The sequence below is a fragment of the Primulina eburnea genome, chromosome 14, assembly GCF_022965805.1.
Source record: "Primulina eburnea isolate SZY01 chromosome 14, ASM2296580v1, whole genome shotgun sequence".
Taxonomy (NCBI): Eukaryota; Viridiplantae; Streptophyta; class Magnoliopsida; order Lamiales; family Gesneriaceae; genus Primulina; species Primulina eburnea.
The window spans coordinates 6,715,588-6,787,676 of NC_133114.1; the positions used below are offsets into that span (position 1 = coordinate 6,715,588).

Below are 72,089 nucleotides of genomic sequence, written 5' to 3' on the forward strand. Positions count from 1 at the left end.
TGTTGAAAAGATTTCAGTCATTCCATCCACCGACTTTGAAAGGAACGGATAATTCCGTAGAATGTGAGAGTTGGTTGGACGATATTGAATCGTTGTTCGAATCTTTGGAATATACTGAGGAAAAGAGGGTGAAACTGATCGGACACCAGATGCATGACGTTGCTAAACACTGGTGGAACACGACAAAACGGGCTTTGGAATTACGAGGTACGGCCATTACCTGGAATGTGTTTAAGACTGAATTTTATCTACGGTTCTTTCCAGTTTCATATAGGAAGGACAAGGGAGCCGAGTTTGCAAACTTGAGACAGGGCCAGTTAAACATTGAGGATTATGTGGCTAAGTTCTCTACTCTGCTCCGATTTGCCCCTCATGTGGCTGGGAGTGATGAGGCCGTTGCAGACCAGTTTATAAATGGTCTAAATCCTGAAATCTTTACCCTGGTGAATACCGGAAGGCCAAACAATTTCACTGATGCTCTGAATCGAGCTAAGGGAGCCGAAGCCGGATTGATAAGACAGAAAGAGGCTTCGTTTGTGCCTTCAGCACCGAGTTCACAGATGCCTCCACCATTTCCTCGATTTGAGAGCGGCGGTGGAAGTGGGAAGAAAGACTTCCTGAAGGCTAAGGGGAAGAAATTCAAGAAAGCTGGGAGTAGCTCCTCTAGTTCGAGTGGCTCTAGACAGACTAGTCAGGGCCAGAGTTATACAGGACCATACTGTAGCACTTGTTGAGGGAAGCATTCCACTGAACAGTGCAGAGGAGTGTTCGGCAACTGCCGCATCTGTAAACAGCATGGACACTTTGCTCGAGTGTGTCCACAGAAAGGTGCCCAGGGATCACAGGCAGCTGAGTCATCGGGATCAGTGGCTCAGGCAGGTATACGACCCTCTGCCGTTCATACTTTTCAGCCAGCATCGCCTACTCAGTCACAGCAGAGGCCAGGAGGGGGCCAGACAGCGAGCCAGCCTCCTAGACAGCAGGCCCGATTGTTTGCTTTGACTGAGGAACAAGCCCAGGATGCACCTGATGATGTCGTGGCAGGTAACTGTTTTATTTCTGGTTATCCTGCATATGTACTGATTGACACTGGCGCATCGCATACTTTTATTTCTGAGAGATTTGCATTGAGTCATGCGTTACCTATTGAGTCATTGTCTGCGGTAGTGTCTGTCTCTTCTCCGTTAGGGACAGGGTTGATGTCAGTGAAAACTGTTAAATCTAGTATACTGCAGTACGATGGGCATACGATTGAGTTAGACTGTATTGTACTTGGGATATCTGACTTTGATTGTATTATTGGTATTGATACATTAACCAAGTACAGAGCTACAGTTGATTGTTTCCACAAGATTGTACGATTCAGACCTGAGATGGCTGAGGAGTGGAAATTTTACGGTAAGGGTTCTCGAGCCAGAATTCCTTTGATATCTGCAATGAATATGACACAATTATTGCAGAAAGGAGCGGATGGATTCCTGGTATATTCACTTGATTTACTGAAGTCGAGCCCATCATTTGCGGACATGCCAGTGGTGTGTGAGTTTGCTGATGTCTTTCCAGATGAGATTCCTGGATTGCCTCCGATTCGAGAGATAGACTTCAGCATTGAATTAATGCCAGGAACAATTCCGATTTCGAAAAATCCATACCGGATGGCACCGATCGAACTGAAAGAGTTGAAAGAACAGTTGGAGGATTTACTGGCCAAGGGATATATTAGACCGAGTGTATCTCCTTGGGGTGCTCCAGTACTGTTCGTGAGAAAGAAGGACGGGTCGATGAGACTTTGTATCGACTATCGGCAGCTGAACAAGGCAACGGTAAAGAATAAATATCCATTGCCTCGTATTGATGATTTGTTTGATCAGTTGCAGGGTTCATCTGTATATAATCCAAGATCGATTTGAGATCGTGATTAGAGTGGAGATTTCCGGACTTTGAGTATGATGTATAATAGGGTTGGAACACTTGACATTAGTTGTTAAACCTTAGTTTAGTTGAATGTATGCAGTACAGGACTTGTATTGTATTTTATACTGATATGTATATTAGTTTGATTTCACTACGTTCCGCACTTTAAAAAGAAAAAAATTTTAGACCCTGTTTTATAATTGATTAATTAGTCTCAAAGATGATTAAGAACTTGATTAGCGTCCGGGTCCCCACAACAGGTGGTATCAGAGCGATAGATCCCTTAGACTGAGATAGAAGCTAGGGAGCGGGGTAGATTGATTTTCTTTCCTGCTTTTGATTGCTAGCATGATTCCTGTTTTAATATATGCTACCTGAATTATCTGATATTGATATGGTATTGTATATTATTGGAATGGATCAGCTGTAAGATGATCCGAGGAGGATTGAAACTGGTAAGTGGTATTTGGAATTACTAACCTCTTCGATTATCAGATATGCCTCCGAGAAGGATACCAGAACAGGGAAGTACATCGAATCCTCCTATGGATGTGACCCCTACTCCAATGGAGCAATTGTTGAAAAGATTTCAGTCATTCCATCCACCGACTTTGAAAGGAACGGATAATTCCGTAGAATGTGAGAGTTGGTTGGACGATATTGAATCGTTGTTCGAATCTTTGGAATATACTGAGGAAAAGAGGGTGAAACTGATCGGACACCAGATGCATGACGTTGCTAAACACTGGTGGAACACGACAAAACGGGCTTTGGAATTACGAGGTACGGCCATTACCTGGAATGTGTTTAAGACTGAATTTTATCTACGGTTCTTTCCAGTTTCATATAGGAAGGACAAGGGAGCCGAGTTTGCAAACTTGAGATAGGGCCAGTTAAACATTGAGGATTATGTGGCTAAGTTCTCTACTCTGCTCCGATTTGCCCCTCATGTGGCTGGGAGTGATGAGGCCGTTGCAGACCAGTTTATAAATGGTCTAAATCCTGAAATCTTTACCCTGGTGAATACCGGAAGGCCAAACAATTTCACTGATGCTCTGAATCGAGCTAAGGGAGCCGAAGCCGGATTGATAAGACAGAAAGAGGCTTCGTTTGTGCCTTCAGCACCGAGTTCACAGATGCCTCCACCATTTCCTCGATTTGAGAGCGGCGGTGGAAGTGGGAAGAAAGACTTCCTGAAGGCTAAGGGGAAGAAATTCAAGAAAGCTGGGAGTAGCTCCTCTAGTTCGAGTGGCTCTAGACAGACTAGTCAGGGCCAGAGTTATACAGGACCATACTGTAGCACTTGTGGAGGGAAGCATTCCACTGAACAGTGCAGAGGAGTGTTCGGCAACTGCCGCATCTGTAAACAGCATGGACACTTTGCTCGAGTGTGTCCACAGAAAGGTGCCCAGGGATCACAGGCAGCTGAGTCATCGGGATCAGTGGCTCAGGCAGGTATACGACCCTCTGCCGTTATTACTTTTCAGCTAGCATCGTCTACTCAGTCACAGCAGAGGCCAGGAGGGGGCCAGACAGCGAGCCAGCCTCCTAGACAGCAGGCCCGATTGTTTGCTTTGACTGAGGAACAAGCTCAGGATGCACCTGATGATGTCGTGGCAGGTAACTGTTTTATTTCTGGTTATCCTGCATATGTACTGATTGACACTGGCGCATCGCATACTTTTATTTCTGAGAGATTTGCATTGAGTCATGCGTTACCTATTGAGTCATTGTCTGCGGTAGTGTCTGTCTCTTCTCCGTTAGGGACAGGGTTGATGTCAGTGAAAACTGTTAAATCTAGTATACTGCAGTACGATGGGCATACGATTGAGTTAGACTGTATTGTACTTGGGATATCTGACTTTGATTGTATTATTGGTATTGATACATTAACCAAGTACAGAGCTACAGTTGATTGTTTCCACAAGATTGTACGATTCAGACCTGAGATGGCTGAGGAGTGGAAATTTTACGATAAGGGTTCTCGAGCCAGAATTTCTTTGATATCTGCAATGAATATGACACAATTATTGCAGAAAAGAGCGGATGGATTCCTGGTATATTCACTTGATTTACTGAAGTCGAGCCCATCATTGGCGGAATTGCCAGTGGTGTGTGAGTTTGCTGATGTCTTTCCAGATGAGATTCCTGGATTGCCTCCGATTCGAGAGATAGACTTCAGCATTGAATTAATGCCAGGAACAATTCCGATTTCGAGAGCTCCATACCGGATGGCACCGATCGAACTGAAAGAGTTGAAAGAACAGTTGGAGGATTTACTGGCCAAGGGATATATTAGACCGAGTGTATCTCCTTGGGGTGCTCCAGTACTGTTCGTGAGAAAGAAGGACGGGTCGATGAGACTTTGTATCATCTATCGGCAGCTGAACAAGGCAACGGTAAAGAATAAATATCCATTGCCTCGTATTGATGATTTGTTTGATCAGTTGCAGGGTTCATCTGTATATAATCCAAGATCGATTTGAGATCTGGATACCATCAATTGAGAGTCAGGGATTCTGATATCTCAAAGACAGCATTCAGAACCAAGTATGGACACTATGAGTTTATTGTCATGCCTTTTGGGCTAATGAATGCACCGGCGGTATTTATGGGATTGATGAACCGCGTTTTTCAGAAATATTTGGATGATTTTGTTATCATATTCATTGATGATATATTGATCTATTCAAAGAATATGATTGAGCATGCTAATCATCTGAGGACTGTGCTGAGTATTTTGAGGGCTGAGAAATTGTATGCTAAATTGTCGAAATGCGAGTTCTGGTTGAAACAGGTGGTATTTCTGGGACATATCATATCCGGAGACGGGATATCAGTTGATCCCAGTAAGGTTGAGGCAGTGATTTCGTGGCCGAGACCGACATCTGTACCAGAGATACGCAGCTTTATGGGTTTGGCAGGATATTATCGTCGATTCATTAAAGATTTCTCGAGCATTGCCAAACCGATTACACAGTTGACTCAGAAAAATGCTCCGTTTGTCTGGTCTGAAGACTGTGAGATCAGTTTTCTTGAACTGAAGAAAAGATTGACCAGTGCTCCTGTGTTGACGATTCCAGCAGGTACTGGTGATTTTGTGGTTTATTGTGATGCATCTCATAGAGGATTGGGATGTATACTGATGCAACGAGGGCATGTCATTGCCTATGCCTCGAGACAATTGAAACCACATGAGATCCGTTATCCAATTCATGATCTTGAATTGGCAGCCATAGTCTTTGCCTTGAAGATATGGCAACATTACCTCTACGGTGAGAAATTTGAAATCTATTCTGATCATAAGAGCTTGAAATATCTGTTTTCGCAATCAGAGTTGAATATGAGACAGCGGAGATGGCTAGATTTATTGAAAGACTTTGATTGTGAGATTAAATACTATCCGGGAAAGTCAAATGCAGCAGCAGATGCACTAAGTCGAAAGGTATGTGCACTATCCTTGTTGACTATTGGTGTTTCGAATTTGATTGAAGACTGCTGTTTGTCTGGATTAGTATTTGAGACAGGTCGGAGACCAATAAGATTATATACTATTCAAGCTGAACCAGAGCTGATTTTGAGAATTAAAGCAGCTCAGAAAGGTGATCAGAATATACAGAAATCGATTGCTATGGTTAGAGCTGGACATCGATCGGAATATCAGATGAGAAATGGTATTTTGTATGTGAATAATCGGTTGGTTGTGCCGAATGTTTCGGATTTGAGACAGCAAATACTGACAGAAGCGCACAACAGTCGATTTAGCATTCATCCTGGTGGCAGAAAAATGTACAATGATTTAAAGACACAGTATTGGTGGAAACAAATGAAATCTGATGTTACTGAATTTGTAGCCAAGTGTCTGAATTGCCAACAGGTGAAAGCTGAGAGGAAGAAACCAGGAGGACTATTACAGAGTTTGTCGATTCCTGAATGGAAATGGGATCACATTTCCATGGATTTTGTGACACAGTTACCGAGATCCTCCCGAGGTTGTGATGCAATTTGGGTCGTGATTGATCGATTGACCAAATCTGCATGTTTTATTCCATACAAGATGACGTACCGATATGATCAGATGGCCGATATTTATGTCAAGGAAGTGGTTAGATTGCATGGAGTGCCGAATTCGATTGTTTCAGATCGTGATCCTCGATTTACATCGCACTTCTGGCAGTGCTTGCAGCAAGCTCTTGGTACGAAGTTACATCTTAGTACCGCATATCATCCACAGACTGACGGACAGTCAGAGCGTACGATACAGACATTGGAAGATATGCTGAGAGCTGTAGTACTTGATTTTAGCACTGGATGGCAAGATGCATTGCCTCTCTGTGAATTTTCGTACAACAATAACTATCAAACGAGTATTGAGATGGCACCATTTGAAGCGTTGTACGGAAAGAAATGTTGATCCCCTCTGTATTGGGATGATATCTCTGAAGTTCCTGAGATTGGACCTGATATGATCAGAGATATGATTGAGAAAGTTAAATTGATTCAAAAGAAAATGAAGGCAGCTCAGGATCGACAAGCCAAATATGCCAACCTTTGACGTAGACCGTTGGTATTTGAAAGTGGAGACCGAGTATTCCTGAAGATTTCTCCTTTCAGAGGTGTTGTCAGATTTGGCAAGAAAGGGAAATTGTCTCCAAGATATGTGGGTCCTTATGAGATTCTGGAGAAGATAGGAGATCGTGCCTATCGAATCGCCTTGCCGCCTTCATTATCGGGAATACATGATGTCTTTCATGTATCAATGCTGCGGAAATATCTCCCTGATGATTCCCATGTTATTCAACCAGACGAGACTGAGCTGGATGAGACATTGAGTTATATCGAGAAGCCGATCCAGATTATCGATCGTAAGGAAAAACAGCTCAGAACGAAGATGATTCCGTTGGTGAAAGTACAATGGACTCGTCATGGTGTTGAAGAAGCTACTTGGGAGACTGAATCTGACATGAGACAGGAATTCCCAGCATTATTTTACTGATGTAAATCCCTATTACATTTCTTATACAGTTATGTGTATATACTCCTTAATGATATGATTGAATTGCCTGTGATTTCGAGGACGAAATCGTATCTTAGGGGGGGAGAAATGTAATGCCCGGAATTTTAATCCCAGTAATCGGTAATTATTGATTTATAATTTGATATGATTACGAAAGGATTAATCGAGACCTGAAATAAGATTACATATGGATTGTGTAAGTGTTGGACAGAAGTAGTGGCGCCCGAGCGGTAGAAAATGACCGCCCGAGCGCCATTGTTCAACAAGGTAGGCATTTGGGCAGAAAGTATGGCGCCCGAGCGCCAATGTACAATCCGAAAAGAGTTCGGACAGAAACTGCCGCGCTCGAGCGGTAGTTTATTACCGCTCGAGCGCCGCCGGAAATGAAAGGAATTCTGGAGAAGCCACGTACAGATTTCATGCAATATGTATATAAAGTTTCCTGATTGTCTCCTCAGAATTCGTAGGAGATAATCGAGAAAAGCTTCAGAAAAGTATCGGAAAATCCTTACGCCTTTTGTGAGAAATCCGTCCGTCTGATTTTAAATCAGACTTTGGTACCGAGTTCCTATCAACGTAGGCTACAACTGGACGTAAGTTTTGCTACGTTTTGACATGCTTTGAAATTATGCTATTGTCAAAATTGAATAGGATTCATATATGATGTTCTTGATATGTTAGACATCGTAGAATCGAAGTCAGATTGAGAAACGGAATGATTATGGAATTGTTATGACTTTTTAGGGTATATTGATTTATACCGGACAGATTTGAATTGTAACGGGATTACGGATTGTCTTGGATACGAGTTATAGATTGTAACTGTTATCTGGTGAACTGGTAGTGACGGGGATATTAAAATTGTACCGTTATACCGTTGATTTGGAATTAAATCAAGATTGATCAGATTGTTATGGAATTGACTCGTATATTGATATGAGATTATTGATATTGTCAGTACCAGACAGATTGTGAGTTCAGGACTTTGACTGAGCAAGAAAACGACGAAAGAAAGGTATAAGTCAATGTGGTATTGGGAGATGGACTTGAGTCGGTTTAGACTTGGGTTTCCCTAAATCACATACTTTACTTTATTGCATTGATATTTGCATTGAGTTGATTGATATACTTGTTCTCTTGATTTTAGACAGCAGGTATTAGACGAGTAGTCTTATGACAGAAGTGCCGTTAGTGGTGGGATCACCACGGGCACATTGCACGATGTCATAAGATTGTGTATTGGCGGTTGTGCCAAAGACTGTCACTGGATGTTTGGCTATCGATGTGGATAGGATGGTGGCTTTTTCTATTACTGTTAATCAGTATTGTATCGATGTGGATAGATTAGTAGCTCTTCTATTACTGTTAATCGATGTCATATCGATGTGGATAGAATTAGAGTTGCTTCTATTACTGTTAATCGGTACTATATTGATGTGGATAGAATAATAGCTTCCTCTATTACTGGTAACCGATACCATATCGATGTGAATAGAACTGGAGTCTTTTCTATTACTGTTGATCGATACCGTATCGGCGTGGATAGAACTGGAGTCTTTTCTATTACAGTTAGTCGATACATGCATGCCAACTTCTGGAATCGGGATCCCTAGACTAGGACTGAGTCTAGTCTGAATGATGTAGCTACGAGTATTGTCGACAGTTTGATATTGATTATGTTTCAGACTTTGTTACATATATCCGTTACCTGATTACATGCTTTATATTGTTTATATGATTGCATGTTTCGTTGATTTATACTGGGAGTATATTCTCACCGGTTTATCCGGCTGTTGTCTTGTCTGTATGTGTACTTGACAACAGGTGGGACATGATCAGGGTCCAGGAGATGAAGAGAGAGATCGTGATTACAGTGGAGATTTCCGGACTTTGAGTATGATGTATAATAGGGTTGGAACACTTGACATTAGTTGTTAAACCTTAGTTTAGTTGAATGTATGCAGTACAGGACTTGTATTGTATTTTATACTGATATGTATATTAGTTTGATTTCACTACGTTCCGCACTTTAAAAAGAAAAAATTTTTAGACCCTGTTTTATAATTGATTAATTAGTCCCAAAGATGATTAAGAACTTGATTAGCGTCCGGGTCCCCACAAATTTATGCTGGATTCTATTAACGAAATGCGATGTATTGAATTGTATATCGAAACGGATTTCTTCGAGCATAATGTACATCTTGATGTTCCTGAATCATACGTTCCATGTATAACTGAAGGGTTCAATTCGATGGGATTTAAGGATGAAGCCGGTAATTCCGCTAATGTTTTTTTCAAACCAATAGATGAAAATCGATTTAATTCGGATGATTGGATTGGGGGATGGGATCAGTATATTACTGCCACCGTAGAAGAAAATGTTTACTGTCCGATTTCCACACGAGGAAGGGATTCTGGTGCAAAAGGATGGTACTCGGTTGACACAAATCATGCAGGTTTCGATTGTTCACCGAGTGTGTATCCTAGTGGATCGAGTCATGTATTGACACCTGTCGTACCTGATGAACAAAGATCACGTGAGTTTTCATTAGATGTTCACCTTCCGCCACCAAAATACTTACTGAACCCGCCACAACTGCAAGTGAAACAGATGAGGATGAGCATGAAGACGAAAATGCCACTTTTGCTGATATTGGTCCATCTCATACCGACACCGGTGATCATATACATGCATATCCTTTTGAAGTCATTTCAAATCTTGAACATCGACCCGATGCATTACCATTATTTTTCCCGCCTGTCGGTCTATCCTTATATGACGTACCTCAATTCTTTAGTACAATATATGGTAAGCAATGCCCTGATTTTGTTGGAATTCCATCTGCATCGAATTTGAGTTATTATAACGTAGATTGTGGGGACCCGGAAGCTAATCCATTCCTTAATCATCTTTAGGAATATTTAATCATTCATAATAAACATGGTGTAAATTTTTTTCTTTAAAATGCAAAGCGGAAACGTAATGTAATTAAAATCAAATTACATATTAACCATGAACATACAAATCTGATGTCATCTACAATAATCCAACTAGGTTCAACTACATGTCAGTGCTGAATCCTAAGTTGCTTCGGAAGCCCGGATCTCCACGCTATCTAGTCCAGCCTCGTTCTCTTCTTGACCCTGATCCTATCCCCTGTTGTCATGCACACATACAAACAAGACAACAGCCGATAACTCCGGTGAGAATTACATTCTCAGTATAAATCATGTATACATGCCTTCATATAAACAATATAAAAGCATATAACGGATAATTCTAACATGTATCAAATCAGAACATGAATCAATACAATATTAAATCAAGTTCTAAACATGTGTCCTATTCAGGAACATAATCAATATCAAGAATAATTCCTATTCTAAACATGTACCCATATCCGGAACATAATCAATATCAAGAATAACTTCTATTCTAAACATGTACCACTATCAGGAACATAATCAATATCAAGAATAACTTCTTGAAGAACCTAAAGGGGGGGTGAATAGGTTCTTTAAGGCCCTTTAGCGTTTTTAAAACGAGTTTGCAAAAATTGCAAGCGGAAGACTTGAGGGACAATCACAAATAAATACGATAAATGAATGCGTAAAGTAAGTGCGTAAAATAAATGCGTAATTTAAATGCAATAAAGTAAATGCGTAAAGTAAAGAGGGATAGAGATGTTTATGGAAGTTCGACGAAGAATCGTCTACGTCTCCCCTTCTCGATGAGGATCGAGGTATCACTATAACGACTTGGCTTTAGGAGCTCCAAGCTAGCTTTTACAACCACGCCTCGATGCGTCTACTTGGCCTTGAGGGCTCCAAGGATAGCCACGAACTTTACAACCCACTCGAGAATATTACTTTCACTTTTTTTCTACAACTCTTTTGATATTACAACTCTTTTAATCAACGCACACAAGAGATAGTAGAAAGCTTTGTAAGAGACAAGAGAGAATGGAGTGGGATGATTGAGAATGCATCCTCAAAGGCCTATTTATACTAGTCTTGGACGCCAAGGTTCGGATCTTCTGTTTATGCTTCGGAACTTCTGATCAATTTGCGTAATTTCTGGAATGACTTCGGATCTTCCGTTCTTGACTTCGTAGGGTCCGAACATATGCTTCGGAGGGACCGATCAAACTTCGTTTCTTCCGAACAATTCTTTCAGACAGTGTATGAACAACTTCGGAAGGTCCGAACTCCAGTTCGTACCGTCCGAACATTCCCGCGTTCCGGAGATTTGAAATCTTCAACATTTCGTAGCTTCCGATCATGTCCATCATACCGTCCGAAATCTACTCAATCAATCAGTCAGATCAAATTGTCTCCGGATTGAAGTGATTTGATTGCTTGTGTTCGGAACGTCCGATCCAGTCTTCGGAACGTCCGAACTTGCTCCTCGCAGCTTCCGAACAGCTTATATTTTGCTTCTGATTGGCACAATTTCGGACCGTCCGAACCAAATTTCGGATCTTCCGAACGTAACCTTGTTCTTAATTTCCTGCATGCCTCAATATAAAACATTAGTACATTTTTAAGCCAAGTTTTGGTATCATCAAAACAAAAACTTTGGGATATGTTACAGCATTAAAAACATTAATCTCATCCTCGAGATTTGTATGCGTTTAAGGCGTAACAATCTCCCCCTTTTTGATGATCACAAAACTTGGTTAAAAATTGAGAAACAATAATCAACATAATCTAAATGTTATTAAATAACTCCCCCTTAATCAAATAACAAATCTAAGAGGTTGAATTAAGGCGAATTTATTTAATAACCATTTAATAGCAATTTTAACCAAATAAATTCTCCCCCTTTTTGCGATAATCAAAAAGACATAAGCATAAAGAGAGACAAATAAACAGGTAAAATATCCACTAATAAATGCAAGATGAGGAACGGTGATTCCGAAGTAGCCAAGATGAGGAACACCTAAAATTTAAAATATTTAGCACATAAATGAATGTTGAGCCATAATTATGGATAAATACAATTAATTTGTATTATCCGACATTATAATGCTCACATTAATAATACTCCCCCTCAATTTAACAAATATGTACGAGAGTATTTGACTAATGTTTACAACTCAATCATGCCAAGTTCACCACGCGAACGAGTAAAAGTAGATTCATCTAGTGGTTTTGTAAAAATATCAGCAATTTGATTCTTGGTGTCAACATAGTGAAGTTCAACATCATTTTGCTCAATGTGATCACGAATAAAATGATGTCGAATGTCAATATGTTTTGTACGAGAATGTTGAACTGGATTCTTTGTTAGACATATGGTGCTTGTATTATCACAAAAGATTGGAATTTTTTGAAAAAGTAACACCATAGTCGAGTAATTGATACTTCATCCAAAGAATTTGTGCACAACAACTACCGGCAGCCATATACTCGGCCTCGGTCATTGAAAGTGCAACACAGTTTTGCTTTTTAGAAAACCATGACACCAAGAAATTTCCCAAAAAGAAACAAGTACCACTAGTGCTCTTTCTATCCACCTTATATCCTCCAAAGTCGGCATCACAGTAAGCTTTTAAATCGAAAAATGAGTTCTTAGAATACCATAATCCGAGATTTGGAGTATTTGAAAGATATTTGAAAATGCGTTTTAAGGCGAATAAGTGTGATTCCTTTGGACATGATTGAAATCGTGCACACAAGCAAACACTAAACATAATGTCAGGTCTACTAGCAGTCGCATAGAGTAGGGAGCCAATCATGCTACGAAATAACTTTTGGTCAACAGGTTTACCTCCCTCATCTTTGTCGAGTCTGACTGTCGTGCTCATAGGTGTGGATGAGGCTTTGGAAGACTCCATCCCAAACTTTTTGAGCATCTCCTTGATGTACTTCCCTTGGTTGACAAAGAAACCATCCTTGCATTGCTTGATTTGGAGACCAAGGAAGTAGTTGAGCTCGCCCATCATGCTCATCTCAAAGTGATCCTGCATAAGCTTAGAAAAATCTCTACACAAGTGTTCATTAGTAGCACCAAAAATAATATCATCTACATATATTTGTACTATCAGCAAATCATTATCTTTAGTCAAGGTAAACAAGGTAATATCAACTTTACCCCTACAAAAACCATTAGACAGCAAGAAAGTAGACAATTTCTCATACCAAGCTCTAGGAGCTTGTTTCAAACCATACAAAGCCTTATCAAGTTTATACACATAATCAGATAAGTGCACATCTTCAAAACCAACAGGTTGCTCAACATACACTTCTTCTTTCAAATCACCATTAAGAAAAGCACTTTTAACATCCATTTGAAACAATTTAACGTCTCTAGAGCAAGCAAAAGCAAGTAGCATGCGAATGGATTCTAGTCTAGCAACAGGAGCATAAGTCTCATCATAATCAATTCCCTCTTCTTGACTATATCCTTTAGCTACTAGCCTAGCTTTATTTCTAGTGATTGTACCATGCTCATCTAACTTGTTCCTAAATACCCATTTAGTTCCTATGACAGGTCTATCAGTGGGTCTAGGTACAAGATTCCAAACTTTATTCCTTCTAAATTCATTTAGTTCATCTTGCATAGCAATAATCCAAGAATCATCAAGTAAAGCTTCTTCTATGTTCTTAGGCTCTATGTGAGAAAGAAAAGCAAGATAATTGCACATATTAGAAGAGCGAGTAGATACTCCCTTCGATGGGCTACCAATGATGAGGTCCATGGGATGATCCTTGTGCGTAGTCCACTCCTTCGGAAGAGGTGCGTCCTCTTGATCTTTAGGAACATCATCTAGGCTTGTGGACTCCAACTCTTCGCCAAGGATATCTATATCATCATCATCAGAAACAACAGGTCTAGGCAAGCAAGGGTTAGTTTCATCAAATATGACATGAATAGATTCTTCAACTAGTAAAGTGCGTTTATTAAAGACTCTATATGCTTTGCAAGAAGTAGAGTAACCAAGAAAGATACCTTTGTCCGATTTAGCATCGAACTTACCCAGGTTGTCCTTACCATTGTTGTGGATGAAGCATTTTGATCCAAAAGCGCGGAAGTAAGAAATGTTAGGCTTTCTCTCTCTCCATAGTTCGTATGGAGTTTTCTTGAGAATTGGCCTTATTGATACGCGATTGATGATGTAACAAGCAGAACTCATCGCTTCAGCCCAAAAATATTTTGGTAGAGAATGCTCACATAGCATGGTCCTTGCAATCTCTACTAGGGTCCTATTCTTCCTCTCAACGACACAGTTTTGTTGAGGAGTTCTAGGACAAGAAAAGTTGTGACCAATGCCTTTGTTTTGACAAAAAATTGAAAAATTTTCATTTTGAAATTCCGTTCCGTGGTCACTACGGATTTGTTTGATCAAAATATTTTTCTCATTTTCAACCTTTTTGACAAAAATTTTGAAATGATCAAAGGCATCACTTTTATGGGCTAAAAACAATGTCCAAGTAAAACGTGAAAAATCATCCACAATGACAAAAGCATAGGATTTACCACCTAGACTAGTTGTCCTCGAGGGACCACATAAATCTAGGTGAAGTAATTCAAGGGGCATAGAAGTGGATACAAAATTTTTATTTTTGAAAGATTCCTTTGTGTGTGTACCAAGTTGACAAGCATCACAAAAAGAATCTAATTTTAAATTCAGCTTTGGCATTCCGGAAACTAGGACAAGTATTAAAAGTTTTTCTATGGTGCTCATCCCAACATGATCAAGTCGTCTATGCCAAAGAATGTTGTCATCAACATTTAATGTTACAAGGCTTTCTATTTTTGAAAAAGATGAAATCTTTAAATCGACCTTGTAAACATTTTCACTTTTATAACCTTTGAAACTAATGGATTTGTCAGTTGTGAGTGATACAGTGCAATCGTGTGGTGTGAATTTGACTTCATAACCCCTATCGCACAATTAACTAATGCTTAGGAGGTTATGTTTAAGTCCTTTCACAAGAAGTACATCATCAATAATAGTAGAGTTAGATATACCTATTGAGCCGATGCCTTCTATGATCCCTTTGCTGTTGTCTCCAAAGGTCACCGATCCCTTTTCTTTTGGTCGAATGGATTGTAGCAGCTTCTTTTCTCCCGTCATGTGTCGAGAGCATCCACTGTCAAGATACCAAGTGCTCGATGACTTGTCTCCCCTTTGTCCCTACAAGATTGAGATACAATTTGATAGTTGGTACCCGTTTCTTTGGGTCCTTTGAGGTTAGTAGTAGTTGGGGATTTGGGGATCCATTTCCAATAACTATTCTTATTGTGTTGGTGTCTAAGTTTCTTGCATTTAGGTCTTATGTGGCCTATCTTACAACAGTAAGTGCATGTTGGTGGTGTTCTTAGTTTTGCCTTTGCGATAAGACTAGCAAAGTTGACTGATTTCTTTTCATATCCTAGACCTCCTTTGTCGAAGTTACACCTTTGCATGCTCAAGAGGTTTTCTAGTTTACCGCTACTCACATTGAACTTGTTGAAGGCTTTCTCTAAGTCTCTTAGGTTTGTCTTGAGCCTAGTTGATCGAGCAAAACTTGCACAGTAAAATCTCCAATAAAAATAAATAAAAATTCAGGCTCGAAATAATCGCAAGTGCACGATGTCAAGTTATAGTAAAACGTATAAGAGTACGAGTATCGATCCCACAGAGATTGATTAGACAAATTTACTTTAAATTAAATTCTTTAATTAATTAAAACGACAATTGAATTACTTATTAACTAAATTAATACTAAAACAATAAATTGAAACAAACACATTAAAAATAATATAAACTAAAATAATAAATAAGCGAGTGTTAGGATCTCGGTTCACCTACCCGTCGTTAATTTAATTGATTAATATCGACACTGATTTACGCTTTTGACAGAATTTCCTAAGCAATTAACATACTCTCTCGAGCTATGCTAAACTAATTCTACACGAAAGAATAATAAAATCTCTTTTATTATTTACTAACGGTGAATTGCATGTCGATCTATGAAATCCCTTAGTTTTCGCTCTACTGGACTATGACTACCAACGTGTATCCAACTTCATATCTCTATGTAAATTGTAGATCCACGGATTATGCTACTTGTTCCTATCGCAAGTTATTCTCTCGAACTCACCCACAATATTAGATATTATTAAAGTTAGCTAGGCTTTAACAATTCAATGTAAAATAATAGCACAATCAAGAATGAATCAAAAGTCGAGAATTAAATAATCAAACAACGGTTCGGGGTCGGATCCCCTAAATCCTAACTACAATAAAAGAGTAAAGAGAAAACGCTGTTGAATTCTTGTTCCGGTTCCGTTGAGCTATCGCCTGCTACAGTGCTCTCCCTTCCAAATCGCGGCCCCCCTTTTCTCGTGTATTAGGTTAGGTGGTTTTATAGAGTCCATAAAATTTGGAAACAAATCTTCTCGGATTTCGTCGCTCGCTAGGGCGGCCACTTTTGACCGCTGGGGCGAGTGGTTCTCGAATAAAAATCCTTGGCCGCGTCTTTGGTCTCGCTGGGGCGGTCACTTTTGACCGCCCTAGCGAGAGGTTCGCGCAAATACTCCTCGGCTGGATTAAAATGCTCGCTGGGGCGGTCACTTTTGACCGCCCTAGCGAGACCTCTTCGATGCTATGCAAATAAAATCCCATTTTTTGGTCCACTTCCTACAAAACAACCACAAAATACACGAGATCAGCCAAATGCTAAATAATGCTAAATGAATGCTAAATTAAACTAAAACAAACTAATATGATGCATGAATGCGACTCAAAACTAACACTAAAAACACGTAAAAACGAGTCCTATCACTAGTGTTGTCATGCATCCTAGCTTCTAGTTCAGTTTTAAGTTGCTTATTCTTATTTCTAAGTGACTTAGCCATATTGTACATAGTAGTGTAAGCGGAGAGTAATTCATCGTAAGAGGGTACCTCGTCGTCATCCGAGTCGGTCAGATGATCTTCCTTCGCCATGAAGCATAGGGTAGACTCCTCTTCGTTGTCGCTGTCGCTCCACGTGGCTAGAAGGACCTTCTTCTTGTCTTTGTCGGCCTTCTTCTTGGAGGGACACTCGTTTGCATAGTGACCCTTTTGTTGACAGTTGTAGCAGGTCACTTCCTTCTCAATCTTTTTGTCCTTCTTGTTGAAGTTGGAACTCCGCATGAATCTTTTGAACTTTCTAGTGAGGAGTGCCATTTCTTCATCGTCGCTATCTTCAAGTTGACTGGTCAAGGCGATCCCTTTCGCCTTTACTTTGTCGTCATCTTTCTTTGTCTCCTTCCGGGTAGACACTTCAAGTTCATGGGTCTTTAGGGTCCCATGAAGTTGATCAAGGTCGTAGGATTCCGCATCTCCCTTGTTGGATTCAATGATAGCCGTGCGCTTTGCATCCCATTCCGCCGGTAGTGCTCGAAGGGCTCTCCTCCACACTTGTTTAGTTGGGTAGTTCTCACCAAGTTGGGCAAGCTCATTGATGATTTGGGTGAGCCGCCGGAACATGGTGTCGATATCCTCCTTGGGTTCCATCTCAAAGGTCTCGTACTTGAGTTGGAGAAGATCTATCTTTGTTTCTTTGACTTGATTGGTTCCCTCGTGGCAAATCTCCAATTTGTCCCAAATCTCTTTGGCGGAGGTGCAAGCCGAGATTCGGTTGTATTCATTCATATCTAGGGAACAATGAAGAATATTCATAGCTTTAGCATTTTGAGAGATAAGTTTCATATCGTCCTTGGTGAGGTCATCCATTCCTTTAGGAATTTCCTTATCATCCACCGTTATCATGGGGATATAGGGACCTTTCACAGTTATTTTCCAAAGGTCGTAATCGACGGATTGGATGTATAGAGATATCTTATTCTTTCAATATCCGTAATTAGTACCATTGAAAAGAGGGGGACGATTTGTGGATTGTCCTTGGGCATACTCGCTTGCTAGATTGGCCATTTTTAAAAGATTTTGAAAAACTTGGCTCTGATACCAGTTGAAGAACCTAAAGGGGGGGTGAATAGGTTCTTTAAGGCCCTTTAGCGTTTTTAAAACGAGTTTGCAAAAATTGCAAGCGGAAGACTTGAGGGACAATCACAAATAAATACGATAAATGAATGCGTAAAGTAAGTGCGTAAAATAAATGCGTAATTTAAATGCAATAAAGTAAATGCGTAAAGTAAAGAGGGATAGAGATGTTTATGGAAGTTCGACGAAGAATCGTCTACGTCTCCCCTTCTCGATGAGGATCGAGGTATCACTATAACGACTTGGCTTTAGGAGCTCCAAGCTAGCTTTTACAACCACGCCTCGATGCGTCTACTTGGCTTTGAGGGCTCCAAGGATAGCCACGAACTTTACAACCCACTCGAGAGTATTACTTTCACTTTTTTTCTACAACTCTTTTGATATTACAACTCTTTTAATCAACGCACACAAGAGATAGTAGAAAGCTTTGTAAGAGACAAGAGAGAATGGAGTGGGATGATTGAGAATGCATCCTCAAAGGCCTATTTATACTAGTCTTGGACGCCAAGGTTCGGATCTTCTGTTTATGCTTCGGAACTTCCGATCAATTTGCGTAATTTCTGGAATGACTTCGGATCTTCCGTTCTTGACTTCGTAGGGTCCGAACATATGCTTCGGAGGGACCGATCAAACTTCGTTTCTTCCGAACAATTCTTTCAGACAGTGTATGAACAACTTCGGAAGGTCCGAACTCCAGTTCGTACCGTCCGAACATTCCCGCGTTCCGGAGATTTGAAATCTTCAACACTTCGTAGCTTCCGATCATGTCCATCGTACCGTCCGAAATCTACTCAATCAATCAGTCAGATCAAATTGTCTCCGGATTGAAGTGATTTGATTGCTTGTGTTCGGAACGTCCGATCCAGTCTTCGGAACGTCCGAACTTGCTCCTCGCAGCTTCCGAACAGCTTCTATTTTGCTTCTGATTGGCACAATTTCGGACCGTCCGAACCAAATTTCGGATCTTCCGAACGTAACCTTGTTCTTAATTGTAGTGACCCGTTCCAGAATCACCTACTAATCAAGAACTAAGCATGCAACTTAACTTAATTAATAACAATCAGAGCTAATAGCGGAAAAGGTCAACAAATGATAGTTATACAACCCCATCGAATAATCCAGGACAACTCAAACTAAAACTGAAATATACAGTACAACCATATCGAAATAGAATAGCACTGAAAACTAAACCAACCAGATACTCACTGTCCTCCTCCTGTTCTTCCCGAGCCATCCAACCTGAGCCCTGCCCCGTGGGAATGGGGTGTCCAAGATAAACAAAAACCGAGGACGTGAGCGATAAGAACGCCCAGTACAAAAGCATGAGTATACAAACCTATATGAAATGCACATGCTATGATATGATACCAGGGTAGTCAAGAAACAGGAGTAACAAAGGATCTCAAAATGCTCAGTCTAGAGGCGCCAAGTGGATAGTGCCGCGCGGTACTCCTCTGGGTCACTGCATCCACTACAAGAACAGACGTGGACCTAAAATGTCCCGGATCACCGAAGCCCTCCCGACCCGTCGGCCACTGTGTACTCTCGGTGTCCATGCGTCCACAAGACAAGACAGGGCTGAGCGGCCCCACAAGATATAGCTTATCTCGAAAGAGATACAGCTCAACAGTAAAGGCTATCTCGAAGGAGATACGGCTCAACATGAAATGCAACATGCAGTAATAAACGTGACATAATAGCATGCATCATATGACATATATCAATGCACCACATAATCATGCAACACATATAAGAATGTATACTCGACCAGGATATCTCGGATAGTACTTTCGTACCTCTATCACAGCAAGCCTAGCCTTACGCAACACCGCTAATCAGGTCTAGAACAAGCCTACGCATCAAAAGCATACCCAATGAACAATACTACCATGCTCAACTAGCAAAACCAGTACTACCAAAGGTTTAGGGTTTACCTTCGTCCGTCGACAGCCCTTTGATGTCGATTGCCTCGTAACTCAGGCGTCGCTACACTACCAATCCTGGCAGCTCTTGGCTATCGCTCGACCGACAACTAACCCTAGAAACCTTCCAAACCTCTCAACTATGAGACACAACTTCAAGAACTTGCCATCCAAAATGAGGAATTCCGAGCACTATTTATAGGCTATGTTCGGATCCACCGAACCCACTTCGGAACGTCCGAACTCCTACGTGTCCATCAGCTCTTGACACCTCACGATCGGATCCACCAAACCTACACTTCGGAACGTCCGAACTCCCACGTGTCCATCGGCTCTTGACACCTCATGATCGGATCCACCGAACCTACACTTCGGAACGTCCGAACTCCCACGTGTCCATCGGCTCTTGACACCTCATGATCGGATCCACCGAACTCACTTCGGATCGTCCGAACTCTTCGGTGCTACCGAACCATCTTCGGTCCGTCCGATCATGACCACGGTCAAAATTACACATTAAACCTTCTTAATCACCATTAATCCGTTAATTACCCAATTTGGAATTCGGGCTACTACATTCTCCCCCCCTTAAAAGATTTCGTCCTCGAAATCAGGCTTAGAGGATGAACAAAACGAAATAACAACATCGTTATTACATCTCAATTGTTGTTGAACACAACTGATCTAGAAAATCCCGAAAGACTCGATTCATCAGATCCATGAACACTGCTGGCGCATTCGTCAATCCAAATGGCATAACTAGAAACTCGTAATGCCCATATCGAGTACGAAATGCAGTCTTAGAAATATCATCATCCCTAACTCTCATCTGATGATAACCCGATCGCAAGTCAATCTTGGAGTAAACAGAGGTACCCTGAAGCTGATCGAACAAATCATCGATACGAGGTAATGGATACTTGTTTTTGATCGTCACACGATTCAGCTGGCGATAATCAATGCACAATCGCATAGATCCATCTTTCTTCTTGACAAACAAGACTGGGGCTCCCCAAGGTGAAACACTCGGGCGAATATAACCTTTATCAAGAAGATCCTGTAATTGCTGCTTCAATTCTCTCATCTCTGATGGAGCAAGACGATAGGGGCACGAGAAATCGGTGCAGTCCCTGGCATTAACTCAATGCCAAATTCCACCTCTCTAACTGGAGGAAAACCAGGAATCTCATCTGGGAAGACATCAGGAGATTCGCAAACCACTGGAATATCATCTATACCAACACTACCTGAGGAAGAATCAATCGCATAGATGAGGTAGCCTTCCCCGCCCGCCTCTAAAGCACGACAGGCTTTCAGAGCAGATACCACTGGCATCGGAGGTCGCGCTCCCTCACCATAGAAAAACCAACTAGAGCTCTCAGTCGTACGAAACTGAACAAGCTTCTGGTAACAATCCACGGTAGCTGGTAGGTAGTCAATAGGTCTATACCTAGAATACAATCAAAATCTTCCATCTCCAAGATCATAAGATTCGCAATCAATTCGTTACCCTCAAAATCTAAGTGACAACCCATCACTAGACGCTTAGCTAACACTGAATGACCCATCGGGGTAGAAACGGAAAGAATGACGTCTAGAGAAACATACGGTAACTTATGACGCTTAACAAATTGTGCAGAAATGAATGTGATGCTCCGCTGTCAATAAGAACAAAAGCAGGAATACCGCATAAATGAAAAGTACCTGCTATGACTCTCTCTCTGTCTCATCTGCAGCCTGATCCTGGTTCAGCGCAAAAATCTGACCTTGGGCACGAGGTCGAAGATTTGAACTACCCACTACCTGACCCTGCCTCCTCTGCTGAACAGTCGTCTGAGATCCGGAACCAGATCCTGCTCCACCTCGCAACTGAGGACAATTCTTCTTGAGATGACCCATCTCTCCGCACTGAAAACAAGCTCCCGCGGCTGATCGGCATTGCTCCGATGGATGGTTCTTCCCACAATGCACACAAGAAACCTTATTCTTATCAAAGCGGAAAACACCGCTAGACCGTGATCCAGATCCAGAAGAAGAAGAACCAGATTTCTTGAAAGACTGAGATCGAGGGCTCAAAGTACTCGGAGGTCTGAGAAGAAAGAATAGCCCTACCACGCTGGAGACTGATCTCTGCCTGGCGACACCGGTTCACTAACCCATCATAAGAAGTAGGATTATCACAGACAGTGACTCGATCAAAAATCTCCTGGTTAAGACCCTGGAGGAAATGGTCATACTTGGCCTCAGAACTGCCACTGATATGAGGGGCAAAAGGTAATAACTCGAAGAACTTCTGCTGATATTCATCAACAGACATACTCCCCTGCTTAAGATTCAGGAGCTCAATCGTCTTTGCCTGGCGAAGGGCTGGAGGAAAATACAGCTGCATGAAAGCTGCACGGAAATCGGCCCAAGTCACCCTACCCTGAGACTGGACTATCGGCGCAGAAGTCGATCGCCACCACTTGCGCGCACGGCCCTCGAGAAGAAAACTAAGGGTCTCTATCTTCTGCTCCTCGGTGCACTGGAATGCACGGAAACAACTCTCCATGCGCTCTAACCAATCCTCAGCATCATCGGGAGTCTCACCGCCGACTAAAGGCTTAGGCCCCATCTGAATGAAACGGTGCAAATCAAAACGCCTAGGACCATCCCGACGATGACGATGTTCACGATGACGCCTACGATCGTCCTGGTCACCCCAACGACCTACACTTCCCTGACTACTCTCATCACCAAAGTGGTCAGCCATCGCTACAAGATAGAATAGGGAAAATGGTAAAATGGTCCACGAAAAATCCCAAAACAGAATCTATATCCCAAAATCGTAAGCATGCTCTGATACCATAAATGTAGTGACCCGTTCCAGAATCACCTACTAATCAAGAACTAAGCATGCAACTTAACTTAATTAATAACAATCAGAGCTAATAGCAGAAAAGGTCAACAAATGATAGTTATACAACCCCATCGAATAATCCAGGACAACTCAAACTAAAACTGAAATATACAGTACAACCATATCGAAATAGAATAGCACTGAAAACTAAACCAACCAGATACTCACTGTCCTCCTCCTGTTCTTCCCGAGCCATCCAACCTGAGCCCTGCCCCGTGGGAATGGGGTGTCCAAGATAAACAAAAACCGAGGACGTGAGCGATAAGAACGCCCAGTACAAAAGCATGAGTATACAAACCTATATGAAATGCACATGCTATGATATGATACCAGGGTAGTCAAGAAACAGGAGTAACAAAGGATCTCAAAATGCTCAGTCTAGAGGCGCCAAGTGGATAGTGCCGCGCGGTACTCCTCTGGGTCACTGCATCCACTACAAGAACAGACGTGGACCTAAAATGTCCCGGATCACCGAAGCCCTCCCGACCTATCGGCCACTGTGTACTCTCGGTGTCCATGCGTCCACAAGACAAGACAGGGCTGAGCGGCCCCACAAGATATAGCTTATCTCGAAAGAGATACAGCTCAACAGTAAAGGCTATCTCGAAGGAGATACGGCTCAACATGAAATGCAACATGCAGTAATAAACGTGACATAATAGCATGCATCATATGACATATATCAATGCACCACATAATCATGCAACACATATAAGAATGTATACTCGACCAGGATATCTCGGATAGTACTTTCGTACCTCTATCACAGCAAGCCTAGCCTTACGCAACACCGCTAATCAGGTCTAGAACAAGCCTACGCATCAAAAGCATACCCAATGAACAATACTACCATGCTCAACTAGCAAAACCAGTACTACCAAAGGTTTAGGGTTTACCTTCGTCCGTCGACAGCCCTTTGATGTCGATTGCCTCGTAACTCAGGCGTCGCTACACTACCAATCCTGGCAGCTCTTGGCTATCGCTCGACCGACAACTAACCCTAGAAACCTTCCAAACCTCTCAACTATGAGACACAACTTCAAGAACTTGCCATCCAAAATGAGGAATTCCGAGCACTATTTATAGGCTATGTTCGGATCCACCGAACCCACTTCGGAACGTCCGAACTCCTACGTGTCCATCAGCTCTTGACACCTCACGATCGGATCCACCGAACCTACACTTCGGAACGTCCGAACTCCCACGTGTCCATCGGCTCTTGACACCTCATGATCGGATCCACCGAACCTACACTTCGGAACGTCCGAACTCCCACGTGTCCATCGGCTCTTGACACCTCATGATCGGATCCACCGAACTCACTTCGGATCGTCCGAACTCTTCGGTGCTACCGAACCATCTTCGGTCCGTCCGATCATGACCACGGTCAAAATTACACATTAAACCTTCTTAATCACCATTAATCCGTTAATTACCCAATTTGGAATTCGGGCTACTACATTCTCCTCCCCTTAAAAGATTTCGTCCTCGAAATCAGGCTTAGAGGATGAACAAAACGAAATAACAACATCGTTATTACATCTCAATTGTTGTTGAACACAATTGATCTAGAAAATCCCGAAAGACTCGATTCATCAGATCCATGAACACTGCTGGCGCATTCGTCAATCCAAATGGCATAACTAGAAACTCGTAATGCCCATATCGAGTACGAAATGCAGTCTTGGAAATATCATCATCCCTAACTCTCATCTGATGATAACCCGATCGCAAGTCAATCTTGGAGTAAACAGAGGTACCCTGAAGCTGATCGAACAAATCATCGATACGAGGTAATGGATACTTGTTTTTGATCGTCACACGATTCAGCTGGCGATAATCAATGCACAATCGCATAGATCCATCTTTCTTCTTGACAAACAAGACTGGGGCTCCCCAAGGTGAAACACTCGGGCGAATATAACCTTTATCAAGAAGATCCTGTAATTGCTGCTTCAATTCTCTCATCTCTGATGGAGCAAGACGATAGGGGCACGAGAAATCGGTGCAGTCCCTGGCATTAACTCAATGCCAAATTCCACCTCTCTAACTGGAGGAAAACCAGGAATCTCATCTGGGAAGACATCAGGAGATTCGCAAACCACTGGAATATCATCTATACCAACACTACCTGAGGAAGAATCAATCGCATATATGAGGTAGCCTTCCCCGCCCGCCTCTAAAGCACGACAGGCTTTCAGAGCAGATACCACTGGCATCGGAGGTCGCGCTCCCTCACCATAGAAAAACCAACTAGAGCTCTCAGTCGTACGAAACTGAACAAGCTTCTGGTAACAATCCACGGTAGCTGGTAGGTAGTCAATAGGTCTATACCTAGAATACAATCAAAATCTTCCATCTCCAAGATCATAAGATTCGCAATCAATTCGTTACCCTCAAAATCTAAGTGACAACCCATCACTAGACGCTTAGCTAACACTGAATGACCCATCGGGGTAGAAACGGAAAGAATGACGTCTAGAGAAACATACGGTAACTTATGACGCTTAACAAATTGTGCAGAAATGAATGTGATGCTCCGCTGTCAATAAGAACAAAAGCAGGAATACCGCATAAATGAAAAGTACCTGCTATGACTCTCTCTCTGTCTCATCTGCAGCCTGATCCTGGTTCAGCGCAAAAATCTGACCTTGGGCACGAGGTCGAAGATTTGAACTACCCACTACCTGACCCTGCCTCCTCTGCTGAACAGTCGTCTGAGATCCGGAACCAGATCCTGCTCCACCTCGCAACTGAGGACAATTCTTCTTGAGATGACCCATCTCTCCGCACTGAAAACAAGCTCCCGCGGCTGATCGGCATTGCTCCGATGGATGGTTCTTCCCACAATGCACACAAGAAACCTTATTCTTATCAAAGCGGAAAACACCGCTAGACCGTGATCCAGATCCAGAAGAAGAAGAACCAGATTTCTTGAAAGACTGAGATCGAGGGCTCAAAGTACTCGGAGGTCTGGAAGAAAGAATAGCCCTACCACGCTGGAGACTGATCTCTGCCTGGCGACACCGGTTCACTAACCCATCATAAGAAGTAGGATTATCACAGACAGTGACTCGATCAAAAATCTCCTGGTTAAGACCCTGGAGGAAATGGTCATACTTGGCCTCAGAACTGCCACTGATATGAGGGGCAAAAGGTAATAACTCGAAGAACTTCTGCTGATATTCATCAACAGACATACTCCCCTGCTTAAGATTCAGGAGCTCAATCGTCTTTGCCTGGCGAAGGGCTGGAGGAAAATACAGCTGCATGAAAGCTGCACGGAAATCGGCCCAAGTCACCCTACCCTGAGACTGGACTATCGGCGCAGAAGTCGATCGCCACCACTTGCGCGCACGGCCCTCGAGAAGAAAACTAAGGGTCTCTATCTTCTGCTCCTCGGTGCACTGGAATGCACGGAAACAACTCTCCATGCGCTCTAACCAATCCTCAGCATCATCGGGAGTCTCACCGCCGACTAAAGGCTTAGGCCCCATCTGAATGAAACGGTGCAAATCAAAACGCCTAGGACCATCCCGACGATGACGATGTTCACGATGACGCCTACGATCGTCCTGGTCACCCCAACGACCTACACTTCCCTGACTACTCTCATCACCAAAGTGGTCAGCCATCGCTACAATATAGAATAGGGAAAATGGTAAAATGGTCCACGAAAAATCCCAAAACAGAATCTATATCCCAAAATCGTAAGCATGCTCTGATACCATAAATGTAGTGACCCGTTCCAGAATCACCTACTAATCAAGAACTAAGCATGCAACTTAACTTAATTAATAACAATCAGAGCTAATAGCGGAAAAGGTCAACAAATGATAGTTATACAACCCCATCGAATAATCCAGGACAACTCAAACTAAAACTGAAATATACAGTACAACCATATCGAAATAGAATAGCACTGAAAACTAAACCAACCAGATACTCACTGTCCTCCTCCTGTTCTTCCCGAGCCATCCAACCTGAGCCCTGCCCCGTGGGAATGGGGTGTCCAAGATAAACAAAAACCGAGGACGTGAGCGATAAGAACGCCCAGTACAAAAGCATGAGTATACAAACCTATATGAAATGCACATGCTATGATATGATACCAGGGTAGTCAAGAAACAGGAGTAACAAAGGATCTCAAAATGCTCAGTCTAGAGGCGCCAAGTGGATAGTGCCGCGCGGTACTCCTCTGGGTCACTGCATCCACTACAAGAACAGACGTGGACCTAAAATGTCCCGGATCACCGAAGCCCTCCCGACCCGTCGGCCACTGTGTACTCTCGGTGTCCATGCGTCCACAAGACAAGACAGGGCTGAGCGGCCCCACAAGATATAGCTTATCTCGAAAGAGATACAGCTCAACAGTAAAGGCTATCTCGAAGGAGATACGGCTCAACATGAAATGCAACATGCAGTAATAAACGTGACATAATAGCATGCATCATATGACATATATCAATGCACCACATAATCATGCAACACATATAAGAATGTATACTCGACCAGGATATCTCGGATAGTACTTTCGTACCTCTATCACAGCAAGCCTAGCCTTACGCAACACCGCTAATCAGGTCTAGAACAAGCCTACGCATCAAAAGCATACCCAATGAACAATACTACCATGCTCAACTAGCAAAACCAGTACTACCAAAGGTTTAGGGTTTACCTTCGTCCGTCGACAGCCCTTTGATGTCGATTGCCTCGTAACTCAGGCGTCGCTACACTACCAATCCTGGCAGCTCTTGGCTATCGCTCGACCGACAACTAACCCTAGAAACCTTCCAAACCTCTCAACTATGAGACACAACTTCAAGAACTTGCCATCCAAAATGAGGAATTCCGAGCACTATTTATAGGCTATGTTCGGATCCACCGAACCCACTTCGGAACGTCCGAACTCCTACGTGTCCATCAGCTCTTGACACCTCACGATCGGATCCACCGAACCTACACTTCGGAACGTCCGAACTCCCACGTGTCCATCGGCTCTTGACACCTCATGATCGGATCCACCGAACCTACACTTCGGAACGTCCGAACTCCCACGTGTCCATCGGCTCTTGACACCTCATGATCGGATCCACCGAACTCACTTCGGATCGTCCGAACTCTTCGGTGCTACCGAACCATCTTCGGTCCGTCCGATCATGACCACGGTCAAAATTACACATTAAACCTTCTTAATCACCATTAATCCGTTAATTACCCAATTTGGAATTCGGGCTACTAAATTAATTTCCTGCATGCCTTAATATAAAACATTAGTACATTTTTAAGCCAAGTTTTGGTATCATCAAAACAAAAACTTTGGGATATGTTACAGCATTAAAAACATTAATCTCATCCTCGAGATTTGTATGCGTTTAAGGCGTAACAATCTCCCCCTTTTTGATGATCACAAAACTTGGTTAAAAATTGAGAAACATTAATCAACATAATCTAAATGTTATTAAATAACTCCCCCTTAATCAAATAACAAATCTAAGAGGTTGAATTAAGGCGAATTTATTTAATAACCATTTAATAGCAATTTTAACCAAATAAATTCTCCCCCTTTTTGCGATAATCAAAAAGACATAAGCATAAAGAGAGACAAATAAACAGGTAAAATATCCACTAATAAATGCAAGATGAGGAACGGTGATTCCGAAGTAGCCAAGATGAGGAACACCTAAAATTTAAAATATTTAGCACATAAATGAATGTTGAGCCATAATTATGGATAAATACAATTAATTTGTATTATCCGACATTATAATGCTCACATTAATAATACTCCCCCTCAATTTAACAAATATGTACGAGAGTATTTGACTAATGTTTACAACTCAATCATGCCAAGTTCACCACGCGAACGAGTAAAAGTAGATTCATCTAGTGGTTTTGTAAAAATATCAGCAATTTGATTCTTGGTGTCAACATAGTGAAGTTCAACATCATTTTGCTCAATGTGATCACGAATAAAATGATGTCGAATGTCAATATGTTTTGTACGAGAATGTTGAACTGGATTCTTTGTTAGACATATGGTGCTTGTATTATCACAAAAGATTGGAATTTTTTGAAAAAGTAACACCATAGTCGAGTAATTGATACTTCATCCAAAGAATTTGTGCACAACAACTACCGGCAGCCATATACTCGGCCTCGGTCATTGAAAGTGCAACACAGTTTTGCTTTTTAGAAAACCATGACACCAAGAAATTTCCCAAAAAGAAACAAGTACCACTAGTGCTCTTTCTATCCACCTTATATCCTCCAAAGTCGGCATCACAGTAAGCTTTTAAATCGAAAAATGAGTTCTTAGAATACCATAATCCGAGATTTGGAGTATTTGAAAGATATTTGAAAATGCGTTTTAAGGCGAATAAGTGTGATTCCTTTGGACATGATTGAAATCGTGCACACAAGCAAACACTAAACATAATGTCAGGTCTACTAGCAGTCGCATAGAGTAGGGAGCCAATCATGCTACGAAATAACTTTTGGTCAACAGGTTTACCTCCCTCATCTTTGTCGAGTCTGACTGTCGTGCTCATAGGTGTGGATGAGGCTTTGGAAGACTCCATCCCAAACTTTTTGAGCATCTCCTTGATGTACTTCCCTTGGTTGACAAAGAAACCATCCTTGCATTGCTTGATTTGGAGACCAAGGAAGTAGTTGAGCTCGCCCATCATGCTCATCTCAAAGTGATCCTGCATAAGCTTAGAAAAATCTCTACACAAGTGTTCATTAGTAGCACCAAAAATAATATCATCTACATATATTTGTACTATCAGCAAATCATTATCTTTAGTCAAGGTAAACAAGGTAATATCAACTTTACCCCTACAAAAACCATTAGACAGCAAGAAAGTAGACAATTTCTCATACCAAGCTCTAGGAGCTTGTTTCAAACCATACAAAGCCTTATCAAGTTTATACACATAATCAGATAAGTGCACATCTTCAAAACCAACAGGTTGCTCAACATACACTTCTTCTTTCAAATCACCATTAAGAAAAGCACTTTTAACATCCATTTGAAACAATTTAAAGTCTCTAGAGCAAGCAAAAGCAAGTAGCATGCGAATGGATTCTAGTCTAGCAACAGGAGCATAAGTCTCATCATAATTAATTCCCTCTTCTTGACTATATCCTTTAGCTACTAGCCTAGCTTTATTTCTAGTGATTGTACCATGCTCATCTAACTTGTTCCTAAATACCCATTTAGTTCCTATGACAGGTCTATCAGTGGGTCTAGGTACAAGATTCCAAACTTTATTCCTTCTAAATTCATTTAGTTCATCTTGCATAGCAATAATCCAAGAATCATCAAGTAAAGCTTCTTCTATGTTCTTAGGCTCTATGTGAGAAAGAAAAGCAAGATAATTGCACATATTAGAAGAGCGAGTAGATACTCCCTTCGATGGGCTACCAATGATGAGGTCCATGGGATGATCCTTGTGCGTAGTCCACTCCTTCGGAAGAGGTGCGTCCTCTTGATCTTTAGGAACATCATCTAGGCTTGTGGACTCCAACTCTTCGCCAAGGATATCTATATCATCATCATCAGAAACAACAGGTCTAGGCAAGCAAGGGTTAGTTTCATCAAATATGACATGAATAGATTCTTCAACTAGTAAAGTGCGTTTATTAAAGACTCTATATGCTTTGCTAGAAGTAGAGTAACCAAGAAAGATACCTTTGTCCGATTTAGCATCGAACTTACCCAGGTTGTCCTTACCATTGTTGTGGATGAAGCATTTTGATCCAAAAGCGCGGAAGTAAGAAATGTTAGGCTTTCTCCCTCTCCATAGTTCGTATGGAGTTTTCTTGAGAATTGGCCTTATTGATACGCGATTGATGATGTAACAAGCAGAACTCATCGCTTCAGCCCAAAAATATTTTGGTAGAGAATGCTTACATAGCATGGTCCTTGCAATCTCTACTAGGGTCCTATTCTTCCTCTCAACGACACCGTTTTGTTGAGGAGTTCTAGGACAAGAAAGGTTGTGACCAATGCCTTTGTTTTGACAAAAAATTGAAAAATTTTCATTTTGAAATTCCGTTCCGTGGTCACTACGGATTTGTTTGATCAAAAGATTTTTCTCATTTTCAACCTTTTTGACAAAAATTTTGAAATGATCAAAGGCATCACTTTTATGGGCTAAAAACAATGTCCAAGTAAAACGTGAAAAATCATCCACAATGACAAAAGCATAGGATTTACCTCCTAGACTAGTTGTCCTCGAGGGACCACATAAATCTAGGTGAAGTAATTCAAGGGGCATAGAAGTGGATACAAAATTTTTATTTTTGAAAGATTCCTTTGTGTGTTTACCAAGTTGACAAGCATCACAAAAAGAATCTAATTTTAAATTCAGCTTTGGCATTCCGGAAACTAGGTCAAGTTTTAAAAGTTTTTCTATGGTGCTCATCCCAACATGACCAAGTCGTCTATGCCAAAGAATGTTGTCATCAACATTTAATGTTACAAGGCTTTTTATTTTTGAAAAAGATGAAATCTTTAAATCGACCTTGTAAACATTTTCACTTCTATAACCTTTGAAACTAATGGATTTGTCAGTTGTGAGTGATACAGTGCAATCGTGTGGTGTGAATTTGACTTCATAACCCCTATCGCACAATTGACTAATGCTTAGGAGGTTATGTTTAAGTCCTTTCACAAGAAGTACATCATCAATAATAGTAGAGTTAGATATACCTATTGAGCCGATGCCTTCTATGATCCCTTTGCTGTTGTCTCCAAAGGTCACCGATCCCTTTTCTTTTGGTCGAATGGATTGTAGCAGCTTCTTTTCTCCCGTCATGTGTCGAGAGCATCCACTGTCAAGATACCAAGTGCTCGATGACTTGTCTCCCCTTTGTCCTTACAAGATTGAGATACAATTTGATAGTTGGTACCCGTTTCTTTGGGTCCTTTGAGGTTAGTAGTAGTTGGGGATTTGGGGATCCATTTCCAATAACTATTCTTATTGTGTTGGTGTCTAAGTTTCTTGCATTTAGGTCTTATGTGGCCTATCTTACAACAGTAAGTGCATGTTGGTGGTGTTCTTAGTTTTGCCTTTGCGATAAGACTAGCAAAGTTGACTGATTTCTTTTCATATCCTAGACCTCCTTTGTCGAAGTTACACCTTTGCATGCTCAAGAGGTTTTCTAGTTTACCGCTACTCACATTGAACTTGTTGAAGGCTTTCTCTAAGTCTCTTAGGTTTGTCTTGAGCCTAGTGTTGTCATGCATCCTAGCTTCTAGTTCAGTTTTAAGTTGCTTATTCTTATTTCTAAGTGACTTAGCCACATTGTACATACTAGTGTAAGCGGAGAGTAATTCATCGTAAGAGGGTACCTCGTCGTCATCCGAGTCGGTCAGATGATCTTCCTTCGCCATGAAGCATAGGGTAAACTCCTCTTCGTTGTCGCTGTCGCTCCACGTGGCTAGAAGGGCCTTCTTCTTGTCTTTGCCGGCCTTCTTCTTGAAGGGACACTCGTTTGCATAGTGACCCTTTTGTTGACAGTTGTAGCAGGTCACTTCCTTCTCAATCTTTTTGTCCTTCTTGTTGAAGTTGGAACTCCGCATGAATCTTTTGAACTTTCTAGTGAGGAGTGCCATTTCTTCATCGTCGCTATCTTCAAGTTGACTGGTCAAGGCGATCCCTTTCGCCTTTACTTTGTCGTCATCTTTCTTTGTCTCCTTCCGGGTAGTTACTTCAAGTTCATGGGTCTTTAGGGTCCCATGAAGTTGATCAAGGTCGTAGGATGCCGCATCTCCCTTGTTGGATTCAATGATAGCCGTGCGCTTTGCATCCCATTCCGCCGGTAGTGCTCGAAGGGCTCTCCTCCACACTTGTTTAGTTGGGTAGTTCTCACCAAGTTGGGCAAGCTCATTGATGATTTGGGTGAGCCGCCGGAACATGGTGTCGATATCCTCCTTGGGTTCCATCTCAAAGGTCTCGTACTTGAGTTGGAGAAGATCTATCTTTGTTTCTTTGACTTGATTGGTTCCCTCGTGGCAAATCTCCAATTTGTCCCAAATCTCTTTGGCGGAGGTGCAAGCCGAGATTCGGTTGTATTCATTCATATCTAGGGAACAATGAAGAATATTCATAGCTTTAGCATTTTGAGAGATAAGTTTCATATCGTCCTTGGTGAGGTCATCCATTACTTTAGGAATTTCCTTATCATCCACCGTTATCATGGGGATATAGGGACCTTTCACAGTTATTTTCCAAAGGTCGTAATCGACGGATTGGATGTATAGAGATATTCTATTCTTCCAATATCCGTAATTAGTACCATTGAAAAGAGGGGGACGATTTGTGGATTGTCCTTGGGCATACTCGCTTGCTAGATTGGCCATTTTTAAAAGATTTTGAAAAACTTGGCTCTGATACCACTTGAAGAACCTAAAGGGGGGTGAATAGGTTCTTTAAGGCCCTTTAGCGTTTTTAAAACGAGTTTGCAAAAATTGCAAGCGGAAAACTTGAGGGACAATCACAAATAAATACGATAAATGAATGCGTAAAGTAAGTGCGTAAAATAAATGCGTAATTTAAATGCAATAAAGTAAATGCGTAAAGTAAAGAGGGATAGAGATGTTTATGGAAGTTCGACGAAGAATCGTCTACGTCTCCCCTTCTCGATGAGGATCGAGGTATCACTATAACGACTTGGCTTTAGGAGCTCCAAGCTAGCTTTTACAACCACGCCTCGATGCGTCTACTTGGCCTTGAGGGCTCCAAGGATAGCCACGAACTTTACAACCCACTCGAGAGTATTACTTTCACTTTTTTTCTACAACTCTTTTGATATTACAACTCTTTTAATCAACGCACACAAGAGATAGTAGAAAGCTTTGTAAGAGACAAGAGAGAATGGAGTGGGATGATTGAGAATGCATCCTCAAAGGCCTATTTATACTAGTCTTGGACGCCAAGGTTCGGATCTTCTGTTTATGCTTCGGAACTTCCGATCAATTTGCGTAATTTCTGGAATGACTTCGGATCTTCCGTTCTTGACTTCGTAGGGTCCGAACATATGCTTCGGAGGGACCGATCAAACTTCGTTTCTTCCGAACAATTCTTTCAGATAGTGTATGAACAACTTCGGAAGGTCCGAACTCCAGTTCGTACCGTCCGAACATTCCCGCGTTCCGGAGATTTGAAATCTTCAACACTTCGTAGCTTCCGATCATGTCCATCGTACCGTCCGAAATCTACTCAATCAATCAGTCAGATCAAATTGTCTCCGGATTGAAGTGATTTGATTGCTTGTGTTCGGAACGTCCGATCCAGTCTTCGGAACGTCCGAACTTGCTCCTCGCAGCTTCCGAACAGCTTCTATTTTGCTTCCGATTGGCACAATTTCGGACCGTCCGAACCAAATTTCGGATCTTCCGAACGTAACCTTGTTCTTAATTTCCTGCATGCCTCAATATAAAACATTAGTACATTTTTAAGCCAAGTTTTGGTATCATCAAAACAAAAACTTTGGGATATGTTACAGCATTAAAAACATTAATCTCATCCTCGAGATTTGTATGCGTTTAAGGCGTAACAATCTCCCCCTTTTTGATGATCACAAAACTTGGTTAAAAATTGAGAAACAATAATCAACATAATCTAAATGTTATTAAATAACTCCCCCTTAATCAAATAACAAATCTAAGAGGTTGAATTAAGGCGAATTTATTTAATAACCATTTAATAGCAATTTTAACCAAATAAATTCTCCCCCTTTTTGCGATAATCAAAAAGACATAAGCATAAAGAGAGACAAATAAACAGGTAAAATATCCACTAATAAATGCAAGATGAGGAACGGTGATTCCGAAGTAGCCAAGATGAGGAACACCTAAAATTTAAAATATTTAGCACATAAATGAATGTTGAGCCATAATTATGGATAAATACAATTAATTTGTATTATCCGACATTATAATGCTCACATTAATAATACTCCCCCTCAATTTAACAAATATGTACGAGAGTATTTGACTAATGTTTACAACTCAATCATGCCAAGTTCACCACGCGAACGAGTAAAAGTAGATTCATCTAGTGGTTTTGTAAAAATATCAGCAATTTGATTCTTGGTATCATCCTCGAGATTTGTAAAAATATCAGCAATATCAGCTAGTTTTGGTATCATCAAAACAAAAACTTTGGGATATGTTACAAGCATTAAAAACATTAATCTCATCCTCGAGATTTGTATGCGTTTAAGGCGTAACACTTCTATTCTAAACATGTACCAATATCAGGAACATAAATCAGTATTAATCAATACCATTCAATCTAGCTGTCACTCAGGCTAGTGACTCTACGTTTTAGACTAGACTCAATCCTAGTCTAGGGATCACGGTTTCCAGATGTGGTATTTCTATATCGAATTCCGTAAAGGATGGAACCATAATCTCTATTACTCGATATAACCAGTGCCCTGGTATTCCTATATCGAATTCCGTAATAAAAGAATTCCAATACTCTTTACTCGATATAACCAAATATGGTGTTCCTATATCGAATTCCGTAATAGATTCCATTACTCGATATAACCAAACATCCAGTGTCCTGACCTAACCGTCAAGGACTGTAGCTCTATCGCTAATATCCTATCTTGAGACATCGTGCAATGTGCCGTGGCGATACCACCTCTATCCGGCACTTCTGTCACAAGATAACTCGTCTAATACCTGTCATCTAGTATCAAGAGAACAAGTACATCAATCAACTTAATGCAAATATCAATGCAATAAGGTAAAGTATGTGATTTAGGGAAACTCGAGTCAAACCTCCCTCGAGTTGTGCAATCCCAACTCAACATTAATTTATACCTTTATCTTCTTGCTCAGAAGACGAAGAAGTCCCGACTCTATCTCGGTCCATTCCCAATTTGGTAATAACAATATCGAACAGATATAATATCAATAACTAACTCAATTCAATACCTGTTCTGATCAATACTCAAATCAAACACAAAATCTGATTACTGTTAAATCAAGATACAATCGAATCCATATCGACGATATCACGATATAATCGAAATCACTACTGAATCTGATCAATATCAGTTAACTGATGTTTCGACGACATAACAATACTGTCTCGATAATCCCGTCAGTCCAAACATCACCGATATAATACCAGAACTCATAATCAATATCAATACCAGTCATAATCTCAATAACCATACATATCTGATATGAATTCTCAGTCAAATCGATTCCAAAAATCATAACAATTACATAAACAGTCCGTTCTTTAATCTGACTTCGATTCTATGATGTCTAACATGACCAGAACATCATATATGAATCCTATTCAATTCTGACAATAGTCTAATTTCAAAACATGTCAAAACGTAGCAAAACTTACGTCCAGTTGTAGCCTACGTTGATAGGAACTCAGTGCTGAAGTCGGATTCAAAATCAGACGGACAGATTTCTCAGAAAAGGCGTAAGGATTTTCTATAATCTTCCTCGACCCTTTTTCTCAATTTCTCCTCGGTGGAATGAATGAAAGAAGCTTTGCATGTATATATATATATATATATATATATATATATACCTCGCGCATGCAAGAAACCAAGTGGCTCGATATTCATTCAGCATGCGTCGCGCTCGGGCGGTAATAAATTTCCGCCCGGGCGCGAGCTCGGCGCTCGGGCGGTTAAAACCTACCGCCCGGGCGCGGAAGGTTCTGTCTCGCACCAACATACTTGGCGCTCGGGCGGTCAAAAACTACCGCCCGGGCGCCACCTTCTCTGCCCGAACATTACCTTCTTGAACATTGGCGCTCGAGCGGTCATTTTCTATCGCTCGGGCGCCACTAATTCTGTCCAAGCATTACACCCGTCGCGTAAAATCTCATTTCGTGTCCCGATTAATCCTTTCGTAATTATATCAAATTATAAATCAATAATCACAGATCACTAGGATTAAATTTCCGAGCATTACATATATAGAGGAGAACTTTGCACGAACATGATATTTAAAGATAAAAAGCATTTGATAGCAGTAGTTAAGGACTTTTCGGTTAGAGTTGCTCGACGTGAATATCAATTTGTGGAGAGTACAAAGACTTTGTGGAAAGTTCGTTGTAAAAATAAATATTCAAATATCAACTGTAGGTGGGTTCTTCGTGCATCGTTAAAATTAAAATTGGGGTATTTCAACAAAATGTGGTGGTCCACATACATGTATGTCTAGCCATGTGGGGTTAGACCACCATAACTTGGACAAAAATATGATTGCAAAAACACTTGTCGGTATTGTTCGGTGTGATCCTTCGTGTGAGATTAAATATGTTATCCAACTTGTCAAAGATCGATATAATTATCAAATCGCATATGTTAAGGCATGGTACAGTTTAAAGCGGTCGGTGGAAAATGTATATACTACATGGAAGAGTTCAGTACGTCTTTTGCCAAGGTATATGGGTGCTCTTGTGAAGTACAATCCAGGACTATTGTAGAGTGGAACCATTTACCGAGATACAATTCTGAATTGAAGATGTTAAACTACGTGTTTTGGGCCTTCCGACCATGTACAGATGGGTTCGGTCATTTTCGAAAAATAATTAGTATTGATGGTACTCATTTATACACGAAGTATAAGCACGAGATGCTTATAGCTGTGGGTTTAGATGCAAATAACCAAATCTTACCCTTAGCATTTGCCATAGTCGATGATGAAACATACGACTCCTGTAAATGGTTTTTGGAACTTCTATGCAGTATGTGGTTCGAGGATCCACAGGTGTGTGCCTTATCTCCGATAGACATCGTGGAATCATTAATGCTGTTAGGAGATACACGATTTTAGACATCCACGTGGCATACATAGTTTTTGTCTTAGACACATATGTTCTAATTTCAATACACATTTAAAAAATGTGCACCTAAAAATCAATGTTCGAAAGCAGGCACACAACATCAAATACGTAAATTTGATGCCATCATAGATGAAATTAAAAATCTCGAATCGAGAGCTTTTGTTTATCTCTCTGAAATCGATAAACACAAATGGGCTCTTGCTCACGATGGGGGATGGAGACGTGGTGTTATGACGACCAACATGTCAGAGTGTCTTAATTCTCTTCTGAAGGGTGCTCGTTGACTTCCTGTATCAGTGTTAGTTCAGTTGACATTCAATCGTTGTGTGCAGTATTTCATCGATCGTATCACACGAACTCAACGTATGATTAAGAGCAATCAGCCTTGGCCTGATTTCTCTTTTCGACTATACGAGAAATGGTCTTCGAGATCTAGTGAACACACTGTTGTTTGTACCAAGATTAGAGACCAATCGTCATCTGTTGTTACGGGGGGCGACAAGGTCGTGGTGAACATGTACAAGTTGTGACCCTCAGTCTTAATGAATGCTCATACGGAAAATGGACTATCTTTGGAATTCCGTGTTCATATGCAATATGTACCGCCAAATTGTATGGATTAGATCCTACACAATTTGTACAACGTTGGTTTCAGATGAGTGAATACGTAGACACGTACGAGGGAAGATTTCGTCCAATTGCTGATGAGGAATATTGGGATGAACCAAAATTCGAATTGTGTCACAACTCGAATAGGCGTCAAAGAAGGAGAAAAAGGAGAGACCGAACTTCAAGAATCATAAATTAGATGGACCAGCCTTCCACACGAGAAAGGCAACACATCCAGCGAGAAAACTCAACACAACAATGTCGTAATCAGAACATGTAAAGGTTATTTTTTAATCTTTTAATTTTATATTTCATTCATCATGAAAAATAATCTGTTATTTAAGTGTTTACGTGTTCATTGGTTGCATGTTTGAATGAACACTATGAAATTCAATGTGTTACAATTGTAATTGTATGTTTTTCCTTGTATCTTGCTAATTCTTATATGTTAATCGAACATTTTGTTTGTTTAAATTGGATCGTATGTCATATGTTGTTTTAATTTAGGTATCTATGTAAAGTCATCTCGTTCTGTATTTTAGATTGTGTATCAACAAATATATATTTATCATCATTGTTTCCTAATTATAGATTGTGTATCAACAAATATATATTTATCATATTATATTTAACACCTACTTATTTTATTTATTATAGAAACACAATCTAATGTCGTTAGTTAAAAAAACAAATAAATTATTTAAAACTCAAAACAAATAGATTTACTTGTATTCAATATACATAACTTATACATTCAAATATTTTATTTTTTCTTCCTACCCAAATGATTTCCAGTCCCACAATCCCGTGGCTTTGGGATTCGTTTACTTTTACGCACCAACTGTGGGGCTTCAACTTATTCTTCTACATCTTTTTATTCATTAACATTCACTTGAACGTTGGCAGACACGTTCATATCAATGTTCAGGGGAACATGTGATTGAGGATGAGAATAACCGAAGTATGAAATTGTTGATATGTTATAATTTGGGCGGGTTTCTTCGTACTGCTGGAGATGACAGTCAAATAAGAGTTCCGTAAAAGAAGGTTCGTAAGCTTTCTGTGGAGTTTGAAATTCATTATCCGTTCGCGAAGTACCTAACCCAAAAGAAACATTTAAAGAATCCTTATTTGGACAATTAGCATACGAGGAAGGCACAGTATAGGAATGAAATGGAGCTCGAAATACAAAATCTCCATGCAAAGTACCCTCTCCTGAAAGTTAAAAAAATATGATGTTGAATAAGAACGTGGAGGTGAATATATACATATACTTCGATAATAAAAAGAAATTGCGTTGATATTTTAAAATGTACCATGTGAAGTGGGAGCCCAACCGAGAGTTACGGGCAACTGTGTAGTCGCGAAGGATCATAAACTAAAGGTGAAATAAATATATTGTTGAATAAGAACATGAATGTGAATTTAAACAAAGTAGTTAGATAATAAAAACATGTACCATGTGAGGTGTGAGGCCAAGATAGAGTCGTGGGAGATTGTATACTCATGCTTTGTCGCCAGTCAGGAGTCGAGAATGATGGTTCATCGTCTACATCATCATCTCTCAGCCGTAGCCTTCTGTTTGAAGACATATCATGATGATGTTGTTGCTCAGGTGTTCTGAAGTACATTTCATACAGTAACTCACCGGTCTGGATAGTATTTTTAACAACTTGGTCTAATGCTCTACGCGGTTGAATGTCAACAAAGAGTCCTCCAAACAAATTCTTTAAAATTGATGCCTCATCTTTCTAATATAAAATAAAAATAAGAAACTTATCGAACACACGCATAATAAATTGTAATAGAATAATGCAAAGTGTTGAAAATAAATTGTTTAACAAGCACTTACCACAATACGTCTGAAATATGCATCTCCGGGCTGATAACCATAATCGATTTGTTGAGACTCGATAGGAGATATGAAACGTTGAGTTATAGAATCATACCATGTCTCATAATCATATCTCATGCTATAATTTTCAACCAAATCACTCTCAACAATCAGATTATGACGATTTTCCCACGCATCCACCATCAGTCTATGATGTTTAACCCAATCGTAATTTTTGTGTCCTCGTCTTGAGCATTCATGTAAATGATCTCCATCAGGTGATGATATTGGAATGTTTTGTGACATTCCAAATTGTCGAAGAACTCGATTTGGGCGATGAATCTCCACAATGTGAAAACATATCAATGGGCACGTACTTCGCCAGAGAGTGGGATGTCTACATTCTAAGGGCAATGACAAAACATCCATAGCTTCGAGGTCATAAACAAGCCATTTGAACTACAAATAATGAAAAAACGAATCATGTACCCAAGTGATAATATATGACATATACGAAATTTATATTTTATGTAATGTAAACACCTGCAAATCTCCCATCTTGTCAAGTACATCACGAATGATTCGCACAGAATGTGTAGGTGTATGTGTCCACGTGATGTACTTGACAAGATGTGAGTTTAATAAATGTGTATGAAAAGGAATATTTATTGAAAAAAATTTGTAATAAATATACCTGCAATATGTATAAAGAGCCTGCGATTTCTTGTTTGCTTGACCCAGATGCGGAACACAATTCATGATATAAATATGCAAGTACAACACTTTCACAACTATAACTTCGAACCTTATGCATATCTTGCAGAAAATGCAAGTACAAAAGTTTGACCGTACAACCTTCAGAATCAGGTAACATACAACCACTGATAACCAACATCGCAACACATCGGGAGTATTGTGCCACTTCTATGTCTGTACTGTTTTCATCAATTACTGTTTGTGTACAATGTAAGTAAAGAGTAGTCAACTTTAAACTATTGGATCTGAAGTTTGCCTGAAGTGGCATAAAACCTAACCATTCATAACGATAAACCTGTCATACACTAAACTTGCAAGATACATCAGTCCTGATGATAGGATCACCATCAACATTTAGCCCCCAAATTAACGCAACATCTTGTAGCGTAATTGTGGCCTCGCCAACTCGCAGGTGGAAAGTATGAGTTTCTCGCTCCATCGTTCCACAAGAGCGGTTATCAAATGATTATCATAAACACAATCACCACATAAGAGGATGTCGTAAAAGCCCATTTTGTTTAGACATGATCGGACACGATGGTGTAGTATACCACTTTTCCACAATTCTCAAATTAAATTATTTGATCGACGCACTCTTAGGTGTTATCCAAGTTGTTAGGCGTAATAAAATTAGATATATGTGTTTGTTGCTGATAAAAAACAGTAGGATCCACAGGTCCAGCATGTAACGACTTCCTATAATCAATAATAAGAATAATAATATATTATTATTATTATTATTATTATTATTATTATATCACAATATTTTATAAAAAAACGACTACAATATCAATTGTCAGAAATATCAATTATCAAAAGAATTATAATATAAAATATTAACTTCTAGTATAAAATAATAAATACATTAAAAATAGTATTTTTACAATCTGCGAGTTTTGGAAATATCAAGTTATTTTAATAATAAAAATTTAAATACATACACAGATTTAAATTTTTGAATCTATCTTAAAAAATTAATTGAATCTAACATTAGTATAGTTAATAATAACGATTGAAAAATGTATTTTATTAAAATATTTCAGAATTTACTTTCTATTATTATTTTTTAAAAAACAAAAGTCACGGTTTTTTAAGACAAATAAGTTGACAAAAATATAAATACAAAACATATTATATTTAAAATTAGTTTTATCCTAACATATTATTATAAAAACATTATAAAAATTAATAATAACCAACAAAATAAACATATAACACTATCGTGGCTCATAATTAACGGATATCGTATTTTTTTTAAAAATAATTATTCAAGTTAAAAAAATTTATAATCAAACATATGTCAATAATTAATAAGAATCTGTTTTTTAAAAATAAAAAAAAAAATCATATCACTCTAACACCTGAATTACAATTAAATTTTTTTTAACGTTTTTTGTAAAATTTAAAAAATTCAAAGATACATATGTCAATAATTAATAAAACTTCATATTATTCTTTACGTATGATGGTTCTTCAGAAACAATTTTTTTTTTCAAGTCACGCCTATTCAATTATCGAGACTTGTATTCTTGCTTTAAATTTATTTATTTTTATTAAGCAAGTCACGACCATTTAATTGGCATGACTTGCTTAATTGTTTTTAAGCGTGACTTGATTTAAAAAATTTTAATTTTTTTTTAAAAAATTATATATAAAAGCAAGTCACGCCCAATTAATAGACGTGACTTGCATTAATTTTTTTTAAAAAAATTAAGCATGTCACGCCCAATTAATGGGCATGACTTGCTTTTACATATTTTTTAAAAGACTTTTAAGCAACTCACACCCAGTTAATTAGCGTGACATGCTTTATAAAAATATTAAACAAGTCCGAACATCTCATTGGATTATATTTTAAACATTTCCTAAACAAATAACAATAATAATGATAAGCTTATCATAATAAATGATTTTTAAATATCTTTATAAAAATTATAATAATTATAATTGCCAAAAATTTAAATCAGGAGAACATATAAATTATATTTTAACATAGATAATAATATTTTTTATAAATTTAATACTTAACATAATAATTATATTAACATACATACCTTATATTGATGATTGAATCAAAATTTACCTGTAAAAAAAATTAAAATTAACTCAAAAATTTGAGTCAATCCAATAAACAAATTGCATAAGAAAATTAAGGCAACTTATTCGAGATGAATGAGAAAAACTTAAAACACAACTCTTCGTAGTATATAGGCAAAGTAGACGGATGCTTTCAAAAAAGATAGAATACATGGCTTTACAGGCCTTTCACTACCATCCAATTATCAATAAATAAAGATCACATGGCTTTCTAGCCTTTGACCATCTTTTTTACATTATATCGATAGACGATACAAATTTATTTCTTTTAAATAATTAAATTAAAATTTTCTAACATTTTTTAATCAAAGAAAAGAATTATATGTCAATCAAGTAATGCCCTAAAACTTGATTTTTTTTTAAAAAAATATTATGCAAGTCATGTCATCTCATTTGGCGTGACTTGTATTAAAAAAAATATTAGGGCATCCACAATGGTGGATATAATACATGCCAAGTCATCCAAATATCATCTCCATCTAAATATTCACCACTACACACAATTGATTTTTGTGTGACAACAATACCCGGTTAAATTTGTAACCGGGTATTGCAATTTTTTTTAAAATTTTCAAGCCAGCGTGAGTTTCACGCTGAATTGAGACACGTGCGTGCAGTGCACTCACGCGTCAAACACATGTAGTGGACAATTAAATAGAATATGGGGTGGATCCAAATCGACCAAGCTTGGATCGACCAAAACAAAACATTAGTCGACCAAAAACATTGGTCGACCAACAATTGGTCGACCAAACAATTGGTGACCAATGGTCACCAATTGTTTTGGTCGACCAATTGTTGGTGGTCGACGAATCACCAATTGTTTTGGTCGACCATGTATTTTCTGTTTTCATGTTTTTTTTAGTATCTTCGTGAATTACTAATTTTCAATTATTATTATTATAAATGTTGTTTTATGGTTTGTAATTTTTTATTATTAATGTTATAAATATTGTTTTGTAGTAAATTAGTTTTGTATAGTTCGTTATAAATTTTTTATTTTTCTAATATTTATTTTGTTATAAATTAGTTATTCAAAATTAATCGTTATAAATTTTCTAGTTTTATATTTCAATAAAAATATAATACTAAATAATAGATAAAAGTAATTAAAGTGGCTAAATGATTTTATTTAAATGAAAATAAAATATTAATTAAAGTGACAGTAGGACCTATAAATATTTGGTTGATGTGATATTTGGTTGTGAAATATGAGATATTTGAGCAGGGAAATATTTGATTGATGATGTGGATTATGGGGTCCACAAATATTTAAAGAAAATATTTTTCATATTGTGGATGGCCTTGTGCAGCTTTAATATTGCATGTGCTTGTTGCAGCTTTTGCCTTTAATTCAGGTGATGAGACGTAAAATAATTAAAGCAATTCACTATTATTATTATTATTATTATTATTATTATTATTATTATTATTATTAGTATTATTTTAGAAAAAGGAAAATGTAAGTCACGCCTATTTAATTGGCGTGACTTACTTTAAAAAAAAATTATTAAGCAAGTACATTTGGAATGGCGTGACTTGCTTTATTAAAAAAAATAAGCAAGTCACGCCATCTGAGATGACGTTACTTTGACATTCTATTATACTTTATTTTATTAAATTATTATAGAATGTGGTATAAACGGTTATAAAAAGCGTGTGTGTCTATATATATGGTGGCTTTTTCACAGTTTACCGTGAAAAAAAATTGAATAAATAACAGTATGCGGGAGAAGGTTAATAATATACCGTATCAAGTCATTCCAAATGATGTGTTTTAGATCAAAAAATCACGCCATCTTAGATGATTAAAAAACAAGTCACGTCATCCAAGATGGCGTGAATTGATTTTTTAAAAAACCAAGTCACGACATCTTGGATGGTGTGACTTGATTTTGTTTCTTTTTTTAATTAATAATTAGAATTTTGGTGGCAAAGTGATGGGATATCACGAGCCGATGACAGAGTGATGAGATGTATCAGTTCAATTAACACGCCCGGTTGAATGGCATGTGATAGGATCAGTTGACGTAACAAAAATGTTTAGAAGGGGGGGGGGGGAGGGTTGAATAAACACTTATAATTAAAATTGTTCTTTAATAATATTTGAGTTCAGTTTGGTGACAAACTGAATCTTGGAATCTTGTTGGTCAATAACAATCAGTTAAATTAGAGTAGTTGCGGAAAGTAACTGACTGAAAGATAGAATACGAAACTGAAAGAAATATGCAGGAGTTGTTTCTGGATGTTCGGAGAATTCAATTACTCCTACGTCATCCATTCTATCACAAGGTTAGGATATTTACTAAAAGACTTTGATCGAGTACAACCCTTGTACAGACCCACTTCAGTTTGGACTTATCACTGCCAAAACTGAAACTCTTAGTTCTACACAATATTCTCAGTGCGTAACTGATCTTAACACTATTGAATCTAACAACTTTTAGAGAGTACTAGTAAGCTCAAATTGTAGCCTTGATTGCTACGAATAATTCAAATACGGATGAGCTAAGATTTTGACTGAGTAACAGCAAGTTTAAGATTGAGTGATCGTCTCTCTGCTTTTCTGCTGTTCTTCAGTCATATTTATATACTTCTCTTTCAACAGGTAACTTTGATATGCATTTGAATTCTAGTATCCGTTGATTGCCACTTCATCATTCCTCGGGCAATATTCTCTTCATTGATTGTAATACGGCGTCTTAATTGCAATAGCTGAAATACGTTGTTCTATGCTGTAATGATTGAGGTGCGGCTTTCTATATTCAGTTGCTGTCTACTATGTCTTTTTGTCGGTTGTTCTTTCCGAGAAACATTCAGTTGAGATATGTTTTAACTGAAACTTATGCGGCTGAGTGTATTAACTAATCGGTTTCAAACTGATCACTTTTCTTCATTAGTTTAGCTGGTTTCAGTTGTTAAGTAATCAGTCGCGTCTTTAGCATATTCAGTTGTCTCATAATTCAGTTAGTTTCTTTAGTTTGTCAAACTCCGAAATTTGGTTTTCAACAATTTCTCCCTTTTTGGTGTTTGACAAAACTAAGCATATAGTAACTGAGGGATTGAACTCTTATAGACTGCTTCTTAACAAAAACTGTCTCAAAACAAACTGCTAGACTGCTAACTGCTCTTCAATGTTTCTTCTGACTATCTTCCCCTTTTTTGTCAAACTGAGCCATGTGAATAAATAATTATTGAACTTCAGTAGATAAGATGCCGACATCAGCTGAGATACTGGAGATGGCAGTAAGAACTGAGGTTTGCAGTGAGTCTATTTTGTTTGCAACAGATGTTTCTAATCATTCAACTAGTTGATTGATCACATCTTGAGTAACGAAAAGAGCAGCAGTTGTAGCTTTGTTCTGCTTGTGTTCTATGGCATCTTAGAGTTCAGTTACAACTTCTTGAATATTCTTCAGCTTTGCAAAAACAAAATCTTCGGATCCATTGAGCTTTACAGAATGATAGAATTGTGTTGACTGAATGGATTTGATGGCATCCATTCTTTGATTCATATTTGTCTTGATGGTGTTGATTTCATCGAACAATGCTTCTGAATTTGAGATTTCAGGAGACATGACTCCTATATCTTCCTGATGTGGCACTTGTTCTGGTGGAGTGAAAATTATCATAGTGCGATCAGCCGTCTCTTCTTGACTTTGAGAGGAAGAAGGTTGATTTTGAGCATCAGAAACACTTTGTTCTAGAATAACAGGGTTATCTGTGGTAACTGCTATTGGAGAATCATGGGCTTGTTCTTCTGTTTGATCAACGGCTGAAACTTGGGGTGGTTATTCAGTTTGAAAGTTTTCAACATTAGGCAACTGCTCTTCCACGGATTCAGTAAGTGTTTCCTCTTGGTTCTGAGTGAGCATTTCAGTTTGCTCTTCAGTTTCAGATGTATCTCGCTGAACTATTTCTGGAGCAACAAGAAATTGAGCTTGTTCTGCGTTGTCAGAGAATTTAACATGTTCTTTAGCAACTGGAGATTGAACATGTTTTTCAGCAACAAGAGTTTGAACATGTTCTTCAGCGACAAGAGTTTGAACTGGGTCGTCAGATGTAATCAGAACTTCTTGTTCTGTTTGTTTAGTCAGGGGATCAACTGATTCAAAATTTTGTGCTTCAGTTTGTGCTTCCTGAGCAACTGATTGAATGATTTCATCGATATTGGCGAAAGTCAGTTCGGCCTTAGAATACAGATGTTGATCCTCGGCTGTTGTTTGTGGAACTTCCTTGACTGATTTGTCAACAATGAGTTCTTCAGAGGATTCATTCTGCTGAGACGATGAAGGTTTGTATTCCTCTGTTCCTAAAGATTTTTCTGGAAGAACAAGTTCTCGATCTTCTTCCCAAAACCTTATTTCCCTCTGTAGGCCACTAAGATCTGCATCCAGTTGAGTGAACACAGCTCTATCTTGATATGTAGTTGGCCCTGTGGGGTTGTAGTTTTCTTTCAACTTTCTAACCATCTTAGTCAGTTGAATAGCCCGTATTTGATCAAAGAAATATTGTCTCCATTCCAGTGCTTGAATAATGGTAGAAGCTTTAACTACTCTCAAAACTATTTTTCCAGTTTAATAAACGTCTTCAGTTGGGATTTGTGCTTCAATTTCTTGGCAAAAATTTCGGTCCTGAAGCTTTTCCAACGGTCAAAAGATGTGAGTTTTGATGTGGCAAATTTATTTACCTCTTCCCAAATTATATCGATATGAGTTGAATGGCGTGAGATGGCCTTGGCTCCTCCTCAATTTTGCCTTTTCCCTTCTCCGTGGTTAGAATATGAGGAATTTGTAAGCCAGATTTTGTAGTGTAGTGCCCAAATTCAGTACACGTATAACCCATGCATTAATTTAACTAGTAAATCATTTAATTAATTTTAAAATGAGTTTTAAGCCATGCATGATTTATTTGAATGCATTGTTTTAAATTATTTATGTTTATGCGATGCACGTTAAAATGTTTTTCGAGTTTCATGTTCCAGGCGATTATTCGAGGCATGATTGAGGAAAAGTCACCGGTGACGATTGGTGGAAATTTTAAATGCGGTATTTTATTTTAAAGTTAAGGATGAGGCGTTTTAAATAATTTATTTAGTTTTTAATATTTTTAAAGCCTTATTTGGGTGTTTAGTAAATTAAGAGTTTGGAACTTTTAAAATTAGTGTGTAATCATTTTTAAATGGGGAGTTTGATTTAATTAGTGTGTGTTAACTTTTAATTAGTATTTAATTTAGTTAATTTAGCACAATTTCTCCTAATTAAAAACACACACACACGTTACACACACTCACACACACTTACACGTTTTTACACACACTAAAACACACAACACAACCTACACATCTCATTTTCAGATTTTAAAAGAAAGAAAACCTAGGGTTCTAAGGTAGAAAGCAGCCGCCCCCAATCCCTTCAGCATATCAACAAGTTTTCGTGAATTTTATTGCAAGACTTTAGCGCCACGTTTGTCCCAGGACCGAGCCTCGCACCGTCTCCGCTTCGGTATCGTCGTATCGATATTTTTAAATATCAAAAGGCACGTATAATCTCTCTTTTGCTGCGTCGATCAAGTCATATTATGTGTTGCGTTGTTTTATGCGTAAAACTCATGTATGATGTTCATAGTTTGAGCGGTTAATTGTTGGGATCGATTTTGAAGAAAATTTTTTAGATCTAAATCACGTTTTTACCGTTCTCCTTAAAACTGCGAATTTTTGGTCGGGATTTTGAGAAATCTTTCAACAACAAAATTGTAGAACTTTTCGATACCTTCGATTTGATATAACATTCGAGATTTTTGGATGAAAATTGAGTGAGATACGACGTTTTTTGTGGGACTGCTCAAACTGCGACTTTTACGAAAATTTGTGTTCTTGAAGTTTTTTGTTGCAGGCTTCGTTGGGGCTCGACGGGTGATCGCCGCTGCGTATAGGTACATTGTGATGTTGAGTTGGTCATTTAAGTTTAGTTCGAGTCGTTAGGCACTTGGAAGAGGGATTTGGTCGTAAAAATCGTTTGGTGCAAAAAGTCGTATTCACGAGATTATTGTGTCGCTATAGATGTGGGGTTGTTTCGGGACAATTGTATAGGCTTGAGTAAATATTATAGTAGTCTAGGACGGGTCTTGAGGATGTTGATTCTTTGTCCATTCGGGGTGGATGAGTGGAATAGGCAGGAAGTAAGATTTTTCCTCGCAGGTTTCAGCCGCTCGAAGCCAAACGGACCCCACACGGACCCTGAAACGGGGTCCGTGCCTTTGTTTCCTCCGTATTGTCAAAAACCCGAGATTACACAGACCCTTTGACGGCCCTGACACGGGGTCCGTGCCCCTGCCTTTCTGCCCGACACGTTTTACAGAGTCTACACGGACCCCTACACGGACCTGAGCACGGGGTCCGTGTCTCCCCTTTTCTGCACACACATTTTAAAGTACCTACACGGACCCAGGGCCGGACCTGGGCACGGGGTCCGTGTCTTGCATATTTTGGGGATAATGTTTTAGCATGCTTTGAGGTTTGATGTCATGGTTTAGTGCAAGGATTACCAAGGTCGTGTCATGGGAAATTTTAGAATGTCCTAAGTAGTGGTCGAACTCGAGAGTAAGTATGATTTCTACGTTAAGTTATGCGAGTTAAGTATGCAAATTCATGTTAGTATGTGCAGCAACGGCCCCAGTCGAATTCCAATGAATCCCTCAACGCCAAGTAAGTATGTGGACGTGCAAAAGAAAATATTTTAAGTTTTTGAGGTATGCTAATTGTCTCGTGACCAAATTATGAATGGGTTTGGAAGTTGGTGAACGTGGCCGAGGACCTCTCCACCCCGTTAAATTATGAACGGGTTAGATCGTAGTTGGAAAGCGTTAAATTATGAATGGGGACCAACCAGCCCGTTAAATTATGAACGAGGATCTCATGTATGTGACAGTGGATACGTCCCTGTCAGCCCAGTACTGTGGTTTGTCTGATCAGGCATTTATTATGTATGTGTCACTTGCCTTGAAACATCCTCTACGAAAAACGTTGAAGTTACGTATGTTCTAGTATGCAGTATGTTTATGATTAGTTTTCACGTTATAGCACGTCTATGTTATGTACGTATGTTCAAGTTTTAGTATGAAAATTCAAGTTCAAGTATGTATGTTCTATTTTAAAGTTGCATGCGGTTTTATTATGTAGTACTAGCTATTTCCCAGTTTATACGTGTTGAGTATTTAGACTCACTAGACTTGATCGATGCAGGTGAGTATGTTGATGACGAGACGAGGGGTGGGGACCAAGGAGCCGGCTTGGACTGAGCAGAAGGCTAGACCCGAGGACCGCCCATGTTATTTTAAGATTTTATGCACGAAAATATTAATACTCTGATTTTATGTTTTGGTTGCTAGACATTTTGAACAAACCTTTCTTTTAGCAAAGTTTTATTGGTGAATGAAGGATGTAGTGACGACCGTATTGATTTTATTTCGTATTCAAGAAAACTTTAAATTTTTCCGCAAATTTTAAGTAGTAAATAGTACGGTTCGTTACAGTTGGTATCAGAGCGGTGTTCTTGTAAAGGGTCACGCCTACTGCCAGTCACAAGAAGCTCACGAAGTCACACCTGAAGTCTGTAAGTTTAAAGTTTTGCATTATGTTATGTAATAAGCATCAAGTTATGATTTATGTATGTGCATGTTTTAAGTTTGATTTACGTGCATCATAAAATATTGATATATGTTCATGCTTATTGGGTTTAGGTGTTGGGAAATTTATTGGAACAATATGCCTCCTAGACGTGTGATCGACCATGAAACAAGAGATGAGGACAAAGAGCCTCGAGGTGAGAGAAGGGACTGCTCCTCCACCTCCACCTCCACCTCCACCTCCACCGCCAGACATGCAGGCACAGATGCTTGCCGGCATGACGCAGTTCTTCGCACAGTTTGCGGGTAACCAAGCTTCAGCAGCAGGTGCAGGGGCGAGACCCCAACCGGAAGCAGTGTACGAAAGGTTTAGGAGGATGAGTCCTAAGGAGTTTTCGGGTACCACTGACCCGATGGTAGCCGGGGGATGGATTAAGTCCATAGAGGTAATATTCGACTTTATGGAACTGACTGATGCGGACAGGGTTAGATGTGCCACGTTCTTTTTGACAGGGGACGCCATACTGTGGTGGGAGAGCGCATCAGTGGCAGTCAACTTACAGGTGCTGCCTTGGAATGGTTTCAAGGAGGTCTTTTACTACAAGTACTTCACTGAGGAAGTACGCTCTTGCCTAACCAGCGAGTTTATGACACTGCGTCAGGGTGACAATAGTGTTGCAGAATTTGTTAGGAAGTTTGAGAGAGGGTGTCACTTCGTACCCCTCATTGCGAATGATGTCCAGGCAAAGTTGAGGCATTTCCTGAATGGTTTGCGGCCGATCTTGCGCCGTGACGTCCGAGTAGCTGGCCCTACTAGCTACGCAGTCGTAGTATCTAGAGCATTGGCTACAGAGCAAGATCTGAGAGATATCGAGAAGGACAGGCAGGGCAAGAGGCCCTATCAGGCACCACCGCAGCACCAGCAGCAAGAACAGCAGAGACCCCAGTTTAAGAGGCCGTTTCAGGGGCCGCCTGGGAAAAAGCCATATCCAGGACCGCCAAAGGGCAAGGGTCAAATTCAACAGCAAGGAGCGCCACAGAGGCCAGTCGTTTTTCCAGTGTGCCCAAAGTGCAACCGCCAGCACTCGGGGTAGTGCTTATATGGGTCAGGCAAGTGTTTCAAATGTGGAGCTACTGATCACATGCTGAAAGAGTGCCCACAGTGGAAACAGCCAACTCAAGGCAGAGTGTTTTCCATGCATGCACAGGAGGCGAACCCAGACACTACCCTACTAACAGGTAAACTTTTCTACCTAAGCTCAGTATTATTTTGCCTTGCATGCGGAATTTTACGTGGGATCATTAGGGTGCTAGTAATAATTTTGAGTGACTTGGAATATTGAGTTCTATTATGCTTGAGGTTTATGTTAGTAATTTTGGGAATATAAGTTGTGTTGTGCTAACGCATCTCAGGAAACATTTTTATTAAGAGATTATCCACAACTGCACTGATAGACTCAGGAGCCACTCACTCCTTCATATCAGAGACGTTTGCTAATCATTTGGACCTCAAGTCCATTGGCCTAGACATGAAATTTTCAGTGACAGTCCCATCAGGAGAAGAGCTGTTAGATACCAGTGTGGTAAGAGATATCGATCTAGAACTGCATGGCCACCTAGTATATGCAGATTTAATCCTATTGCCGTTGCCAGAATTCGACATCATATTGGGAATGGACTGGCTGACTAAGAACAGAGTTCTGATCGATTTTCAGAAGGGATCAGTGTTGGTCAGACCGCTGGGCATGGAGCAGTTCCTATTTGAGCCAGCTAGATGGAGGAGTTTCCCTCGCATGATTTCGTGCATGCAGGCGAGGAGACTAATTTCTAAGGGGTGTCAGGATTTCTTGGCCTGCATCATCGCAGCACCTGACATGCCCACTCCATCGCTATCAGATGTGCCAGTAGTCAGAGAATTTCCAGACGTCTTTCCTGACGACATCACAGGCCTTCCACCAGAGAGAGAGGTGGAGTTTGCAATCGATCTCATGCCAGGCACAATGCCAATCTCTAAGGCACCGTACAGATTAGCCCCAGCAGAGATGTTAGAACTTAAGCAGCAGATTCAGGAGCTCTTAGACAAGGAGTTCATCCGCCCGAGTTTCTCACCGTGGGGCGCACCAGTACTGTTTGTAAAGAAGAATGATGGGAGCATGAGATTGTGCATCGATTACCGTGAGCTGAACAAGGTAACGATCAAGAATAAGTACACGTTGCCTAGAATCAAAGACCTGTTCGATCAATTACAGGGAGCTACCTGTGTTATCTAAGATAGATCTTCGATCAGGGTACCATCAGTTGAAAGTGAAGGATGCAGATGTGCCACAAGACAGCTTTCAGGACCAGATACGGGCATTACGAGTTCTTGGTGATGCCGTTTGGGCTGACAAATGCTCCAGCTATTTTCATGGACCTCATGAACCGAGTATTTCAGCCGTTCCTCGACCAGTTCGTCATAGTATTCATTGACGATATTCTTATATACTCGAAGGGCCATGAGGAGCATAACCAAAACTTGAGGACAGTTTTACAGGTTCTGCAGAGTCGCAAGTTGTTTGCGAAGTTTAGTAAGTGCGAGTTTTGGCTGCAGAAAGTTGCATTTTTGGGGCATATAGTATCTAGCAGTGGAATCGAGGTGGATCCAGCAAAAGTAGCAGCTGTCAAGGAATGGGTTGAGCCGAAGAATGCATAAGAGATCCGCAGTTTTTTGGGTTTAGCTGGTTACTACCGTAAGTTTATTAAGGGATTTTCGTCCATAGCAGTGCCACTCACTTCACTAACCAAGAAGAATGCTAAATTTGTGTGGAGTGATGAATGTCAGAAGAGCTTTGATACTTTGAAGCAAGCTCTTATTTCGGCGCCAGTGCTAGCCATGCCGACAGGGCAGGGTGAATTTGTGCTTTACACCGATGCATCTAAGCTCGGGTTAGGCGCAGTATTGATGCAGCAGGGTCGGGTCATAGCTTATGCTTCCAGGCAGTTGAAGGTACACGAAAAGAATTACCCGACTCACGACCTGGAGTTAGCCGCCGTTGTCTTCACACTGAAAATTTGGAGACACTACCTATACGGCGAGAAATGCCAGATTTTCACCGATCATAAGAGTCTCAAATATTTATTCACGCAGAAAGAGTTGAATATGAGGCAGAGACGGTGGTTGGAACTTGTGAAAGATTACGACTGCGAAATTAGCTACCATCCGGGAAAGGCTAATGTTGTCGCAGACGCTTTGAGTAGAAAAGTGGCAGTTGTCGCTCAGTTGTTAGCTCAGAGACCACTTCAGTCGGAGATTCAGAGATTTGGTCTAGATATTTATCGTGAGAGCAGAGCCCCTAGACTGTCTAATCTGATAATCAAATCTGATTTGCTAGACCGTATCCAAGCAGGACAGTCTTCAGATGAGCAGCTAAAGAAATGGAGACTGAAAGATGAAGCCAAGGGCAATGTTCTTTACACAGTGACAGACGGCATTGTGAGATACAGAGATAGAATGTGGGTGCCTAGTGGTGAGTCGATCAGACAGGATATTTTGACAGAGGCACACGCATCTCCGTATTCTATCCATCCGGGAGTTACCAAGATGTATAATGACCTCCAGATTCTGTATTGGTGGCCAGGGATGAAGAGAGACATCCGCCGATTTGTGTCAGAATGCCTCACTTGCCAGCAAGTAAAAGCTGAACATCAGAGACCAGCAGGATTGGTTAAGCCACTCCCCATTCCCGAGTGGAAATGGGAGAGCATTACTATGGATTTTTTGGTTGGTTGCCGAGGTCAGTCAGAGGATCGAATTCTATTTGGGTTATAGTGGACCGACTCACTAAATCAGCGCATTTTCTACCAGTGAAGACGACTTTCTCCATGAAGCAGCATGCGGAGCTTTATATCAGAGAGATAGTCCGTCTACATGGATTCCCAGTTTCAATTGTGTCCGACAGGGACCCGAGGTTCACATCGTCCTTCTGGAAGAGCTTACATTCAGCTATGGGAACGAAGTTGCTTTTTAGTACAGCTTTTCACCAGCAGACAGATGATCAGTCTGAGAGAGTGATTCAGAGTTTAGAGGATTTGCTGAGAGCCTGCATGATTGATTTTCAAGGAACATGGGAGTCTAGACTACCTCTAGTGGAGTTCACATACAACAACAGCTTCCAAGCATCTATTGGTATGGCTCCCTATGAGGCGTTGTATGGGAGGAAGTGTAGATCACCAGTTCATTGGGATGAAGTTGGTGAAAGAGCAGAACTTGGTCCAGAGATAGTTCAGCAGACTGCAGAAGTGGTGGTCAAGATTCGTGACAGAATGAAGACTGTCCAAAGTCGTCAGAAGAGCTATGCTGATAAGAGGAGGAGAGATCTCGAGTTTGCCGTTGGTGATCACGTTTTCGTCAAGATAGCACCTATGAAGGGTGTTATGAGATTTGGAAAAAGAGGCAAACTGAGTCCGATGTTCATTGGGCCGTTTGAGATTTTGGACAGAGTTGGGACACTAGCCTATCGTGTTGCCCTTCCACCGAATCTGGCCGGGGTGCACAATGTGTTCCATCTCTCGATGCTAAGGAAATACCTAGCCAATCCTTTGCATGTTCTGAGCTACGAGCCGTTACAGCTTACTCCAGACCTGTCTTATGAGGAGAAGCCGATTCAAATCCTAGACAGACAAGAGCGTAGGCTCCGGAATAAAGTGACTAAGCTAGTCAAAGTCCGGTGGCTAAATCAATCGGTGGAAGAGGCCACTTGGGAATCAGAAGAAGATATGATACTTCGCTACCCTGGAGTTGTTCGGTAAGACTTAATTTCGAGGACGAAATTTTTATAAGTAGGGGAGGAACTGTAGTGCCCAAGTTCAGTACACGTATAACCCATGCATTTATTTAACTAGTAAATCATTTAATTAATTTTAAAATGAGTTTTAAGCCATGCATGATTTATTTGAATGCATTGGTTTAAATTATTTATGTTTATGTGATGCACATTAAAATGTTTTTCGAGTTTCATGTTCCAGGCGATTATTCGAGGCGGGATTGAGGAAAAGAAACCGGTGACGATTGGTGGAAATTTTAAATGCGGTATTTTATTTTAAAGTTAATGATGAGGCGTTTTAAAAAATTTATTTAGTTTTTAACATTTTTAAAGCCTGATTTGGGTGTTTAGTAAATTAAGAGTTTGGAACTTTTAAAATTAGTGTGTAATCATTTTTAAATGGGAAGTTTGATTTAATTAGTGTGTGTTAACTTTTAATTAGTATTTAATTTAGTTAATTTAGCACAAATTTCTCCTAATTAAAAACACACCAACACGTTACGCACACTCACACACACTTACACGTTTTTACACACACTAAAACACACAACACACCCTACACATATCATTTTCAGATTTTAAAAGAAAGAAAACCTAGGGTTCTAAGGTAGAAAGCAGCCGCTCCCAATCCCGTCAGCATTTCAACAAGTTTTCGTGAATTTTATTGCAAGACTTTAGCGCCACGTTCGTCCCGGACCGAGCCTCGCACCGTCTCCGCTTCGGTATCGTCGTATCGATATTTTTAAATATCAAAAGGCACGTATAATCTCTCTTTTGCTACATCGATCAAGTCATATTATGTGTTGCATTGTTTTATGCGTAAAACTCATGTATGATGTTCATAGTTTGAGCGGTTAATTGTTGGGATCGATTTTGAAGAAAATATTTTAGATCTAAATCACGTTTTTACTGTTCTCCTTAAAACTGTGAATTTTTGGTCGGGATTTTGAGAAAATTTTCAACAACAAAATTGTAGAACTTTTCGTTACCTTCGATTTGATATAACATTCGAGATTTTTGGATGAAAATTAAGTGAGATACGACGTTTTTCGTGGGACTGCTCAAACTGCGACTTTTACGAAAATTTGTGTTCTTGAAGTTTTTTGTTGCAGGCTTCGTTGGGGCTCGACGGGTGATCGCCGCTGCGTATAGGTAGATTGTTTTTTATGTTGAGTTGGTCATTTAAGTTCAGTTCGAGTCGTTAGGCACTTGGAAGAGGGATTTCGTCGTAAAAATCGTTTTGTTCAAAAAGTCGTATTCACGAGATTATTGTGTCGCTATTGATGTGGGGTTGTTTCGGGACAATTGTATAGGCTCGAGTAAATATTATAGTAGTCTAGGATGGGTCTTGAGGATGTTGATTCTTTGTCCATTCGGGGTGGATGAGTGGAATAGGCATGAAGTAAGGTTTTTCCTCGCAGGTTTCAGCCGCTCGAAGCCACACGGACCCCACACGGACCCTGACACGGGGTCCGTGCCTTTGTTTCCTCCGTAGTGTCAAAAACCAGAGAGTACACGGACCCTTTGACGGACCCTGACACGGAGTCCGTGCCCCTCCCTTTCTGACCGACACGTTTTACAGAGTCTACACGGACCCCTACACGGACCTGAGCACGGGGTCCGTGTCTCCCCTTTTCTGCACACACATTTTACAGTACCTACACGGACCCGGGGCCAGACCTGGGCACGGGGTCCGTGTCTTGCATATTTTGGGGATAATGTTTTAGCAGTGCTTTGAGGTTTGATGTCATGGTTTAGTGCAAGGATTACCAAGGTCGTGTCATGGGAAATTTTAGAATTTCCTAAGTAGTGGTCGAACTCGAGAGTAAGTATGATTTCTACGTTAAGTTATGCGAGTTAAGTATGCAAATTTATGTTAATATGTGCAGCAACGGCCCCAGTCGAAGTCCAACGAATCCCTCAACGTCAAGTAAGTATGTGGACGTGCAAAAGAAAATATTTTAAGTTTTTGAGGTATGCTAATTGTCTCGTGACCAAATTATGAATGGGTTTGGAAGTCGGTGAACGTGGCCGAGGACCTCTCCACCCCGTTAAATTATGAACGGGTTAGATTGTGGTTGGAAAGCGTTAAATTATGAACGGGGACCAACCAGCCCGTTAAATTATGAACGGGGATCTCATGTATGTGGCAGTGGATACGTCCCTGTCAGCCCAGTACTGTGGTTTGTCTGATCAGGCGTTTATTATGTATGGGTCACTTGCCTTGAAATATCCTCTACGAAAAATGTTGAAGTTACGTATGTTCTAGTATGCAGTATGTTTATGACAAGTTTTCACGTTATGGCACGTCTATGTTATGTACGTATGTTCAAGTTTTAGTATGAAAATTCAAGTTCAAGTATGTATGTTCTATTTTAAAGTTGCATGCGGTTTTATTATGTAGTACTCGCTATTTCCCAGTTTATACGTGTTGAGTCTTTAGACTCACTAGGCTTCATCGATGCAGGTGAGTTTGTTGTTGACGAGACGAGGGGTGGGGACCAAAGAGCCGGCTTGGACTGAGCAGAAGGCTAGACCCGAGGACCGCCCACGTTATTTTAAGATTTTAATCACGAAAATATTAATACTCTGATTTTATGTTTTGGTTGCTAGACATTTTGAACAAACCTTTCTTTTAGCAAACTTTTATTGGTGAATGAAGGATATAGTGACGACCGTATTGATTTTATTTTCGTATTCAAGAAAATTTTAAATTTTTCCGCAAATTTTAAGTAGTAAATAGTACGGTTCGTTACATGTAGACTCCACTGGTTCCTTCAATGTGACGCCTTTTTGTCTAGCCTGAGGTAAAATAGTGGGTTGATTTACACGAATAAAGGGAGCTTTTACTCTAGTGGATATCTTTTCAGTTGGAACTGAATCATCAGGAGGGATGACTTGGAATGGGATAGCCTGAATCGGCTTTTCAGCAGGTGACTGAGACAGTTTCTCAGTAATGGTTGGTTCCACTGCTGGTATTGGTTTGGTTCTTTGTGTCCTTGGTTTCTTGATAAGTTTGGGAGAGGGAGTTTTTTCAGAATCTGATTCACTGAGAATCAGTTTTCGCTTTGCAGCCTTCAGTTGGGCCAGCGTCTTGGCTTTCTTGACTGATTTAGGAGCAGCTTGCTGCATCCCAATCTTATTCTTGACTTTTATGAATTGTTTAGGCGAGGGATCCAACTTGGTCTTTGGTGGCAAGATATTCTTGGCAGTGAATATCTTGAATTTTGAAGATTTTTCGGCATTGTTAGCTACCAGTCCTTTGAGTTTCAAAATAAAACTGATTGGAATAGCAAACCCCATGGACGGTTTTGTTGATTTAAGAATATTCTTTAGAATGCTGAAAATAATGTACCTCCAGTTGACTTTCTTCTCACCCATGATGATTGTTATCACCTGGAATTTTTCAAGAGTGAGAGGTACATATGAGCCAGCTTTAGCTAAAATTCCCTTTGCTACAATATCAGCCAATAACTGAAGTTCTGGTTTCAGTTCTTTCTTTGGGTCAGAGACTTTGATTTTCCGCCCATCAGCAGATAATGAGGATTGCATTTCCTCAATATCGGATGTTTTAACTTCAGAGAAACTGACATATCCATCAGTTTGCAAGGAAAATATTTCTCCAAAGTTTTCTTCAGATAAAATCAGCAACTGATCATATTAGTGACAGAGATATTTCCTTCACTAGTAACATACCCTTTCAGATAGAAATCATTCACTTCCTTCGAGTATATTTCTTGTGAAGATTGTCCCAAAAAAATTCTGAGCCCAGCAGATTCAATCTTCAGAAAGAAATTTTTGATATCAGCTTCTTGAATTGATAAAATTGAGTCAAAATCGATTTCCATGGCATTCATCATGTGAGCAGGGATCTGATTAGCCATTTCGGAAGGTAAGATGATCTGAAATTCGTAGAAAATAAGCTTCGGAAATTGGTATGCTCTTAGAACTGATTGTATACGTGAAGAAGAAGAACTAAATTGAAGCGTGTATAATACATTTGTACGTGACTGTTCAAATTCTGGAAACGTGTCAGTCCATGAAAATTTTGAATAAAAAATAAGTGTATGTGTGCTGTAATCGTGTGTATAAAGGTTAGAGGTTTTAAAATAAGCCACGTCGTCAATCTGCATTCACGTCAATTGATTTAGAATATAATAAATTTTAATTAGTTAACGTATGTGAGAAGATTTGTAAACAATCCAACTGAACGATCAGTTGGGAAACCGATTCATTTCAGTTAAGAAGTTACAAACAATTGTCTTCTCTATTAACTTTTTAAAATTAATATTCTCCCTAAATTGGTGCATAAAACATTTAAAATGACGATGTAAAAATAAATTTGAAGCTTTAAAAATTTATTATATGATAAATGACCGCGGCCCTTCAGCTTCCATAACTTCTTGGCTATAAATAGAAGTGGCTCAGTCAGTTTCAGACATATCATCCAAAGTATTCAAGATAAGAAGGATGTCTGATTCGAGTGACTCAAGTCTTTCTCCTTTCTCTCTGGAGGCCAGGAAGGCCGAGATAGAAGATGAAGTCTTCTACGAAAGTTTGCATTACTGGGAGCGATTGCAGGAGCTTGAGCTTTTGTACAACTCTGGGGACGCCACCACTCCTGAATTGGTGGCAGAACTGAAGCAAGTGCGAAAGCACTTGAATATTGCTGTGTGGGTGGACGTCTTCAAAGACGGTCACATGTATCAGCTAATGCTCCGCAAGGAATTGAAGATCCTAAGGCGCATAGCTCATTCTCACAGCTTTCTCATGACTGCTCCTTCTTCTCTATCTGTTTGGTTGAAATTTTGGATAATTGTTATGGAGGAGAAGTATGATGATGTAATCCAGACCAATATTTATAAGTAATGAAATATTTATCTGGTTTTAACTCTGTTTTTCTTTTTCCTGCAAATAATGAGTTGATTACTAACTGATCAGATAAACTGATATTAATTGACTCTGACTGAGATCAGTTAACAATTAATAATTAGTAAAAGATACACTAATATCAGTTGAGGGTAAAAATATAATAATTGTTAAACTAGTATCAACTGATAATAAATAACTGGTGAAGAAAAAGCCTGGGTAATTGCGATGACGTTTCGGTTGGCTTTAGTCTTTTCAACTTCTTCACCATTTAATGTCACATGTCTATAAGTAAGATGATAGAAATGAGTTGTGAGATCATATCAATTCATTAAAATTATGGCAGATTCAGATATATCCGATGCTTCTGTGGTACTCAGAATCACGTAACTGAAGAGATGCGTCCGCATTTAGAGGAGTTAAAGAGAAGCATTGAGGAGAAAGTTTTGATGAAGGTCATGTCTGTATGGTACAAGATACATGATCTTCATTTTGTGTACCATAATCGTTTACCTACTACTCGTGCACAAAGAGCAAGAGCTAGGAAGTATCGAGATGTGTTTAGTGTTTATCAAGTTACAGAACTGATCGAAGATCAAGCTCTGATTCATGCAATGCTCTGGACAGAGTGGCATCGACTGGATAAGCTTGAAAATTCTGAATCTTTCATAAATTTACGGATCCATGAACTTACCCATTGGTTGAATGAGTGGAAGAATTTTTTTGGATCTGAACTGAGTGGTGTAACTTGGCATCGTTTTTATTCAAATGTAAAATTTGATTGACTCAGTGCTATCTTACTTTATTTTTCTGTAATCAAATTATTGTTAACAGAAAGTTTATAACAAACTGACATATGATAGCTGACATCAGTTGACAGAAGGTAGTCACTTGTGAGAAATGAATTTATAATCAAGACAGTATTAATAACAAGTTTATGATAGATCAATTAACCCAAGAATATTTCGAAAGTAAGAAAACTTAGCCTCGGGTAATGGTTTTGTGAAGATATCAGCTGCTTGCTGTTCAGTTGAAATGTATTCCAGTCGAATATCCTTCTTTAAAGCATGATCCCTAATGAAGTGATGCCTGACATCTATATGCATGGTCCTTGAGTGAAAAACTGGAATGTAAGTGATGGCAATTTTGCTGGTATTATCACAAAATATGGGCGATTCAGTTGATGTTACTCCATAATCCTTCAGTTGTTGCTGAATCCAGATCAGTTGTGCACAACAGCTACCAGCAGCAAGATATTCTGCTTCTTTTGTTGAGGTAGCTATGGATGTCTGCTTTTTGCTGAACCAAGAGATCAGTCTGTCTCCTAAGAACTGACAAGATCCACTTGTACTTTTGCGATCAAGCTTACATCCTGCATAATCTGCATCTGAATATCCAACTAAATTGAAGGTGGAGTCTTTTGAATACCACTAGCCCAACATTTTGTGTGTCCTTAAGATATCTCAGAATTCTTTTAGCAGCTGAGAAATGTGATTGCTTAGGGTTTGCTTGAAATCTGGCACACATACAGACAGCAAAAACAATATCAGGACGACTGGCTGTTAGGTACAACAATGAACCTATTAACCCTCTATATAATGTCGCCTCCACTGATATTCCCCCTTCGTCAGTGTCTAGTTTAACTGATGAGCTTATGGGAGTAGTTGCAGATGAACATGATTTCGTACCAAATTTCTTTAGCAACTCCTTTGTATATTTTGTTTGACTAATGAATATACCAGTTTCCAGTTGCTTCACTTGCAGTCCAAGAAAGAATGTCAGTTCACCCATCATGCTCATTTCAAACTTGTCCTGCATTAACTTAGAAAACTTTTCGCACAATTTGGGGTTAGTTGACCCAAATATTATATCATCAACATAAATTTGAACTAATAGAATGTGATTATTTTTAGTAAATTTGAACAAGGTCTCATCAACTGATCTGACTGAAAAGTCATGATCAGTTAGGAATTTTGAAAGAGTTTCGTGCCAAGCCCTGGGAGCTTGTTTAGGACCATATAATACTTTGTTCAAATAGTATACATGATCAAGAAGTTTGTGGTTTACAAAACCTGGAGGTTGTTCAACATATACTTCTTCTTGTAACTGACCGTTTAGGAATGCACTCTTCACATCCATCTGATAAACTTTGAAGTTTTTGTGAGATGCATAAGCAAGAAATATTCTGATTGCTTCCAATCTTGCAACTGAAGCATACGTCTCATCGTAGTCAATTCCTTCTTCTTGCCTATATCCTTGTGCTACTAGTCTTGCTTTGTTGCGTATAACTGAACCGTCCTCGTTCAGTTTATTCCTGTACACCCATTTTGTACCTATAATGGTTTTTGAAGTTGGTCTTGGAACTAATTTCCAGACGTTATTGTGAGTGAACTGATTCAGCTCTTCTTGCATAGCATTTACGATGTTAGGATCAGCAGGAGCTTCATCAGTTTTCTTTGGTTCCAGTTGTGAGACAAAGGCTGAATGAATAAATAAATTTAACATTTGATTGCAAGTTCTTACTGGATCAAATGGATTTCCTATTATCAGTTGTGGTGGATGTGATTTTCTCCATCTGTACTCTGCATTTGTTGCATCAGCAACTTCTTCAGTTGGTAACTGGATGCAGTTTTCAGCTTCAGTTGATGCCTCGTCAGCTGGTATTTGAATGTTATCATTTTTCTTTAATAACTGATTGTCAGCATTGACTTCCTGCTCATTTAATTGATCCAATATCTCTGGTTCTGGTGTTTGAAAGATGTTTTGATTGTTATGACTTTCATCTTTGTCATCATCTTCCAAACTGATATCTATAAATCAATCAGCTAGCTCAACTTGATCAGTTGGCTTATCAGTTAGTACAGTTTCATCAAAATCAACATTCGCAGATTCATCAACATTTAAAGGTTTCTTATTAAAGACTCTATAAGCTGTACTAACTGATGAATATCCAAGGAATATTCCTTCTGCAGATTTGGCATCAAATGTTTTTAAATTATTTTTACCATTATCATAAATAAAACATCTGCAGCCGAATATTTTGAAATAAGTGATTATACTTTTTCTTCCATGCCAGATCTCATATGATTTTTTCATATGATTCTTATTAATCATTGATCTGTTCTGAGTATAACACGCATTGTTTACTGCCTCTGCCCAAAATCTTTGAGAAATACCAGGATCAGCAAGAATTGTTCTAGCAGCTTCTTTAAGGGTCCGATTTCTTCTCTCAGCTACACCGTTTTGCTGAGGAGTTCTTGCTGCTGAGAGCTCATGCTTGATTCCAGCATTTTCTAGAAAGCTTGAAAGTGTTTGATTGATGAATTCAGTTCCTCGTTCAGATCTGATTCGATCAATCCCAACTGATTTTTCATTTAAAAGTCTTTTGAAGAGTTTAATCAGTTGTGCAGCCGTATGGTCCTTGGATTTGAGAAAGATAACCCAAGTAAATCTTGAAAAATCATCTACGACCACCAAGATGTATTTCATTCCCCCTAAGCTCATGACTGATATTGGACCGAAGAGATCCATGTGCAATAGTTCTAAGCATCGGGATGAAGATTTACAGCCCTTGTTTTTGAAAGAAGAACGTACTTGTTTTCCATACTGACATGCTGAGCAAAGTTTTTCTTTTGAAAAATCTATTTTGGGCAAACCAGTTACAAGTTCATGTTTACTCAGATAAGCAATGGATTTAAAGTTTAGATGATTTAACCTTTTATGCCACAACCAGTTTTGAGATGATTTTGAAGCAATAAAGCAAACTGGTGCATAAAGCTGAACATTCCAACTGAATTTGTATGTGTTTCCTCATCGTTTGCCAGTTAGTATGATTTCATCAGTTGCTGTTTTAACTAAGCATGAATTTTTATCAAATTGTACCGAGAATCCATTGTCGCATAACTGACTGATGCTAATCAAGTTATACTTCAGATTCTTTACTAATAAAACATCTTTAATAGTAAAGTTACCATGGATAAGCTTACCCTTACCCACGATTTTACATTTGGAATTATCTCCGAAACTGATGTTTGGACCACTATATTTGGTAAGTTGAGATAGCATACTTGCATCTCCTGTCATATGTCGTGAGCAACCGCTGTCCAAATACCATATTGAATTTTTATATGTACCTGTTACCTGCAAGCACACACATAATATGATTTGGTACCCATATCTATTTGGGTCCAAAACTTATTAGTCCCTTTGGAACCCATACTTGGATTAGTCTAACTGACTTTCCAGTAGCCATGTTCCAAATTATTTTTTCTCGGCTTCTGTGTGTTAGGTGTGAGGTGTACAGATGACACAGTATGCATTTTAGCTTGGTTCAACTGATTGTTTAGTCTATATCTTTTCTGGACTGGTTTGCAGTTATAATAATTTGAATAGTTATTTGAATAGTTCTTGCTAAATCTTTTTTATGAATGACTTTCTGAGTCAGTATAAATTTTTGGACTGTAACCAACTCCATGTCTTCTGGCCTTATACCTATTCTCAATAGGTTGTTCATTCAGTTTGCTAGGCTTAAATTTTTCTTGTTCTACTGTTGATTTTACAAATTTAATGTATTTCCCTTTGTCCATGTTCTGTTCGGGTTGAGTATTGAGTCCTAATCCAGATTTATCAAAAACTGATTTTTGTGAATCTTGCATTTCATTCAATGCAGCTGATGACTTACTCCAAGATTTAATGAGCTTAGATTGTTCTGAGTTTTCAAGCATTAACTTTTGAATTAATGACTTATCTTTTTTTCTTTCTTCTTTAGCTCAGCAATCTCCCTTTTTAGACTCAACTCATCAACTAATTCAACAGTTTTGATTTTATTGTCCATGGGATCATTTTGCTTTGACTTCATTTCCTCAAATGATGATGCAAGTTTCTGGTACTCATTTACCATTTAATGCAATGTTAAAATGAGTTCTTCTCGTGTAAAGTCAGTTGAACTAAAATCAAATACCTGTTGACTTGTAGATTCTGCTTCAGTATCATTGGCCACTAGACATTTGACTTCCTCTTCATCACTTGAGCTATATGAGCTTTCTGATTCTGCTTCGTCACTATCAGTTTCTGCCCATTTGGATTTGTTCTCTTCAGCTAATAGAACCTCATGTTTCTTTCTGTAGGTTTTCTTATCATCTCTGGGTCTTCTCTTATGCTCATGTGATTTCTTTCTTCTGTCAGTTGATCCTTGACTGTCCTTTTTAGGTTTAGGACAGTCAGCATTGTAATGACCTTTTTTGCCACAATTGTAGCAAGCATTTGTTTCTTCTTTGGAATTATTTCTCTCGGTATTGCTTCTGAAAGTTTCCTTGGTTCTTTCTCATGAACCTCCCAAACTTTTTGACGAATAATGACATAGCATCATTGCTTAACTGATCAGCAGATTTCTAGGCTGAACCAGCTGGTTCAGTTCTGACAGCTGCTAGAGCAGTTGTAGCTGTAGGAGTAGATGGTTCTCCTTCTCTGTTCTGCAATTCAAATTCATAAGTTTTTAAATCAGCAAATAGATCATGAAGTTCGATCTGGTTCAAGTCTTTAGACTCTCTCATAGCCATAATTTTGACATCCCATTCCTTTGGATGGCCTCTCATCACTTTTAGTGCAACCTCTATGTTAGTATACACTTTTCCAAGTGCATTTAATTCATTGACAATACTGCTCACCCTTTCATCATACTCATTCATTGATTCTCCAACCTTCATTCTGATACTGTCAAATTTTTGAATAGCAACAGAGAGTTTATTTTCTTTTGTTTGGTCATTTCCTTCATATAACTGAATCAACTTTTCTCAAATTTCTTTTGTTGTTTTGCACATCTTTATTTTGTTGAAGGTTGCTTTGTCCAGTGTTTTGTATAGAGTGTCTTTGGCCACATTGTCAAGATTGGCTTTTCTTTTGTCCTCAATTGTCCACTCTTCTCTGGGTTTTTGAATTCTCTGTGGTGCCCCTTCAGTTATGGCAATTGTCGTGTTTGCCTTTAGAATCTTCATGGGTCCGTCTGTTATGACATACCACATGTCATCATCTTGTGCATCTAAGTGAGCCTGCATTCTGATTTTCAGTCATCAAAATCTTCTCTTGAGAACATAGGAATTTTATTGAATGAAGTCATGCTAGCAGATTTATAGATCAGAAGTATTCAAAAACAAGATTCAACTGCTCTGATACCACTTGAAAGGATCGGTTGTCGTAACAAGAGTGCTTAGAAGGGGGGGTTGAATAAACACTTACACTTAAAATTGTTCTTTAACAATATTTGAGTTCAGTTTAGTGACAAACTGAATATCGGAATCTTGTTGGTCAATAACAATCAGTTAAACTAGAGTAGCTGTGGAAAGTAACTGACTGAAAGATAGAATACGAAACTGAAAGAAATATGCAAGAGTTGTTTCTGGATGTTCGGAGAATTTAATTACTCCGACGTCACCCCTTCTATCACAAGGATAAGATATTCACTAAAAGACTTTGATTAAGTACAACACTTGTACAGACCCACTTCAGTTTGGACTTACAACTGCCAAAACTGAAACTCTTAGTTCTACACAATATTCTCAGTGCGTAACTGATATTAGCACAATGGAATCTAACAACTTTTAGAGAGTGCTAACAAGCTCAGATTGTAGCCTTGATTGCTACGAGTAATTCAAATGAAAGTGAGCTGAGATTTTGACAGAGTAACAGCAAGATTAAGATTGAGTGATCGTCTCTACTTCTTCTGCTGTTCTTCAGTCATATTTATACTTCTCTTTCAACGGTAACTTTGATATGCATTTGAATTCTAGTATCCGTTGATTGCCACTTCATTATTCCTTGGGAAATGTTCTCTTCAATGATTGTAGTTCGGCGTCTTAATTGATTTGTCCGGAATGCGTTGTCTTAAGTAGTCTTGGTTGTTGTGCGGCGTTCTTGTGCTCTGTTATGTCTTCTTTGTTCTTTACCGAAACATCTTCAGTTGAGAGACTTTAAGATATTCGGCTGAATGTTTTTAACTGATCAGTTCCAACTGATCAGTTTACTTTGTATCATTGTATCAACTGACTTCAGTTGATAAGTTCAGTTGCCGAATTTGCTTGCGCGTATCAGTTGATTCATATTTTGTTAATCGATTGATTTATGTTTTGTCAAACTCCAGAATCTGGTTTCCAACAATTTCCCCCTTTATGGTGTTTGACAAAACCAAGTGATTTAAGATCGAATAATTGAGCTCTTTGTAGATTACGCAACTGAATCATAAAATAACTGGGTTCCTTGTAGATAACATAAAATCTGAGAATATAATATCTGGATTCCTTGTAGATAACATAAAATCTGAGAATATAAATAATCTGATTAATTCTTCTTCAGATACTGTCCTTCTCCCTTTTTGTCAAACATCTCCATTTTGTCTGATAACTTTCGAACGTCAATGGATAGAAGTTTTACATCTGCTGAGATACTTGAGGCAACAGTTGTGAGGGAGGTCTGTAGCAATGCTATTTGATTTGAAACAGTGGTTTCCAGTCGCTCAACTCTCTGACTGATTACATCCTGAGTTGTACAGAGTGAGCTAACTAGCCCCTTCTTTATTTCATGCACAGTTCTGCTAAGAGAGTCCATGTTGGCTTGAAGAGATTTTAGTTTTGCTGAGTCAAATTAAATCAAAGAATCTAATTTGACAGTATGTGACAGCTGTTCGAATTGAATTTTCTTGATGTCAGTTAGCATCTGCTGCATGATGTATTGTATGTTCTGAATTTCTTCAAGAACAACATCCATTTCTGTGGATTGAATTGGAGGTCACTGGCTGGGCGTTTCTGAATGCTTCGATGGTCGTTCAAAAAAGACTAATGCTTGATCAGTTCCCATTGTTCCAGCCATAGGCTGAGCTGGAATGTTTTCTTGAATTGGAAATGATGATGGTTGGTTTTGATCAAGGATTTGACTGTCTGGCTGAATGATGGAGATGGATGGTTCATCCATAGGAGCTTCCTGTGGAGAGTTAACCGAACTTTGTTCTTGCTCCTTTGATTCAGTGAGCAACTGACCTTCTACATGTTCAGCAGTTTCTTGTTCTGAGGATTTTGCTTGTTCATCAGTTTGAATAACTTGTTCAGTAGAACTTTCTGACTGAACTGGTGCATCAGTTTGAGCTTTTTCTGATTCAGTTATTTCTTTTTCTGAAGTTTGTTGGCACTTCAGTTTGAGCAGATATAAATTTTTCAGCAATAAGTGACTCAGCTGGTGCTTCATATGATATCTTAATGTCTTGCTCTGGTTGTTCAGCTGAATGGGTAACTGAGTCATACTGTATTTCCCCTAGCTGAGCTTCCAAGGCAACAGCTTGAATGATTTCATCAATGTTTTCCAAGGATAGTTCTGCTTCAGAATATAGCTGATGTTCTGTCTGAGAGGATTGAGGTATTCCCTGAACTGGCTTTTCAGTTGCCTGTTGTGGAGATGGTTCTTTTTGTGGAGAGGAGGATAAATATTTTTCAGTATTTGAGTTGAGTGGTTTGTCATGAAGAACTAGTTCCTGATCTTCTTCCCAAAATCTGATTTCCCTCTGCAGACTACTAAGATCTGTGTCCTGTTGAGTGAACACAGCTCTATCATTGTATGCAGTTGGACTTGAGGGATTGTAGTTGGACTTCAGTTTTGCTACCATTCTTGCTAGCTTTCTGACGCGAATCTGATCAAAGAAATATTTCTGCCTTTCTAATGCCTGTGGAATTGTAGCAGCTTTGACTACTTTCATCACAATCGCTTCTAGCTTGATGAACTTTTTCAGTTGAGATTTATGCTTCAGTTCTTTGGCAAAGATTTCTGTTCTGAAGCTTTTCCAACAATCAAAAGATTTTGATTGTTGAAGTGGAAAATGCATTGACCTGTTCCCAAACTAGGTCAATGTGTGTTTGAATGACATTGGATGGCCGGGGTTCTTCAACCAGCTTGCCTTTTCCTTTGTCAGTTGAGAGAGTGTGAGGAAGATCCATTCTAGAGTGTATAGATGGCACTGGTTCCCTTAATATTATACCTTTAAATCTGGCTCTAGACAAGATGGTAGGGTGATTTACAAGAGTCAAGGGAGCTCTTACCTTAGCTGGTGTCTTTGCTTTGGTAACTGAATCATCAGGTGAGATTACTTGCAAAGGGATAGCTTGAATGGGCTGTTCAGCAGCTGATTGAATAACTTCCACTGTTGTTATTGGTTTGGTTCTTTTAGTCCTTGGTCTCTTGACAAGCCTAGGGGAAGGAGTTTTCTCTGAATCTGATTCACTGAGAATCAGTTTCCTTTTTGCTGTTTTGGCCTTCTTGACTGGTGATGGCCCAACTTCTAGTTTGGTTTTTGATTGCAGGGTGTTTTTGGCAGTAAATACCTTGAATTTTGATGATGTTTCAGTATTTTCAGCTACTAAACCCTACAGTTTTAACAGATAACTGATTTGAATGGCAAAGCCACATGACTGTTTGGATGACTTGAGCATATTCTTCAAGATGTTAAAAAGAATATATCTCCAATTTGCTTTCTTTTCACCCATGATTATGGTCATTACCTGGAATTTTTCGAGTGTAAGAGCAGAATAAGAACCGACTTTTGCTAATATTCCCTTTGCCACAATATCATCTAACAACTGAATTTCTGGTTTCAGTTCTTTCTTTGGATCGGAAACCTTGATTTTCCGTCCATCAGAAGATAATCGAGATTGCATTTCTTCAATGTCCTGAGTTTTTACTTCAGAAAAGTTGACATAACCATCAGTTGGCAAAGAAAAAATTTCTCCGAAAGCTTCTTCAGAAAGGAGTAGCAACTGATCATTGATAGTCTGTGGGGACCCGGACGCTAATCCATTCCTTAATCGTCTTTAGGAATATTTAATCATTCATAATAAACAGGGTCTAAAAATTTTTCTTTTAAAATGCAAAGCGGAAACGTAATGTAATTAAAATCAAATTACATGTTAAACATGAACATACAAATCTGATGTCATCTACAATAATCCAACTAGGTTCAACTACATGTCGGTGCTGAATCCTAAGTTGCTTCTGAAGCCCGGATCTCCACGCTATCTAATCCAGCCTCGTTCTCGTCTTGACCCCGCTCCTATCTCACCTGTTGCCATGCACACATACAGACAAGACAACAGCCGGATAACTCCGGTGAGATATAAATATCCCAGTATAAATCATGTATACATGCAATCATATAAATCATATAAGAGCATATAACAAAAATCATATCCTATATCAACATCATGATATAAATCAATAACAAGCATAAATCATATTCTAAACATGTATCCTAATCAGGAACATAATTCAATATCTAGAATAAATCCTATTCTAAGCATGTACCAATATCAGGAACATAAATCAATATCAAGAATAATTCCTATTCTAAACATGTACCAATATCAGGAACATAATTCAATATCTAGAATAAATCCTATTCTAAGCATATACCAATATCAGGCACATACTCAATATCAAGAATAACTTCTATTCTAAACATGTACCAACATCAGGAACATGATCAGTATCAAGAATAATTTCTATTCTAAATATGTGCCAATATCCGGAACATAAATCAATATCAAGAATAGCTCCTATTCTAAACATGTACCAAATTCAGGAACATAAATAGACATGCACCACATTCAGGAACATAAATCAGTATTAATCAATACCATAAGATATAACTGTCACTTAGTCCAGTGACTCTACATTTTAGACTAGACTCAATCCTAGCCTAGGGATCCCGGTTTCGAGATGTGGTATTCCTATATCGAATTCCGTAAAGGATGGAACCATAATCTCTATTACTCGATATAACCAGTGCCCTGGTATTCCTATATCGAATTCCGTAATAGAAGAATTCCAATACCCTTTACTCGATATAACCAAATATGGTGTTCCTATATCGAATTCCGTAATAGATTCCATTACTCGATATAACCAAACATCCAGTGTCCTGACCTAACCGTCAAGGACTGTAGCTCTATCGCCAATATCCTATCTTGAGACATCGTGCAATGTGCCGTGGCGATACCACCACTATCCGGCACTTCTGTCACAAGATAACTCGTCTAATACCTGTCATCTAATATCAAGAGAACAAGTACATCAATCAACTTAATGCAAATATCAATGCAATAAGGTAAAGTATGTGATTTAGGGAAACTCGAGTCAAACCTCCCTCGAGTTGTGCAATCCCAACTCAACATTAATTTATACCTTTCGTTTGTAGATTCGGTCTGAAGTAATATCAGTTCTGAACTCAAGACTGTCTCTTTAATCTGAAACGATATATCGAGAATCATAATATCAATATTCCATTCTCAATTCAACTCTGAATCTGATTAATCTGAATTAACTCAAATCAGCGGCATAACGGCACAATCTCAGTATTCCCGTCAATACCATATCACCAGATATTAATTACAAATCATAACCCATATTCGATACGATTTGTAATCAGTCTATAATCCAACTCTATTTAATTTCAATTAATATAATTAGAAATTCACAATAATTCCAGAATCAATCCTTTTTCAGATCTGACTTCGATTCTACGATGTCTAACATATCCAGGACATCGTATATGACTTATATAAAATTCCTACAACATCATATTTTCAAATGATATCAGAAATTAACAAAACTTACGTCCAGTAGTAGCTGTCGACTAGAGAATCACATAACCGTGTTCGGATTAACAATCGGGTGGCCGGATCTTGCACTATTGATTTTGAAATGGAAACGGACCGAAGGAATGAAAGTCTCGGCTATTCTTTGCTCTCAAAATTCTGAAATTGGAATGATGAGGAGAGAATCACACGTTGACATGCATGGCACTACAAGTGTCCATTTCTCACAATTTGCATTTTAGCCCCCCCAACTTTACACTAATTGCAATTCGGCCCCAATAACTCTTTTTAAT

At 39.3% G+C, this 72,089-nt stretch overlaps 1 protein-coding gene across 1 annotated transcript; it reads right to left on the minus strand.

Moving 5' to 3' along the window:
• Positions 1–9,576: 9,576 nt before the first annotated feature.
• On the minus strand, positions 9,577–40,617 carry LOC140812559 (uncharacterized). The gene is made up of 3 exons (XM_073170854.1): positions 40,038–40,617; positions 39,645–39,936; positions 9,577–9,773 (listed from the first exon to the last, which is right to left on the minus strand). Exons 1-3 carry the CDS (start codon positions 40,446–40,448, stop codon positions 9,718–9,720), a joined length of 759 nt encoding a protein of 252 aa, XP_073026955.1. The 5' UTR covers positions 40,449–40,617; the 3' UTR covers positions 9,577–9,717.
• Between the last annotated feature and the right edge of the window lie 31,472 nt (positions 40,618–72,089).

Coding starts and splice junctions, on each gene's coding strand:
- LOC140812559 (XM_073170854.1), bottom strand. CDS start 40,448: ATGGATGTTTTGTCATTGCCCTTAGAATGTAGACATCCCACTCTCTGG. Junction 39,937..40,037: donor CATATTTCAGACGTATTGTG/GTAAGTGCTTGT, acceptor ATTTTATATTAG/AAAGATGAGGCATCAATTTT. Junction 9,774..39,644: donor TTGGCCTCACACCTCACATG/GTACATGTTTTT, acceptor AATTCGATGCAG/ATGGAATTCCAACAAAATCA.